Genomic DNA, 72089 nt, shown 5'->3' with positions numbered 1-72089 from the left:
AGCTGTGGTAACATCCATTTTTCCAGTGCTGTAACTATTTCCACTCCTCTTAACCCTCCAAGCATCTCCCCCTCCCCACACTCTACATCCCATCATATGACAAATGAGTTTGACCCTTCTCCAACCCCTCTCTGCAGTCTCTCATGGCTCCGGCACCATTTGCTTCCTGCCTTTATTAAATCAGATGGGCTGTGTGTGCTCCGAGGCCCAGAGCCAGAGGAACACAGAGAGACAGGGAATTAAGGGCCATTCTCTCCCAGCCTCCAGGGCTGTGTGTCCTCCATTTCCTCACTCTGTTGCTTCATGAACATGCCATTCCATCATTTTTTTCTCACTCTCATGATAAAATCACTCCTTCCACCCACTAGAAAGAGAGAAATGCAGGACTCTTTCCAGTGTCACTCTACACTCCAGGACTGCATTGTGAGCTTTCCAAGGTATTTATTATTGCACTGCCTCACTTTGACAAGGCTGGTTTTCCTTCTGTCCCTTCCCACACTGCTTATTTCTCTCCTTCTTTCTCTTTCATTTCCCTGCACCTTTGACCTTTTTGCTCTTTCTCCCTGCCCAACCCACCCTGACAATTTGCCCCTCTCCTAACACCAGTTATCCATCTGTCAAAGGGAGACCATTACCAAATTTCTCGTCACTAGAGATTTCTAAAATTTTAACTCTGATTTTTGAGGCTCTTACTTGCTTCTTATCTCACTGTGTTGGGACAGTTGGATCCCTCTGCTTTCTCACTTGTGTTTGGATGGGATGAAGGAAGATCGAGAGAACAATTCAAGCTAAACATTTCTTTTGGAAATTAATAAACAAAGATTCAGCAGGTATGGGTTGGTCTGCCTTATTTCTCATTTCTCTCTGACAGCCTTGGCTGGGACTTCTGCAGCCATGAGGACCTGAACACTCCCAGCTGGGTCTCTTAGGGAGCCCATCATGGGGGCTGTCCCTGCTGACGATCTCAATACCTGTTATACCAAATGTGGGTATTTCATTTCTAACCTGAACAAAACCAAATGCAAAAATATCAAGAGACTTCACAAAAGCTGAGTTCCTTCTTTCTCCAAGCCAGGCAGCCCAGTGCTCAGGGCACTCTGGTGGAACAGCACCAGACCCTCATGCACCTGAGGACAGCACTCACCTCTTGCCAGCCCTGACAATTTCTGACAACTCAACATTGTGAAGTGAGAGATTTGTGCCCCCCCATTAGAGTAAGTGGGACTTGAAAGCAGATCCTGGAATTGAATTCCACACTTTCTAGGGTGGCGGATGTATAAATACTGCATGGAAGATCAATAAATGATTACTAGCTCTGTTAACAAGTGGCTAATGTCTTGTTACAGACTTTTACAGAGTCCAGTTGGTCAATAGGTTGCATTTAACCATGACTTATGATCACCTATATCACATAATAACCATGCCTGTAATATGCTTACACAGTCTATTCATCATGCATTAATCCTTTTAAATTTATTTATGAATATACTCTTACTCTAATGTTTCCCCAAATGGAGTAATAACAACTGGCCAAAGAAGAAGAAGAGCTGTGCATCTTGCAGCCATGTTATACCTGGTCCAAGGAACTGATTTTGAATCACAGGTTCAGTTCAAACCCACTCCTGGGGATTACACCTGATACATTACTTCAGCCTAAAAGTATTTTGAGACTCCCTGAATTCTGTGGGAGAGAACACAATCAGCCATCTCAGAGGTGGGCAACAAGGAGGGAAAAACACCAAGATGCCCAGAGAAGCTGTGGCTGCTGTGGCCCATCCCTGGAAATGTCCAAGGCCAAGATGGCTGGGACTTGAAGCAACCTGGGATACTGGAAGGTGTCCCTGCCCATGGCAGAGATGGAATGAAATGGGCTTTAAGGCCCCTCCCAACCCAACCTTTTCTAGGATTCTCTAACTTGATGATTCCCGGGGGAAAAACATCAACCATGAATGAATGAATTGAGGCACAGACTCCAGTAATGGAATAAACTATTGCAAATTCTCTGTTTAATGTCTTTGGACTAGAAACTCTTAAGTGTCTATGTGCCAACTCCAGCTCTGCCTAGAAAGTCCTTCACTGATGTACCCAGCCACTTAAAGTGAACCTTGTGACTCAGTGGAGAGGTCTCCCTTATTCCCTTCTATCCATACTCTTTCCCATTCTTACCCTTTTTCCATCCCCAGCTTCCATGTAAATCATTTTAGGCTGATTTTAATTTTAGGTTAATTGATTTAAATTTTAGTCTGATTTTTCTCTGGGTTCTTTCACCACCTAGTAAGCAGCAGAGAGACCTAGCCAACAAACTGCTGCACTTTGACTTTACTGTTAAACTTGGTTTTGCTGATACCTTTGCTCTGAGTGACCTAAACCACTCATTTATGACACACTGGTAACAGCTGTGGCAATGTAGAGGAACAGGGACCCCCCTGGACTACCATCTCCAGCGAAGGAGCCTTTTCCACACAAAACAGATCTTTGTTTTAAGAGCTCCAGCTCATGCCTCTTGATTCACTGTTCCACCTGTAAGAGATCCTGGGCTGACTTATCCCAGTGTATTTTCACAGAACAGAACAGCTTCAAAGCTTCAGTAATTTATATTAAAATCAGGGCCCTCCACACCCTCCACTCAGCAAAGCCATTAAAACACAAGACTCAATATCTACTTTTTTCCCCTTCACATCACCAAACTGGTGAGTGCACCAGCTATTGTACATATAATTGTGAGGAGTGTTAAGTTTTGCCTATCATCTTAAAAATCAAGTAGTTAAAGGGTATTTCAGAAATACTTAATGGGATTTTCCCACCAGTAAACCCTGTGCTCAATGGTACATTTTAATAACAGCAGAATCAAAATCTCATTTATGGACTAAGAAGGTTGTACTGAGGGTAACATTAGGGGAGGTTTTGCCAGAGAAAACAGAAGACTTAATAAGAGAAGGGCTCAAGAGTATTAGTAAGAAAAGTTGTGAGCTGCCTACAGGCTTTTTCTCTTCTGGTATCAGAGGGGAAGAAAAGCCCCTGTGGTTGATTCATTATGCCATTTCATTTCTTCATATATAATTTACATGCAATGTAAATACAGTAAATTATTATTTCTGGATTGCATTCTTGGGCCCTGATCCAAAGCTCACTGAAGCTGAGAAAGACTTCTAGGTTACAAAAAATCAAACATTATTGAGAAACAGGCCTGTTCTGTGCCAACATTCATTAGAAAGGGGTCCCAGCAAGGGTTAAAGACTCAGGGCCCTGCTCAGCAAAATGTTAAGTACATGCTTAACTCTAAGGTTATGCTCAAATCCCAAGTGGATCTAAAGCGCATGGTTAATTGCTTTGTTGAATCAAAGCAAGTACAGATTTTTATCTGAATTTAACTGCTGCGTAATCTGGAATACAGCGTAGCTGACACCACAAGGAACTTTCTTGAAGAGATTTGGAACATTCTTATTCTGGATCCATCCACCCACAAAAAAACCCATAAGGAATAATCACAATGATTAGAACTGTTTTTCAAGTTCGGGGAAGAAAAAAAATAGTTCTGTATCAGCTTAGTTCTTAGAGGAAGATTTGCATCTGTTTTTCTTCTACATTAAACTTCTTTGCTGTTTGGCTTTTCCCATCATGCTGCTCCAGGAGCTCAGGAGGTAAATCCTACCTCAGGAGCAGCAAAAATTCTTTATTTGAGTGGCAAAGCAAAGCCAAGTCTCTGAAATCTCCGTGCCTTCTGATCCAAATAATCCCATGTTGGAGCAGAATGACCTCAAAGGTCTTTTCAATTAAAATCTCACAGGTGTTACAATTCTGCACAAAAGCAGTAATTCAGATGCTGCTCATGGCCCGTTCCCCCCCACCTTTGGCTTACCTTCATTGTCTTGCAGCAAGGTGGAGAATATCCTCATGGATGGATGAAGGAGCTCCCTTCACCTCCTTAATTCCATGTGATATAGTTAGTTTCCCTATGATTTCATCCTCCCCACACCTGAATTTAAGGGCAGCTTCACAACTTTTCATCCTCTCAACGCTTTTTGTCAGGTGACAAAAACAATTAGTACTGCTCCTGAGGTGAGGAACTCAAAGTCTGGCAGGTTTAACGATGACCAAACCAGTTGCTGCTCAAGTTACTGTACGAGTACCACCAACAGGCTGGCCTGCTCCAACACAGTGGCCTTGGTTTTTAATGGTCTTTTTAAAAAATACATTTCAAAACTCACAATCCTGATCACAGGAACTTTTAGCACGTTGCATGAGATCACAAAGAAAGTTTGTGGCAAACAGTGACAATGACTTGATCATAAATCCACCGATTTGCAGGTTTGCATACCAGTATTGAATTATCCAGCTCTACCACGTCCTTTGGGCTCAAACTGCTGCCAGAAGGGCCTCCTCAGAAGGACAGGAGGATGTCCTGTAGCCCAAGAGCTCCCAGATTCCTTGGGATTCTCCTTACAGTGCTCTCAGAGCAATTTCAGGGTTTTCTCCCTGTTACTTTGTAAGTAAAGAACAAGTTTGAAAATCACAAAGGGCTGCAAATAAATGTTAAATAAACTTTCCATTTCACCCCAGGATTTCACTGCAGGCCCCCTGCTCAGGCTCTCCTGTCCTCCTGGAACACACAGGGCCCTGATCCTTCAGCTCTCCTCCAATGGCCAAGCCTACTGCCGCTTTGAGGAATCTCTGCAGAAATCCTCCAGAGCTGTGCAGGGATTGGTAACGTCACCAGGAATGAGGAAAGGTTACAGGTGAGAATTCACACATATTAAAACCAGAGAGACAACTCTGATATGGGTGCTGGAGGTCTTTCAAGGTTACCATATGCCACTGGATTAATCCCAACAGGTAGAGGTGAGAAATGTTCAAATTATTTGATTAACTTTAAAAGGAAAGATTTTTACGCCTCTACCTCTTGGCAGCCCACCTCTGCTCCCAAGCCAAGAAGAACTCGAAACCTCATGAGAAAGCCAGCTCCATACCTCTGACCAACAGATTCCAAATGTGTTGCAATCTTGGCTCACTTAAATCAGCCAGTTTTGAGAAGGAAAAATCTGTGCCAGTGTTAAAATAATTGCCTGTCAGGAACCTCTTTATTGAAAAGCCTATTTTTTTCTTTTTAAGTAGAAATTGGGACAGCCATGGAGAAATATCAAAGCTCTATTTTGCACCACTGAGAGCTCCTGACAAGCAGACAACAACCAATTCCCTCCCAGTTTCACATTTGCTATAACAGCCTGTCAGAAACACAGAAACACCTGTCAGAAACTGGGGCTGTCAGTGGGCACCCACAGAGAATTATTTGTACTGACCCACCGCAGCTGACCAGGAGTCAGCACTCGCCATGAGATTGCAGGATTGTATTCCAAGTATTCCCAATGGATTTCCTCTCTCCCTTCTTGCCCAGGTGAAAGTGAAGCAGAAGCTGTCTCAGCTGCTGGCACTTGTCTTGGATGGAGCACTCCAGGGCAGGACAAGTCCTCTGAATGAGGCAGAACTTCTAACCTCAGGAAGCCACGGTGGGAATAATTCTCCCTCCAAGTATTCCAGCAAACTGGGAGCCTGGAAGCTCCAGCCACTGGATTAAAATTCCTCTTGGAAATTTCTCTCTGTTGTGGGGCAGTCAGGGACTATAACAGCTCTAAATCCCCACTGTACTCTGTGGCATCTTTTAGCAGTTCAAAAGGAGCAGCAATCCCAGTGCAATTCAATCTGTTCCCAAAGCTCTGCTCTGCCACCTTCCATAGCCACAGGTTTTCCTCCAGCTGCCAATGAAGAAGGGAGCAAGAGCATTCCCCTTTTACAGGAACAGCAGATAATACTCCATCCCTGAAGGTGCAAGAAGCTCAGACCAATAAATCAGGGAAATTACACATGGAGGTTTGCGTAGGTGCGTGGTTTATATCCCATAATCCCACTCCAAAGGGAGCTTTCCTGCTGCCACTCCCTAGCAACCCAACAAGCAGCTTGTTTTAGGAGTCCCTGAGTGCCTTCAGGTGTGCAGGGCTGAGCAAGGTGCTGTGTGGGGCATGGCACAATGAACACTTGGGCTCTGAGGGGCTGCAGGTGAAGTCAGGGCACAGACACCCCGGGGAATGTTCTCCATGGGCAGGAATCCCACAGCATGGGGCACAATCCAAGTAGTTTCCAACCTGAATGGCTGCCTCACGCTCCCAGGGAATGATGCAATGTAACACACTGGTTTCCAATTTCAAAAACCTGGAAAAGAACCTTCACTGATGTATTTTGAATTCAGCTGTCTCTAGTGTAAATAACATTCCACCTAAATGTTCATTTTAATTCTCATGGCAGCTGATCAGTCTGTTCAGATGTTGTAATTCTCAAGTGTTCTGTGAAGCAATATGTGTTATAAATTTGTTATTTTTATGTAGCAGAATATTTTTTCCTACTGAATAAAATAAAAACCCACACAAGCTTAATCAGAGGTGTACAGAGGGCTAAGCCAGAAATTATTATTTAATTACTGGTGCACAACCTGTGGGTCCTTGGAAATAAACTCTCTCTTCACAGGAAATTATGAAGAGCATGAAAATGAGGGGATTACTGAATAGAACAAAGATTTCAAAACAAGGAGAAGTGCACACAACCTAGAAATTTTGCTTGGCAAAGCTCCTTCTAAACCCACCCTCCCCAGCTGCTCCTCCCAGGCCAGTTTTCCAATGCAAATCACAAGAAACTGCTGTTCAAGGAACTGCTCAGAGGATAAAATACTGGGCTGATGCCATGTCCTGGTGCTATTTTGGCCACCAAAAGAGGCTTCTGTAAGCAGAAATTCCAGGATAACACTCACACCTGCTGTTCCCTGGTCTCACAAAGAAGAGCTTTTAAACTTCTCCAGAAACCTTTCTACCCATGTGCAGACACATTGTCACACAGTGTGGTGTGTCAGACAATAAACCAGGTGCTTATTTGTAGGTGTTTTATGGATTCCAAGTTCTTCCTACAGAAGCACAGGAACCACCCACCTCTGACAGGATCCTGTGTGCAAACCCTGCACTGGAACAAGCAGGATCAAATTCACAATTTCCCTCTGTTCCACGCTTGGCTCATGTTGAGCTGCTGGCCCCAGATTTGTGCCAGCTGGGGAGGAAATCACACTGTACTTCTCTCGTGCCAGCTTTTAGGTGTTGCAGACTTACTCATCCTCATGCCATCATGCTGACACATTCCTGATTTGCCCAGACTAGAGCTGGCATGGCTTGGGGAAAGACTTTACTGGTCAGCTCTAGTTGACTCATTCCCAGTGGCTGTGAAGTCAGCAGAACTGACACACAGATATCCTACACTGAGCTTCAGCTTTGCTTTACCTCTGCTGGAACAGAAGTGCTTTCTCATCCCTGTAATTGTGCACACTCCAGTCATCCCTTCACACTGCTGGGAGACCTGGTTTCAAATATTACATATTTTAGCAGATTTCCTGTTATGAGAGACTTGTTTTCCTTCAGTGTCCTGGCCCCTTAACAAGGGCCTTCATACAAGATATTTCCTGACTCCATTATGGAGGTGGTAGAGTCATCATCCCTGGAGGTGTTTAAGGAGAGACTGGATGTGGCACTCAGTGGTTTGGGCTGGTTGACACGGTGGTGTTGAGTCACAGGTTGGACTCAAATCTCAAAGGTCTTTTCCAGCCTAATTGATTCTGGGATTATCTCTAGACTGTCCCCATCCTCATAAAGCACAGATCTCTCAAGATTCCCCCTCCATTTCATTCCCCACAGAAGTGTTAGGCCCCTTCAAAATGCCCATGGGTACACTAGCCAAGGACATTCCCATTAACTACCCAAGCTCCAGTGGGTGCTTGAAGTCCATTTGAACTTTTTGGCAATGCCAGTCTCATGCTAATTGTGCCTTCCATACAGTACTAGAAGTACAGAGACCCTGAGCTCTCAGAGAGGGGCAACAGATGCCAGCAGTGCTTTCAACTATGCAGGCAACACCCTTGATGCCAGTTGTTTTGGATGTGATTTCTAACACCCAACTAGTGAACAAGGAAGCAATGCAGATAACTCCTCTCATCATGCCCAAAGTGGAGACAAATGCTCCTCATGCATCCACCCTTCTGCCAACTGAGACAGCAGAAAGCCTCACTGGTGACAAGGAGAAGCTGGAGCCAGTGCTGACCCAGCAAGATCCATTCAACATCTGAAAATTCAAATTCTTATTCAAACAGTAGTGCTCAGGAATACCAACTATAATGAATGGAAGGAAGAAAGGCTTTTTGTGTACAGTTTGCAGATATTCATGATGGTGAATTTACATGCAATGCATATCTCCTTGGAGTGAACTGTCACTTACTGTTTCCTAGGACAGTATCAAACCCAGTGTAAAAGCTGGACTCAACCAGACTCCCTAGCTCTGCTGGACAACGGATCACAGGGAGAAATAAATCCTCATCTGCACCACAAGTTAATAACAAAGCAAAAGCCAGGATCAATATCTCCAACACCCAACGCTGCATGAACCGAGACACCAAAAAGCAATTCAAGGTTAACATCTGTCACTCTGAACTCCATCCAAAACTGAAACATGGAGTCAGACTATTGAATGAGCTAAGAGTCAGGTTCTTAAAGGACTCCAACTCATCAAATCAGCACCAGACTTCCAATAACTAGACATCTACTGAATCCCTTAGAGGGCAGATTTCCAGAAGAGGGATGGACACCTAACAGTCTGCTCATTTATTCAGATGGCTAAACAGGAATCAGGACTTCTAAAAGATCCCACTCCCACATCTAGCAGTCATGAAGAGATGCCAAAGAGACAATGAGTGACAAGAATCAGTCAGTGATGCAGCAATGGGATTCATCAAATCAATCCAAGACTCACTAAAAAACTACACCCAATGGAAACAAGTAAAAACACTAACACAACTACCGAATCCTTCTTCATCTGATACTCCTGAAAACAGTGAGACACTTCACAGCCTCAGTTTTAGATGCCCACCAATACCGTGCTGCTGGGATTTTAAGCCCAGTCCTAGCCTCACATGCCTGGAGGCCACTACTTGTTTGCCAGCCCAGCCCAACAGCAGCTGAGAAGACCCAAGGAGACTGTCAGTGGTGCTGAGCACAGTGAAAAGAGGCATCCCAAGAGGTGTAATTTCTGAGGAGCAGAAATTAATAAAAGCAACCGGAATTTTTTCAGTTCCCCATACTTGATTAAATCCAGTGATGCCAATGGTTACACAAAAGCAAGTGAACTGTACATTTATAGCACATTTCTCCACAAGATGAACTTCTCTGAGACAGAAGACTTGCAGAGGAATATTCCTTAAACATGTATTTAACAGTCAGGAATTCTGTGATGCAAGGATGGACCTTTCCACTGCTCTCTCCAGATTCCACCCAACTGCAGAGAAGGTCAGAGGGCTGAGGACCCCACTCCAGGAATCTAAGCTGAAGGTGCAAAGTTAAAATCAATATATCTGCCCACGGCAGAGCTTTCAGACAGGTTCAAATGTAGCAGGTGAGGAACTCTCTGTACTCAATCATCCTTAGATGTGTAAATGCTTTTGGCTTTGCTATTACTCGCCAGTACATCAATATATAAACAGAGGTCATGGACAGATGGGTGTTACACTGCTTCCCCAAATATTAGTGATTTATTTCCAGTCCCTTGGATATTATTTTAATACATCTTACTTTGTCAATATAATGGTGATGGAATGCCCCTCCAGGTGAAAAGCAAAGCACCTCTGTTCAAAGCAGCAGAGAAATGAGGAAAAGCAAATGAGCTTGGATGTTGGATGTCTCAGGAACACCTGTGCTGCAACAGGAGTTAAATGGATGTAGGTACAAGGTCTCTCAGGATTGGATCTCACAGGGCTCTCCCACCACATCCCAACACACTGCACAGCCACAGTAGGTCTTGCACAGGAACAGACATTGGGCCATGCTTCTGTGAGGAATAAAATCTACCCTCATTAAACTATTTGCCTTACACATTTTAGACCAATACCTGGAGAAATCCTCTGGAAAGTGAAGGCTTCCTGCATGCTTTAGTTCTAAGGTAACACATATTAACCTAGATATTATAACATACATTTTATAAATGTGAACAAGAATGTTAGGTAAAAAATCCCAACCACCCAAAACAACAACAGATATGGTGATACAATTTCACTGTTTTAAAAAATCCCAATGAAAGGAAATGCAAACACTACTGATAACTGCAACATTCATTCTTTCCTACGGCATAAGTTGTCTTGCACATTCCTGCCTTTTCTGCTAAGTACAGGACTTAATATAGTATTCTCTCCATGAAAAGATGTTTATCAGAAGACAGACATGACACACAGTCAGCCTGAGTAAACATCAGGGTTCATAATTTGTATTTTCTGACATTTTGTGCAGCCTTAATGTTAAATTAATCTTGTTTTATTGCATTTAACTGAGCAGTAGTTGGAGCTGACAGCTAAGTTGCTACCACCATCAGAGCTCTGGGAACTGAATTTCTTTTCTCTTCATTTAAGCCAACCCTCTGCAAGCTTCACTGATTTTGGTAGAGGAACTACCAGATCATACCTTCACGGTGACAGAAAATGAGGCTCAAAGTCTTTCTGAGAGACTTTCACCCAGTGACAGCTCACTCATTTCATTAGAGAGAAGCAGAGTAAATACCTTAAAATCTCTGGGCTTCCCTTGTGGCTTCTCCCAGCTCCAAACCCTAAGGACTTCCTGAGCATCTCCAGATCCAAGTAATGGCCATAGAAGTCAACAGCATCTTATGGGAAAACAGCCCCGACTGCTTTGATCTGCAAATTGGGCCCCGAAGTTCACCTGCCCCGAGCACCGGGCTGCATGGAGCAGCACTGACCCTCTCACAAAGCCTTGTTTTGTTTTGATTCCCCGTTCATTGGATTGCTAATGGACAAGGATATGCAGGAAGGGATAAGAAGAAGAGTATAACATGTAAATGCACATATATAGTTTTTCTTTAGCTTCCCCCCCGCTCTCCATTTCACCCTTTATAAACACAGCCTCCCTCTATATAAATATATAACCATGCATCTTTGTGTACTGGAGCCCAGGGCTAATGTTGAGCTGACAATAGTGGCACTAATGCTAATGAATTCTGATTATTCAGATCGGTCATTAAACTAATAAGCCCATCTCCAAATTAGCGTGGCTGCTTCAGCCAGCGAAAATTTAATCAAATCTGCTTCATTATTTCAGACGTGGTGCACTTGGCGAAAGTGACTGCAGGAAAGGAGAATGGGACCCTCATCTGATAATTTTATCACTTGACTGCCAGACCATGAAAAAATCGGTGTGATGAATTTTTTTTTCTCTGGGGGGTGAGGGTGTGGAGCAGAGGGTGTGTGCATGCGTGTGTGTGCATGTGCTCTTGGAGCTTTTGCTCATGTTCCCTCCTAATTAAATGGAACCATCCTCCCTTCTTCTGCCCTGGAACTGTTTTGTTTTTTCCACATCTTCCCCCCACCCCCTTCAACATCTTTGCTGTCTTCTCTTCCTTCCCCCAGGTCCTCCTCTGTCTCCATCTCATCCCCTTTGCACGCATGACCAAGGAGCAGCGTTCAGCATGAGACAGAGGTTGATGAGACTTCCCTGAGCTGCACAGCCTCTGTCTTGCCCAGCTCCAGCCTCCTTAGGCACAGATTTGCCCCCCTTTGCTCCCTCAACTTTATTTTTCTCTTCATTTGGGAAGAAAACAAAAGCAGCAAACATATATCCTGGGAAAACTCCCCAACCTTCTGTCTTGCTTCCCTCCCTTGTTTTTACTTGGACTGTGAGCATTTCAAATGCAGGTTCACCATCACTCCAAAACCAAAACCAAGCCCACCTTATCAAAGAATCCCAGAATGGTTTGGACTGGAAGGGACCTCAAAGCCCATCCAGTTCACCCCTTGCCATGGGCAGGGACACATTCCATTATCCTGGCTTGCTCCAAGCCTCATCCAACCTGGCCTTGGACACTTCCAGGGATGGGGCAGCCACAGCTTCTCTGGGCAACATGTGCCAGGGCCTCCCTACTTTAGCAAGAAACACTCACCCTCTACAGAAATCTGTTCCCTCATATGTCCATAAGGCAGAGATCCATTAATTCCTCCAGTTACAAAAGCTAAACAAAACAACAAAGTATTCCTCAAACAAAATATGGACACAAAATCAACATTCCAAGGACAGAATGTAAATAAATTATAAAAAAAAGAATCAGGCCTCGCAAATGCATGAGCTTCATCATTGTGCAGCCATGTTCAGTGCTCTTTTCTCAGTAACTGTGTTTATAAAGACAAATCTCACAGTTTTAGTACTTGATGGCCCTGCTGGCAATGAAATAGGATAAGACATCTTGTCAGTACAAACATAATAAAGCAGTGGTCATCCTAATAGCCAGGAATAGCAAAGGAGCCAAGGCAAAACACATCCTTCTCCAACAATGAGCCAAAATCTGGGAGTACATGTGAAGAAAAGCAATTTCAAACAACAGCAACTATTTCTGCTACAGCACATGGTTGATGTCTCAGGACTTTACCGGCAGGGGTCTGAAGGCACCTGGAGGCCTTGCATTATTCCCAGAAGTAGTCAGTCTTCAACTTCTGGCACAGATTTCCTCTCAAAAGCTGGGATTCATTTCCCATGACTAACAGCATCCCAAATCTAAATTAGTCACCTAGGTTCCCTTTATCTGCAAAAGACAGAACAGCTTTCAAAGGGCTACTCCTTGATTTCAATAATGATCTTCCATTTCAAGACAGAAGGAATACTCCCTGCAGAACAGCCTGGTTTTCTCCCATGACTATATTTGAAACACAGACAGTTCTCTTTGATTTGACCAAAGTTATGTCTAAAATTAAGTACGATGAGCTCTGGACCAAGGAAACATTATCTGTGATATATCTTGGCCTGACAAGGTTTGTGAAGGTCTGAAGCATCTAGGTGCACATCTGATCTGCAGCAGAAATCCTTACAAGTGGAATCAGGCACTGAAGATAAAGTTGACTGGCAGCTGACCAGGCTGTCAACAGCATCAAACCCAACTGTGCAGATGCCTTCTAAGAAAGGTACCAGAGTGATATCCTGCCATCAAGCAAATGAGCTCAATTGTTCACAGGAAAGCAGAAAGGAATACTTTGGATCCAATGCCATCAGTTCAATGAGGCAAACAAAACATATGCTCTCTTAGTAGAATCTCCAGTAATCTCTTAGTTGACAACCAGCTCTGTTCAGTGCTCACTGGATGCCAAGCTTCAGCCTGTGACATGTTCCACTGTGCTAAATTGCTCTTCCTCCCCCCTTCCATCGCCTCCTGCTTCCATGTCCTACCCACCCATCCCTCCTTAGGAGGAGCACAGCACATGGACCTCCCCTGGACAGGTATCTCATGTAAAGGCTCTTTGATTTAGCACAGAGTGTTCCAGATAGACGGGGCTTATCCCAAACAACAGTCAGAGCTCTCAAACAGTCTCCTTTCCCCAGCCTTGTTTAGACTGTTTCAGTGTCTCAGAGTGATTCTGCTCCTCCTCCTCACCCCCTCCAGAGCTCACTTATCCAGTAAAACACTCCATCTAATTTCAGACTTGAAGAACTGCAAAGCTAAAAGACAATTAATGTGACTGAAGCTAAAGAGGATGGTAGCTAGGAATGGAACTGGGATCTTATGACTGATAGTTTTAGCAATTAGACAGCTCTTCCTTCCAAAATTCAGGTTGATTTAGTTGATTACACTCAGAGACTATTTTTCCTCGCTGGCCCTCCAGTAACAGGTACACACATCTAGGTGAGTTAAGAGCAGAGGTGAAAATACTCAGCAGAATGCAAAATACAGATGTAACACAGGCTTTTGGACATTAGAGGAACCAAAGAACAGAGAATTTGAAACTAAATTCAAGCACTGCAAAGCAGCCTTGCTGGGCTAGAGAGACCAGCAGCACCTCAGCCATCACCTCCCACTGCACCCCTCTGTGAGAGCCATGTCACAGAAAAGGAGCCAGAAACACTCCAAAAGCCAAGGCCATGGAAAGGCATTTCAAAAAATATTTAAAAAAACATTGCTCTGAGCAAGGCTGGTGACCCCACTATCCTTTCAAACCAACACTGTAGAAACAATTCCTTTTCCTTTCTGCCCAGGAACTGGTGACAGTCAGGATATAGGTGCATACACAGACAGACACAGAGCAGATTTGCTATGAGAAAGGTTCAAGCTCTCGTGTCCTATCGCCTGGAGGAGCACGGGACATTTAGATCGTCCTCTGAGAGGGCCAGTGAGACCTTTAAAAATGACACACAGTTTGGGAGCCCTGAGATTCAAAGAGACAGGTACTCTGGTGGCCTTCTCAACTCTCCTTTCAGTCATCAGGACAAAAGTTGGCTGCAGCCATGAACTATCCCCTCCTGGAAAAGGCCTGCCCATGGATCTGTGTCAGCACTGATTAGCTGTTGCCTGGCACGTCATCCATTTGCCATTTGTTAGGCCAAACATGCCAACATTGGTAATCTAATCTTTGGCCGGCAACGGCCTCTTCCAGGTTAAATGTATTAAAGGAGTCGAGGAAACGGGGCTGACTTCACAGGCTGTGGCCTGCAGCTCTCCACCATGGCCTGACCCCCCTTCCCACCCCCTTCCCTGGAGATTGCCGGGGTCAGGACCTCCCCAGCATGGAGCTGAGTAAAACACTAACAGAGAGAGATGAGAGGATATTGGAAACATATTCTCAAGGCCTCAGTGCTTTGGAAATCTGAGAAGAACATGAGGCGTTAACTTAGAGCTTTCACTGCTGGGTTGTGTCTGTGTGTGTGTTTTTTTTTAAAAAAAAACATGTTTCCACAAGAATTTGATAAAGATATCAGTAAGACAAGGTTGAGAGGTTTTAATGCAGCAGCAGCAAAAAGCATAGGGCTCTGTTCATGGGAGAATCCATGTTATAGGACACCTTAAGACACAGCTCATGCTGGGAAGAGGGATACTTTGTTTTTAAGGAAGTATTTCAAGTATATCAAGTACATCTTCTCAAAAAAAAAAAAAAAAATCACTTTCATCTGCCCTAGGTTCGAAGGTATTCAGAACAAACAGCAGTGCTTGGTGCTCTGGCAGGAAGGGATGCTCCTGGGAATCTTTAAAATTGAGAATTAGGGATCTGAAAGTGAGGAAAACAGCTATCAGGATTCCCAGAGGTAGCTTTTCCCCCCTGAAGATAAGGGAATTCTGCTACAGAGGTGCCACATAGCTGGGTGTGTGAGACCCCTTGAAGCTCTGTCAAGCAGATTGAGGTCCCTCATGAGATCGTTTCACTAAAATTAGGGGTTAGAAATTAACTTTATCTCAGATGAAGGTGCAGAGGACCAACACTAAATCCCAGAGACAGGCCCTGCTGCAGCTCAACACAGGATTACAGATGAAAACACTTAGGAAATATTTCCTAGAAAGCTCCCTTGCCTTGAAAACAATACTCAGGATGTTTCACAAATGACCCAGAATAAGAGAATTTTCTCTGGCTTTAGTCCATCATAGCAGTCAGGGCTGTGTTGGTTCCCAAAAAGCTCATGGACACGAGCTGCCCATTCTCATTATTATCACTGCTTTATTTGCATGTTTCTCTCCAAAGATTAGCTTGGGACACACATTTCCTCTGTCCTGTCAACATGCATGTACTTGGAGAAAATTTCATATTTACATAATAGGAAAAAAAGATAAGTTTGCAATGACCTTTCTGACTGATGGAAAACCTTTATTTTGAGTGCCTCACCACTCAAAATAACAATTGTGTGTCAGAACTGGTTCTTTCCTTTGGGAAAAATTTTAATGAAGCTCAAATATTTGTGGCAAAATGTAGCCTGTCCCTGGACACTGAGAGTTCCCAGATGGAACTGAATGCTCACGTCAGGAAGCCAATTCCTTCTTTGTAGTTTGCTTGGTGCTAATGTGTATTTTTATCAGTTATTTCTTCGGTGCTAATTCATTCGACTTCAAATAGGCTGCTGACACCAGGGAGTGGGGTAGGAAATGGATATAAAGGTGGAACCAATCTGGGAAGGGAGAATGATCAGGGCACTGGGCTGTACTGGCAAATCGGTGCTAGGCACAGGGAGAACCTGACACCCAAAAGAAAGCATTTAATCCCACTGATGCTGAGTGGAACGGACAGCACAGAGCAGCTGCAAGCAAACTTCACTTTCTTTAATCCTGTGCTCCTACTTAACATCCCCTTTAAGAGAAGGATGGGCTGGGGGAGATGTCTATGATCTGTGTGAAGAGATGACAGGCAAGAGGAGGCTTCGGGGGGTTGCTGAAGGACACACACTGTGGGCAGGGAAACACAAGTGCCAGCCCATTCACCAGTTGTCCTCAGCATAACAGCTCAGGCATCCAAAAATCACCACAGAGATTTAATTCCCACTGGTCTGACCTGCCCTCCCAAATACCAGTGTTGGGAGAACAAGGCATTCAAATGAGATCATCCTGTGATGCTCAAATGCTGCAAAACCCCATTCTCTGAGTTTTGCACTTTCTGATTCAGGCTTACAAGTGGAAAAGTGTCAAAAATATGTGTCAAAAAGCACTTTACCTCACTTTTCCCAGCTGTTTGCCTCAAATTCATGAAAATCCCTCATGGCTAAAAGGCCTATTTCACCCACTAAGTCCAACCCACACAGACAGGCCACAGGGTCCCCTGAGAAAGGTCACATTTGCGTGTGATACAGAGCCCTGGGAGCTCTGGGAAGCATCTTGTTATAGTAGGACTTGGGAGAGACTGCTGCAGAGTCCAGCTGAATTTTCCAACCAGAAACCCCTCAGGACAAGTCCTTCCTCAGGTCTGGAATCTGGAAAACACTTGACTTACTCACATTCCCTTCAAATGACCTGCAAGATCTGGCTCCAAGGCTTACCTCTCCCTAAGATTTTATTTTTCCCCTAGAAAGAGAAGTTAAGTGAGTTCAGGAAATGTTTTTTATTTTGAACATGGTTCTACTTTCTCATTTACTACATGAAGTCTCATGCAAAGCCAGTGCTGTATCTGTAAATATGTTTTCTTTACTGAATTTGATGAGATAACTCAACATTTCCTGATCTGGCCCAAGTCCATCCTTCAAAATATCATTTTCCTTGCAGCTCTCTGGGTTGGAGGGTTTTTTGCTTTGTTTCTGTTTTCTAATGGACAAGGGTGAAACACACTGAAACCTGAACCAGACACAATTCTGAGACCTGCTGGTGTGAAAGAGGTTTGGCATCAGATTTGTACAGACATTACTGCAATCAGTGTTTGCTGACTGCTGTGCATTTTGGATCAGGCCCTTGAACTCAGGTTGCTTTTTTCCAAAGGAAGCTGTTTAGGGTTCTTTACTGCTGGTAGGAAACAGAAAGGGAGCTGCAGTGGTGAATTATTGGCATGGCATTACTCCTGGGACCCCAAAAAAGAAATCCTATTAAAGAGAGTCCTTGTGATCTCATCGCTGTGTATTTCATGACTCTTCAAGAGGCTCTGCTAAAGTCATTCCCAGAAATTTTCCCCTGGAAAGGCTCAGGGGAGAAAGGAGCTGGATCACCCTCTGGTCTGTTTACCATTTACTGCTTCTGGAAGCAAAAGAGGGTTTTTTTCTACAAGCAGCTCCACTGTGTAAAGAAGCCTGGAGATTCCAGGAGGAGAAAGCCAAGGCAGCCAGGATGCAATATTTCACAGCTCGGCCCTTCACGGCAGCCCTCAGGGCACAGGGCACCTTCACGTGTCCCATGGACACTGCTGACACTGCCCACTGCAACAATGCTGTTCCACAGACACAGTGTGAACGAGGACACACCCCTCTACATGCCTGAGATCTTAAATAATCATGAGATTCCCTAAGCAGAGGGTCAGACAGAGCCATCTCTAAGGTAAGACCAATATTAATTTTTATGGAGGAATCCCAAACCAACACACTCCCTAACAATTAACAAAGAGGTTTTAATGAAGTTCCCTATACAGAGTTCCTTGGATAAGAACCCTGCTCTGTACTGCTCTAATCCCTCTGGATGTTTCCTGTCCATTACAGACCCTGCTTACTGATCACATTAATTCAGCAATTGTAGGAAATTAATTCCTACCAAGATGTGATCTGGAGTCACTCATCCTTTCTTACTCCATTACTTTTTCTCACTCTTTAAATGCACATCAGGCAGGATAAAGTCAAAATTTTAAAACCACCCTACTTACTACTTGCACAGCCAAATTCAGGACCCTGGAAATAGTGCAGGGAAGAAGGAACAACAGCCTCACCTGACCCTGTGCCAGTGCTCCTCTGAAGGTCCCATTTCAAATCCACAAAACCAATCCATGTGATAACGAACAGGTCGGTCAGTTGGAACACAAAAATTTAAACAAGTAGCCAAGGATAGGTCTCAAAAGCACAGTAAGACAGAGCAGGATAAAAAGCCTAAGAGCTTTTCCAAAACAGTGAGTTCATTTCATTGCCAAATGCTCTCATATCTTGATGAGAATACAGCAGAGAAATCACAAAAAATTTTATCAAGCTTTATATTCTTTATATATTTATACATATCAAGCTTTAGATTTTGATGAAGAAAATCACCCACTGAAGAGAAACTGTGCATACAAAAAGAAATGTTTAAAGTTAAGATCATTATTAAATTACATTCCATATATATAATCAGCACTATGCTTCAGAGCTACACAAATGCTGCAGCTTTACAGATTGACATCAGCACAAGGGCTTGGACTTTATTTCACTTTCACACAGTTACAAAGGTAAAAGCCAAGAGAAGCATTTTCAGCTGCTCAGAACTGCTGGAACAGAGCACTGTTTCACACAGTTGTAGAAGAAGTCACTATTAGAAATAGCTTTTCTTCTACACATTTAAAAGTTACCTGCAATGTTCTGTTCAAAACCCTTGATAAGTAGGAGAATTTATTTCTACCCATTTCCTCTCCCCACAGTCCCAGGCTGAGGCTAGGCTGGGATGACCCCTCAGAGCAGGTTTTAGCAAAGAGCTCCTTCCCCTTGACCTCTCATGTGGGGCTTCCCCTCCTGTCACAAGCAAAATTCCCTGACTGGCACTGAAATTGTGACATCAAGTCAAGAAGAACTTGAAAAGTAAAGGAATTCAGCAAGCAAACATTTAGTGTTTTCTGCTTTTGGGTTTGTTTTCTGTCAACACTTAGCACTATTAATATCAACATATCAGACATAAATAACTTTCCTTAAAAACTCCCTTGTCTCTCCAGTTAAGATTCCAGAGCACTGAGTATCTCTGGCAAACACAACCACACTCCCAGGAAAACAGAAGTAAATTAGTATTTATGGTATTTTCAAGACAAAAGCAATATACTTTTTAAAAAATGTAAAACAAATGCAAACAGAGAAATCCTAGCGACTTTCATAATAAAGAAGCAACTTGGGTCAATCTCAAAAAATAAGCAAACAAACTAAATTAAGGGGCAGTCTTTTGCAGGTAATTTCAACCACAAGTCTGTTCCATGCTGTCACCATAGTAAAACTCCTCTTTTCACGGAATGAGCACCAATTTTACAGAAATTGACTCAAACTCTGCTGGATTCCAGCTCCATCACCATCCTTTGCAGAGGGTTTGTACAGGGAAGTGAGAGAAATTTTCTCTTTATTTGAAAATCACTCTTTCTCTGCAATTTATATTGAAAGAAGCAATGAAAACAAGTGTTTCATGCTGGGGAATAAAAAGCAAGATATAAAATATACTTGAGCTGATAAAATCAGATCCATCTCTAGCTGTGAAGTTGGTAGTTTCCCAGCTGGATCCAGTTCATATTGGATTTTGCCTTGTGGCTGCCATACAGAGCCCTCCAAGTGCACCTCCCATAGCATGATTTGTGTGAGACATCAGGGTCAGGAAAATTGGGCTTTATCCCTTCCTTAGGATTTTTTTTTCTCTTCTTCTCTTCCTATTTTTTTGGGGGGGAGACCAATTTCTCAGTGCTGCCGGTCTTGGGGCCAATGTGGGGAGAGGGAAAAGCAGGAAAGAAAGAATAAGGATATAGTTCACTGGGGTTAGAAAGTCCCAAAAGGACAGAATATTCTTGGGCTGCTCCATAGGCATTGTCTAATGGGTTTTTCCCTCTGGTAATCTGTTCCTTCCGGTGAGAGCGCTCCATACGTGAGCTTTGCCTGCAGCTCCCTTCCCATCCCATCAGGAAAGATGATATATCCTAAATACCTCCTTGATATATGGCAAAGAGCCGCTTTCAATTTCCAATCAGCATCCTCACTCCTGCCCAGATGCTGATTGGAACCTCCTCTGAAGCTGTGCATTTTTATTTCCCGGGCGGGGTACAAAGGAGGGAAGCTCCCAGAAGTGAACTTTCGGGGGATTTAAGCAAGGGCTCTAAATTACAGCTGAATGGAGGGACCTTCCGATAGAAAGCCGGCCCTAAATCACCTCCCTGACGTCTCTGAGGCCGCTGCGAGAGCAGAGGAAGGTGGGATTTCTTACCAGGAGCAAAAGTTAGAAAATATTATGCTGAGAAGTGAGGCAGAGGATGACTAGAGAAATAAATGGAAAATTTCATCTGTACAGAACAAACAATTTGTGAAAATGTCAGGATTTGGGGAACGTCTGTATTTAGGAGAGGAAAAAGAATGAGGAATCCTTCTACTTTTTAAAAGACAGAATTCTTAGCAAGGCTGTTTCATTGTGCAGGATTTTGGCTTGCCTTGCTACCCTACTTTTCATAGGAAAATACGACCAGTTGTAGCCATCACTCTACCTGTTTGCAGCCTGTGGAGGGTACAGAGGAATTTTTTCTTTCAACTGTTGCAGTGTGAGGAGCATGATGCTCTCGGGATTATTTCAGCGCAGTTCAGACTCTTGTTACTCCTGTAAATTCTTTTACAGAGTGGCAGGAATTTTCCCAGGTTCCCAATGCTCGGACTGACACCATGATCCTGTATCCAAAGAGAAGGAACTACTGAGACACTTATTCCAGCTGGGGCTTCACATCACCTCGAATCTCAGCCCAACACTACCAAGGTGCAGAGAGTCTTTGATTGTCTGTAAGAAAACACCGCAGCAGCTCCCAGTACCCAGACTCCCTGCTGGAATGAGCCTCAAGTGAAGAACAAGGTCATCCCTGGGAAGGAGAGCAAGGCAGGCACAAACTGAAACACCAGATCCGAACGCGCGGATGTGACGAATGTGATCCCAAACACTGTTTCATTTCAGCTTCACATCCTTTCTTCTTCCACTGACTCCTGCTCACAGCTGCTCTTATTAGAAACAGTCAAGAGATGTTATTTAAAAATATATATACCTTGAAAAAGGCACTGGTTTTCTTTCCCCTTTGTTTCTTTCACATAATGTGCATGCCTTAAAAGATTACCATCAGAATTCTCAGTCACGTCCATCCAATTTCAATTAAACCATCATTAAAAAATGTTCATTTTCTCATTCCCTGTTTTCTTGAGAAGCAAGAGCAACAGAGTTTAACTTACAACACACATCCAAAATCCATATTCATACAAGAAATACAATCCATCCTTCCTGACCTGCAATAATTTTGCAATATTGCAAATACTGAAACACCTTAAAATTTGAGAAGACATCCATTTGTTAATTTATTATTTAAAATTAGCCAAGCAATTTTTATAACCCTTTTCATGACCTCTAGCTAACAAATGACTTGTTATTAACCCTTCAAACTTTCCACACAATTAAAAAATGATTAACAACTGATGAATGGGCTACAATTGAAGAAATTAGGTTGCAATTAAGAAGACATTTAAATGAATGTTTAAAACTACTTGGATTATAATTAGAACCAGATCAACTACGAAGGTCACTTTTGAGTGGTGTTCTTGTGGCATCAGAGATAATTCAGCCAATAAAGCTGAATTTAGTGGTCACTATTGGTATTGTTGGTGCATGGCTAAAACCCTCCCAAAGGATTAGCCTCTGGCTTTGGTAGGCTCGGTTAAGTCTAAAACTGACCCCAGGCTTAGCCCTTAATCTGAGCCAGTGTGGACCTTTCAGAAGCAAAATTGCTGCATTTCTCTCAAGACTATCTCAGTGTTTCACTCAGAAAGGATCTAAGGAATCTAATGATATGGGAATAGAAGAGACACAACAGAATCCATGGATTTCTCTAGGACACAGCACCACAGCCTCTGCTCAGCCAATGCTACCAAGTCCTTGAGCCACCAAAGTGAGGTTTTAGTCATGGTGACAGAGCCCTTCAGTGTGCAGTTAAAAGCAAGGCAATTGCAATTTAAGTGCTGGGAAGATATTGTTATTGTTATTATCTCTGCCAATCTCAGCCCTATCTCAAGGCACTCAAAGGAAAGGATTTCCAATCTTTTGAGGGGTTGGACACCAACTCCAAATGGCTTCAGGCAGTTTTGAAAAATCTCAGACAGGAGTTAAAACTTAACTGACTCTGCACATTAAAAGCTGTCCCTCACTCTAAAAAAAATTACCATCAGTATTTATTCACTTTATCATCCATGCACACAAAGCCAGTAATTATTAAATTCAAGGCAAGCAAATGTAAAGATTTGTGACCTTTGGGCTCAAACAGGAAACTACACAACACAACTACAAAACATTAAGAAAACCAACAATTTTGATAATGTTCTTCAAAAAAGTAACCAACTGCTGTTAGCAGACACAAGAATGTAGTCTGTGTTTGGCTTTGTGGCCATTCCTTGTGGATGTTCCACCTGGCCCATTGCCACTGACCAAACATCACCTTTTCCTGCATGAAACGCTTCCATCATTCTGTTCCGGGGGAGCAGCTGAGCCTTTCTTTTGTGTTTTGCCCAGCTCCCAGCACCCAGCAGGGCCTCACCGAGCAGCGGACACCCAGCTGCCTGTTCCCGCAGCAGCTGCCCAAACCCAGCTCCTCACAAGCTACCCAACAGCTCAGGAGGGGTCACACAAGTGATATGTTGTCACCTCAGGATCTCCAGACAGACAGAAGAGCTCAGGAAACACCACCAGAGCCAGCTGCCCACAGACACTGATCCAGAGGTGGGTGACCAGCCCACAGCTGCCTCTGGAGCTGCCTTTCCACAGCCTCTGGGAAAAAACTGATCCATGTAATTCCTTGTATTTCGCTTCTTGGTTTAGTTTTTATTTCCTCAGGACACAGGATAAAGGCTCTTCCCTACATTCCAAAGCTGTAATACTGAAACATTAATTAGTTCATTACAATGTTTGGTAAGAAAGGAGACAAGTGTTGAGGTGATTTCACAGTCACTTGGAGCCTGTGCTGGAACTGCACACCCAGCACTGCTCTCAGGGAATTCTGTCTCCATGCTTTGAAAACTGAGGCCTGAATATACACACAATGTATCCAGGGAACTCTGCAGCCTGACCCGCACTGAGCTGAATTCAGACCTTGCTGCAAGTTCCACCTCCCATCCTCAGGCTTGTGCCGCAAAACTGAAATGGCAGCTGAGTGTTTGCCCTCAACAGGAAGAGTTGCAGATTTAAAACAACAGAGAAGGCTCTATACAGGAGCTACAAACCAGACTGAGGTTTGATATGGGGAAGCTGAATCTTCAAATGGAATAAAGCATGGGGTGATCTACAAACTAGCACAAATAGGCATTTCCAGAGAAAGTGGAAACCAGTCAGGACGGGAATAATTATGGATTAATTAATTCATGCAGTGGAGGAAGAAAAAAATTACTTTGCTAGACAGAAAGAGATGAGAAACTCAAACTCTCTGTTGTCCCATACCTCCCAGAAATAGCATCAGCAGCCCTTCTCTTCCCAGAGACTTCAATATTCATCAAATTCATTATTAAACTGCAAAGGGTAGGTGGGAAAACAAAACAGTGTGACCCTCTGAGACCAAATCCACTGCTGATGCAAAGCCTGTGGAGGGGTTCCAGCTTGCACTGGGCCTGAGCTGAGCTCCCACCATGCACTGTCCCTTCTGATGTCAAGTTGATGGATTACAACTTCCTAATGCAGGACTGATGCATTATGACATCCTAATGTTGGGACGATTGATTGTGACTCTTTTTTAAGTATGGCTTACTAGGCAATTATTGACACCATCCATGCATTAGAGCCCTAATTCAGCACAAACGGGCTGACAGGCCAGTGCTGGGGGAGAAGATTAACCTATTCCAAATTTTATAGATCAGGGTGAGACAGGGCTTGTTCTGGGACAGGGCCACCCTCTCATTACAGGCCTTCGGAGACAGCAAAACCTAAACAGTTTATGCCACATCTTGAAGAAAATTGCTTTATCCCTTCACCTCTAAGTGGATTCAGACGCTGCCAGTTGACTTGGGAGTGCTTTGGGGTCAGTGCACACACGCCGGAACACAGAGAGGGAAAAAAATCCAAGGAAAGGAAGGAGAGAGGTAAAAGCCAACACTGTCAGCTCCTACCCTCCAACATCTGTGAATAATGGAAGTGCAGAACCCAGGCTGGGAGTGGGGAGGTGAAGGGAGAAAAGGATGGTTGTAACAGTGACAAACAAGTCTAAGGGGACTTTTCTGCTCTCAAATGTCACTGGGGGAAGCAGACAGGAGACGGGGGAGGTAAGGAAGAGAGAAGGTCACGGCTGTAATACCCAGAGCGAGTGGACAATCAAATGTTTGCAGCTGGGCTAGGAAATGGCAATCCAGTTGCAGAGCACATCTGGCTCCCTTGCTGCGCTATGGGGCCACCTGGTTTTAATCATGCTGGGATCACCTTTGAAAAACAGAACTTAATCATAGGCCTAGTCCTAGCAATAGTGTTACATCCAGACTTCTCTCCAGGGGAGCAGAGGGCGGGAAGGGGGAGAAGATGAGTTAAAAAAAAAAACTTGCTCAATCAAGCCTGAAACTTTGTCAACAATTTCTTCTTTGTCTGGTTAAAGGGAGTCACTTTTGATTTTCTCCCTCTTTGCATTTCATTCCTGCTTAGCTTACACTTTCCTTATTTTTATTTGGACAGGTCACATATGTGGGTGCTAACAAGCACAGCAAGCAAAGAAGCAGCTATTTAAGGAGTTACTGTCTTTCCCCCATCTCCTCCCATCGCAGAAATGGACTTTGGATTACAAGCCCTACACCTTTCCTGAATGGTCTTCAAGAACCCAGCTGGGGGTGCCATGGGGACAAGCCTCCCTTGGCTCAGGAAAGGCCCAAATATCCTTCACCATAACCGTGAAAACCAAAGTCTGCCCAATCCACACTCAGATGGGGGTAGTAGACATCAGGCTCGGAGCAACAAAAACAGCAACTCTTTACCCAGACCCCTGACAGATGGTGGAACTCATTGCCGTGAGTTTGATAGACACTGAATGTTTACATGGATACAGATGAGATCAAAAAAGAGGGAGAGGAGGATGGGATCAATCTTGGTACCAGAGCATCCAAGAGGCAGAGACAAAGGTACTGGAAGTACAAAGTCCATTAACAAAAATCAAACTTTGAATTCATGCTGATGAGTTGCTGGAGATGAAAAGCAGCTTCATGAACAGCAGGTTCATAGAGCCAAGGTTTCAGCCTGATTTCCTTCCCTTCACACAGAGGGAAAACTGAAGTTATTTCTAGATAACTCTTGCTTGAGAAAGGAGATGATCTTAAAAATCCCTTCGAACCCAACCCAAACCCATTCTACCATTGTAATAAAAAAAAAAATAAATTATATATATATATATATATATATATATATATATATATATATACACACACACATATATAAATGCAAATAAAGATTCTTCAGGCTTGCAGACATCCTCACAAATCCTCAGTCCCATTCTTCAGACCCCAGTCTGAACTGCAGGACTGAAGATCCAAGTGTGCAGGGACACAAATGCAAAGGAAACCTCAAACCTTCAGCCCCACTTACCAAATACTTCAAATAAGTAACCTTTCTGTTAGGGCTAAGATCAGATCATGGATAATCTTCAGTGCATCTAGTTCCTTTTGTCACAGATACTGGGGTTAGATTCCCTGCAATGCTTCAGCTACTTCACACTGTTGTCGTGCTGTAAATGAGCTTTAAACTCAGCTTAACCACACCGACCACAAGTTGTTTTATATCTTATTAGAAAAATGACTTAATTTCCGGTGTAATCTTGTACAGGAGCTCAAATCTGCAACAGCAACAGCGTCACTATTGTAATATAATCTGGAAGTATTATAATAAAAATAAACATAGTCAAAGAACATTTTACAAATGTTAATTATTACTAGGGGAGAAAATCCTGTCAGACAGGTATGTGATAGTAATAGTTATCTTATTATACAGGCAGAGAAACTGAGCCAGAGATTAAGAAGTTAAGTGACTTGCCCAAGGCCATGAAGAGAGGCAAAGTGAGAATAAGGACTAACAAGCAGGAATTCCCAGCAGCCCTGCAGGCTACGAGGCTCTTTTCTATCCACCTTTTCCACAATTCCCAAATCATTTCCACTTGATTCCAATGGCTTCAAAAGAGATAATCTGATAAAGAGACCTGCCTGACAGAGAATACATTCAGAGTGTGCAACCAAGATTTCAAGAGTTATCTTGAAAAAGAGAGCTTGCCTGCACTCTCTTTTTCAACTTTATCTTGGAAGCAGCATACAGGCATTCAAAACATTTTGATGGAGTAAAAAAAAAAAAAAAAAAGTTTGGTTTCTCTGTGCCTGTCTAAAGCAAATCCCTGGAAACAACCCGGGAACAGCCAGGATGTTTCAGCAGCCAGCGTATCACGCCAGTCTCCGTTCTGTACTGAAGGTCTCCCCCATCCCAGCTGCTGCTGCTGCACCGTGAACCGACGGGAAGGGAAGCCAGGGACTGCTCCCGTGGCTTGGAAAGACAAGGCTCGCTGTGCCACCTGCAGGGCTGGCTGGAAAAGATGCCTCTCGTAGGGATTAGCACCGGCTTCAAGGCGGGGGCCACTGTTTCCACCCAGGATGGAGCAGCCTCACAGCAGCTAATTAGTGTGGTGAGCAAGAACAGAACACGGATAGAGAATGATCCTGTCTCATTCCATTGGGTGGTTTCACTCCATTCCTGCCTGCGCTCACCTACCTGGAAAATTTATGTTCTGTTGAACAGGGGAAACTGAAAAACAAACACAAATGAGAATCAAATCCAAGTTATGTAGTTTACACACAAGTTCTGTGGAACCTCTCCTACCTGTACCTAGCCATTCCCCTTGGCACTGAGCAGCAGTTCTTCACCAGGACTCTCTCATTTTATTTTACTTCTGATTTAATGGAATTATGTCCCCATAATTAGTTACTAATGCATCTCAAAATGCACACCTTTACCTTTGTGTTTTGCTGAAGCAAATGACCTGAACAAAGGAGTTCAGGAATTGGCCTAATTATACGTAAAACTAACCAAGGAAAATATCAAAGTTTGGTGGGAAGGTTAAAAATACGTGTTCCATTTTGGCTGAGGCCTTCTTTGCCTTCTTTATTGGTTGTGAGCACTTGCAGTGGAGGACAGCAGCAGTCAGAAGCTGAGAGAGATCTATTAAGTCAATGTGTCTTCACTCATGGTGATCTCTGCTGGACAGGCAGTCCCGAATAATGAAGTCCTCTTTATTTGATCCTTCTGCCAACATATGCTTATTCCCCACGACACTGGTTGCTCCTGCTTTCTGCAGCATGCTTTAAATGTCCCAAGAGATGGGGGTTCTACCACTTTCACTAAAAAATCGTTTACACAGCCTGGTAGATTCGGCCCCTGGGGAGGCTTTTTTATTGTGTTTGGTTTCAGTGAGAGCCTCGGAGGTGTCGGTCAGTGATTGATTATTGTTTGTATTGTGGTAGCACCTACAGGCACCCGCTGAAACTGCAGACCTGCTCAGAGGTGCTGCCGAGCCCAAATTCCTGCAGGAAGGACAGCTCAGCCAAGCAGAGGCACAGGGAGAGAAACTGATTTCCCAAGCCCAAGCAGCGGCACGTAAATGCAGTGAGGAGGGGAGACAAGCTGCTCTGAACCTGATTCCTGCATTCCCACCTGGGCACAACAGCCAGAACAGCACCTCAAACATCCAGGTGATGTGTACATGCCCACAGGAGTTGTTGTGATGAAAGGAGCACAAAAAATAATTACGCTATAGAGTGAAACAATAATCCCATAACAACCAAACCCCATTAGGGCTGAGGGTGGTTTTACAGGGCTCCAGTGCTGCAGCACAAGCCATGTGCACACAGGGTAAAACTCCATTGCAGGGTTTTCTCTCAAGCCATGGGGAAAACAGGGAGAATTCTGAGCACACCAGCAGAAATGAAGAAAAATAAAGTAGGCATCAAAGGTTAAGCCACCAGATGAGGTTGGAGAAGGTGGTAGATTATGTGATCTTCTTGTATTTTAATTCAGTTCTTTCCTTCCCATGTTAAATAAATCCTCTTTTTTGGACACCAATGGCCTCTTCCCATTTATCCTCAGACAAAGTTTGCTGTGAGAAGCAGCACCTGGACTAAACCATCATTCCAGAGCTAAAACAAATCATTTGCTGACTCCTCAAATGGTGAGGGGGACATTGGTATTAAGATCAAGGTTAACACCTTCATTCAACCAGGCTCTTCATTCAGTTGGGGAATCACTCAACAGCCCAGCAAACAGAGCCCAACATCCCACTGATCTTTCTTCCTTCACTGGGCAACTCTTACAAGCGCAGAAATACAACTCTGTGTCTGAAGAGTAAAAAAAAATTACTATACTGTGGTATCTGTTAATCTGATGGATGGTTAAAACAGAAGCTAAAACTTGAGATGCATAAATAACTGATTTTGTATTTTGCTTGCATTATAGAAAAAATAAAAGAAGAAAGATTAGTTGGGCAGCAGCCCAAAATAAACACTATTTTTTCAGAATTTTTTTTCAGTGAACTGAAAAACAGAATGACATACCATTTTGGCCTCAAACAAAACATTTAATTTGACCCAAGGAAAAACACTTAAAAATAACACTGAAGTTAATTCCTAAGTTTCTCATTTGAAACAAAAATACCAAACTGCTTTTTCCCCTCCGAGTGTTCTGATTAGTTTCAAAAACTGGCAGTAGGGCACATGGTGTCTGCTTTAACCAATGGATTTCAGCTCCTATTTTTGAGATAATTTGACCAAAACCTGTATTTCCTGAGTGAGAAAACAACAGAAGTGATTTGGGCCAACTAGTGACTGCACTTTGGTCAGTACAAACTGCTCCGGAAGTTTTCTATTCATGAGATCCCATTTCCCAAGAGCATTCACAGTATCCCTCAGAGCATGGACAACCAGAGAACATGAGAATCTCATCAAAAGACTAAAGCTCCATTTCTTGTGTCAGTACTAGATCACACTGGAGAGGACACAGACACACGCTGCAATTTAGGCTGAAAGTTTGGGCAGGATGGAACGTGAGGAAAGGGATGCTTTTATCCCAGAAACACCTTGGGAGAATGTCCACAGTCCCAGCATCTGCCCCCATCCTTGGATTCTCCCATCTCATTCCTGAGGCGTGTTTATGAGGCTGAGAAAAGCCCACCATAATCCACAGGCTGTCTAAAATATCCACAAGAGCCGTCCTGAGTCACGAAGATGACAAATGTGTGTCCAGCCAGGACTGCTCTCCACTGCTTCAGTTTCAGCAACTCCAAATGAACTTTCAGAGCGCTGTGACCCGGTGAAGCCAAATCGTGCATCCCTTGAGACCTTCTCATTCCTTTCTCGCTCCCCCTCAGCCCCCTCATCAAATAAAGCCCAGAGTACGTGCGTCATTCTGACACATTGCCTTCAGGAAGTGATGGGAAGAGGATAGATTTTCTTCCTCCTAATGCCCCGGCTGTGTCCCTGCAGCACGAGGTCCCTCATTCCCACACTAACAGGCCTCCTGTGCGACGGGGCCGCGGGTAACCCGAGGAGCCATGACCAATGCGATGTCGGATTAGCATCGCCCGGGGACACTGTCAGCAGCCTTCTGCTGGGCTCTTTAAGAGAATATCCTGCTGTGATTCACAACAAGTCCTGTGTTCCAGAGACCAGAGATCTCATCCAGCAAATTAAAAGCGCTACAGTGAATTGCAGTATTCCTGCTCAGAGCTCTCCCGGGGACTGACCTAAATGGTGTGTGCTCTATCAAGGGTAAAAGCCACCTGCTACACAGAGCCTGGGCTGCAGAGCACTGAGACCCACCTGTGACCACGAGGGACACGAGGGACCGGGACTGCAGGGCTGCTGCTCAACTTCTCCGTGGTTTGGCAAAGTTTGGTTCAGCACAGCAATTTGTCTCAAGCGTGTTGAGTCACGTATTGGTAACTCTTCAATACGTTCTGCAGTATTCACTGACACATATTTGTTATCTTAATTACTAATTACAAAAAGCAGGGTGACTCACTCACAACATGGGCTGGAGAGACCACTGGTTTGACCAGCCTTGCTGGCTTGTGCTGGGCTGGGAGTTGTGTGCATGGCTGGCTGGGAAGGAGCTGCAGCAAAAGTCTGCTCTGCAGCTGTGACAGAGCACCAAGCACCCAGCCAGGGACAAAGCAGTGACCTGAAACTCATGATCAGAGTCATAGAATGGGTCAGGCTGGAAGGGACCGTAGTGGGTCACCTGGTGCCACCTCCATATCCTCTCTGGACAATCTGTTCGGGGCTTGGTCACTGCCCAGGGAAGAAGTTCTGCCTCCTGTGTAGTGGAATTGCTGGGATCAGTCCCTGCCCATTCCTCTGGTGCCATTGCTGGGCCCCCGTAGCAGAGCCTGGGCCCTGCTCTGCCCCTCCCTGCAAACAGGTACACCCAGGGCTGAGGGCCCCTCTCAGCCACCTCTTCTTGAGGCTGAGCAGCCCCAGCTCCCTGGGCCCTTCCTCATAAGAGAAATGCTCCAACAACTCTCCATGTGTAAAACCACTCAGCAGAGTATGAAGGAATACAGGAGTGATTTGCATTTCTTCTTGATGAATACCATAATGCCAGAGAAAAAAAGCTGCTTTCCTAACTAGCAACAGCACAAGGAAAAGGGGCACGGGGAAACAAGAAAGAGGTAATTGCTTTCATGGAAATACACCAAGAACACAGGGCTTAACTCCTTTTCTTGTAAAATGGGGGTTGTATGTCCTCAAATGTCAGAACTGTAGGTTTGCATCTCCTTGGGAAGTGAATGCTGAATGCAACACTGGCAATTCCTTCCCTTTTAGCCGAAAACATGGAACGCCATCAGCTGCAACACTGGGTGTTTGCTGTAACTGCAGCAAACCCACCAAGGAACTTGCCACTAAAGCAAGCCCTGCTCAGTCTGAGGGAGCCAACAATATCCCTAGGTAATGTGCCTCCAAACACGTTTGATTACACCAAAAGAACAGGAACACTCAGCTGTGCTGCGGCTCCTCCTTTCTTCTCCCTCTGGCCTCCCACGTTACAGATTAAAACAAGAACAACAAGAACGCATCTGGCATTTACGGAGCGTCAAAAACTTCTCCGAGACCTCCTGGAACAATCAGCCCCTCAGAGCTGCTGATAGGTCTCCAGCTCTGTGCAAGGGGTCAGATTTAGGAACTGTCAACAGCTTCCTAATGTATGCTCTTTCTCCAGGAAAGGGGGTCCCAGGTTTTATAGCCTAATAGATTCGTTAATCGGAACACACACAGGCTGGGACAGCCACTGTTTGTTTTCTCTGACAAGTTTGGCATTTTCCTCCTGGGAGCCAGGAAGCTTTAAAGATGTAAGACTCTCCCACTTTAACTGGACAAGAAAACCAGTCTGGACAAACTGAGACATGTCATCGTGGCTACTTAATTCTGAGCCAGAAGGTGCCATTTTAGAGAGTTACAATAACATCGATGTCAGGGCAAAGGAAATTAAATTCCCCTCCCTCTCCTCTCCATTTTCTCCAGGCTTTCACCCCGATACCTCAGGACACTCTGGCCCATCAGAGGCCCAATACATGTGGCCATGCTGATAATGATGCTCCCATCAGGAAGCTGTTCCAGAGGGAGTGCTCCAAGCAAAGTAAGCCTGCCCTGTGTGTGGTGGCACTGTGCCACAGACTGCTTCTGTTCACTCATGACAGCAGCTTAAAAACCAGAAACATGAAATGGCAAACAGAGCAAGCAAAACTTCTAAATGAAACTACACCCCCTTCAAATCAGCAGCTCTGTGATGTAGACTCTGCGATCAGAGTAAGGACTTACTATAAATAACTCCCAGACAATCACAAAGGGGAATTCCAAGTGTTTCCAAGGTGGTGTAGCCCAGCCACTTAAAAAAGTTTCTTAAATCCTAGAAGCTGCTATAATTTATTACACTTTAATGGCCTGGATGAGACAAGAAAATTGTACTCCTAAGATTTTATGCAATCAAGGAGGAATCAACCAGAGGATTTCAGCAAAAATAATTTCAGCCTCTTTTCCTCATGACTTGCTCAACAGTAAAACTCTCCCCTATGAAATCATTCCAGCACCAGAAGGGCTGCAGGGACCCTTGCTGTGTTCCTGGCAGAAAATGACCATCACAGTCCAGGTGTGGTGTCCAGCTCAGCATGTCCCCAGGACACTGAGTCTCACTAAGGAAGGGAGTATTCAGCACTTCTCCCATTTCTAAAAACTCTTCCTAAGCACCTGCTGTAAGGCATTGCCAGAGACAGTTTCTGGGGACAGATGAACCTTCTGGCAGTTACAGCAGTCAGAAGCCCTTTTCTATGGGCACATTCCCATTCTTCCTTCATTGTATCCCCATCCTTCCTCCCTTTGACTGGAATTCTTGGTTTCCACAACTTCCTCTGGTTCTAGTAATGACTCTGGCTCTAGCACAGCTATTAAAACACTCCACAACGGGAATGGCCAAAATTAAGGAAGGCAAAGGGGTGCTTAGTCCAACAGTGATACCTTGCAGCAAGAAGGCTCCATTATGCTTCTTTAGAATGGGAACTCACTTTACCTTAGAGTTTTAAGCACAGCACACACACTCACGCCAAGTCACACAGGCATTTCTCCTGTCACTAGCTGGAGCAGTGCTTATATCTTGCTGAAGTCAAAGCATGTCCCATTGAAGTTACAATGAAACACTGCTTAAGTGCTTTGCTGAATCAGAGCCATCATAACTATCCATTAGGCTTTGATCTGGTTAATGTTTGTCCAAATATGGCCCCACAACGGGAAAGCAATGAACCATTATTAAAAGAAGGAAGAACAGCTGGAATTATTTTAGTGTACAACTACATGCACAAACACACAGCAAGTAACAGATTGAAAGCTGTTCTTGTTATTCCTTGAATTATTCTCCTCTCATTCCCTTAGTTACAAAACTATTAATTAGGGTCTTATTTTTGTTCCACCCCCTCCCCCTTAATGTACTCAATGCTCATCCAATTTACACACAGAGTTTATCTTGGCAAAAAAAGAAAGGGAAGGAGAAGAATCTCTGCACAGGGGTGGAGGGGGGAGAGGTGTTTGTTCGAGGGGAGTCACCATAGTCATCACTCAGTCACAGTACAAGAGAAGAAGGAGAAATACTAAGGAAGGCTTAACTCTTCATGCTATTTATACACCAGAGACATGTGTTGTGCACAACTGAAAGGTAGTTGAGCACTTGCCTCTTCTTCACTTACACAATCTATACTGTCTATTTCTTGACCAAAAAAAACCAACCAACCAAAAAAAAAAAAAAAACCAACAAAAAAAACCACCACCAACCTGACCTCTTCCAGTCTAGTTTCTTGAAAAGCAGGTTCATTGCCAGAATATGTAGAAAGAAGACAAAATTAGAAAGAACTAACTCCACCCATGCCAACAAGCTCACTCTAACACAGGGTCTGCACTCAGTGAAGTTGGTGACTATTCTTCTTTCTCGTCTTAACATTCCCTGCTGTACCCCAGGGTACACAAGTCTCACAGTCTCACATCATTTGCCTCTGGGCTCTTCAGGATGAGTTGAGGTCACCCAGCACTGCACAGCCCATCTCCTGCAGACCAGTGCTAGCTAAGAGAGGAGATCCACCTTCAACGAGGGCAGCCCCAGCACTCCCAGCTGCTGGACTGCAGCAGAACACCATTATTTTCTGCATCTTCCGGAGCTCTCCCTCTGGTGACAGGGCTTGAGGACTTCACCTTTGCCATTGCAAAGATACCGTGTGTTCTGTTTGGACAGCAGAGGTTTAAGAGATAAGCAAACAGACTTGGTGGCATGTTCTGATTAGAAAACACAGGTAAAAGGCTCTCTTGAAATGCCTGATTAGGCCATTATAAATAAGACAGACAATCTGTTTCCAAAGCAGTTTTCCATTCATCCACAGCTGATAAAGAGCAGTTTTGCAGAGGAACAGAGGACTGGCCATTTCTCCTGACATCAGTGAGGGCTGTGTGTCTGTGAATGAAGGTGTGTGTGCACCCACATTTGGGGATGTATACCCGTCCCCTCAACAAACTTCTTTTCCAAATAGAGCTTCCCAACACTGCTCCAGCTCAAAGAAACATAAATATCAAAGGCAAGTGTGAATAAATAGTTAGTGTGAATAAAGGAGCCACTTGCCCTAAGTCTGGCATGGACAGGAGGCACCACCCTGCACATTTCCTGTTTTCCACTCAAAGTAGAGCAAGGAGCTGCTGTGCCCTTGCCCAAATCCCATCCCAGCAGCCATGTTTCACACACACTGCCCCGCGATCGGAGCCTTAGCACAGGCAAGCCGTGACCATTCCACTCGGAACAAAGCCAGGAGGGACACAGGGACTTCCCAAGGCTCATGACCTGTGGCCAGGGCTCCTGAGTGGGGCTGATGTGACTCCAACTACTCTGGTGACCCATGGCAGGACACTGGGCCCTGGCAGCTGTGAAGGCAGCACAGCACCTCCTGTTTCCCAGACTCTGAGCCCACTCCCAGACTGCAGGAGCAGCACCAGCCCCTCTGGAAAGGCTTCCAAAGCTAGAGATTCAAAGGGCTGAACATTATCTCACTCAAAGTTTGGACCCTGTCTCACCCTTTCAGGCACAACCACCCAAGCAATGCTGGCAGAGGAGACCCCAAACCATTCCATGATCCATCTTCTCCTGCCTGTACTGGAGGGAAAACAACTCTTGGGACTGCTGGGTTTGACACCGCTCTGGCTAAAGATGGAAAGATCAGCAGTCATTCCAGAGGAACACAATGCATTTCCTTATGGAACAGTCCCACAGTCTTAGCTTCACTTAACTCAGTCTAATCTGGATCATTTTCTGTCACAGGTTTTGCAAAAAAAAAAAATTTCCCATTCAGACTACAAATTCTCATTTGCAAAACAGAACAATAAAATAAATTTGGAAGTCCTCTTCCTCTTTTTTAACACTATGGCTTATTCCAGTAACATATTTTTAGACCTCTGACATGTATATAAAAATATATGTTCCCAGAGGAATTTCATACCACTATGCAATGGGAACTTGTTAGAGCATTTACTACTGACACACCCAGATTTATTGTTTCCCATGCTTGTCTATAGTTTATTTTTTGATGTAAAAAGAAAACAACCAAAACAAACCCATAAAATAAAAAGGCAGGTATTTGTATGTTTGGCTAAAAATAATGACATTTCTTAAGCTGTGCACTGACCTAAGATTTATCTTCTCTGTATACAGTTTTTAGGCCAAACCCTCTTCTTTTTATGGAGACTTGATAAAAATCTAGATATGCCAGTATTTTTAAAACAATACATTTCTAGCTTCTTTTTGTGCTGCTGAAAACCTAGTGTGCATAGAAAATGAAGAATTTTCCCACAGAAATAGTCAGGATTCTCAAACCCACAAGATCTAATTACATCTGGACAGCTCTGAAGACCTTGATAAAAGATTTATATACGAAAGTCCAAAGTCTTGTGACATCTGTTCTGCCTTCATCCAAGCATTTTCAAACTTTCCCTCCTGATTTAGAGGACTGAGCACATCTGAATGGCGAACTGTAGTTTTAACTGAAAACTTGATAATTAATCTGATTTCAATGGAAAAAATGGACAAACATTTTGGAGGACACATGTACCAATATGTTATCTCAGGTCTTGACCAGATTCAGCAAGAGGGGAAGGACAGAGGATGAAAGAAGGCAGGGAAGAGAGCAGGGAAGGCAGGAACTGACCATGGACACAAGGCTAAAGCTAAGCCACACTGCAAATCGTGCAGCTTTTTTATCTGTAAAAATACAGGTGTGGAGCTCCCCTGCAAACCACACCCTTCATTCACTTAAAGCCTCTCCCACAGAGGGGGAATATTCTCTGTAACTGTGATTACCCCTTAAGGCCTTCAGAACAGAAAACAGGAGGTGCCCAGCTCCCCATCCACTTCCCCTTAGTACCAGCACTCCTTGACTATATCTGTGAGTAGGAAGAGTATCTTTCTAGGATGCACAAATTCCATAAGCAAGATCTTAATTCAAAGGGAATATGGCACCCTATTGAATGTCTCCTCCTGGCCAGAGCACCAGGTCAAGTACTGCAAGCTGTGATAATGAGGCTTGATTCTGACAATTCTGACCAGTAGCTGTTGTCATCTTGACTGCTTCTAAACCATCAAGAAGACACTGAACGACTTAGGCAGGGTTTATTTTTGGTATACAAATGTAAAGGAAAATGAAATTCAATGTCACAATTTCTGCCCCAGTCTCTGAGGAAATGCTATTTCAGAAGTACATGAAGAATGTCCCCAGCCCAGAGCATGCCTTCTCTAACCAGATTTCTCAGACACTCAGGAATTTTTTGGTTGGTTTTTTTGTGGGGTTTTTTTTTTTTTTTTCAGTCCAGAACTCTTAAAATTCCACCTTTCCTACTAAAGGCTTTCTGCCTTGAGGGAAAATCCTGTCCATCACGTGTCCATCACATCTCAGTAAGCGACTACGGACAAGAAGAAGCTGCCTCTGATGTCCCAACAGTGGGGACAGAAGGAGAGTGGGGAGTAAGAAACACAAAGGAGTGGGAATACTGACTGCAGCCCTTTTCCTCTGGCCCCCAGCATGTAAATCACATGAACATGCCCTCGCTTCAGATCAGTTACACCCTGTTTGCATCCCTTTGCAACACTCCCAAGCAGTGCCAGTAGGAACCAGCAGAGCTGTCACTGCCAGCCTGCGGGAGGGATGAGCTTCCAAAGGCTCCAAGCCCAGGAGGCTTTTAAAAGTAGCACACAGTATTCTGTCAGAAACAGTCAAATGAGAAACAGCCTGGGCTAAGCTAGAGTGGTGTGTAAGACACCAGCAGTTCCAAGAAGGAATAAGCCAGGAAGAGGAGAAATCCATGGCATTAAGGCCTTAAACTGGACATGCAGACCAATTTCAGCTCTGTCATACATTCCCTGTGACATCAAGCACACAATTGACTGTTCTTCAGGCTTCCTATCTGTGAAATGGCAGCAAGAATCTTACTTATCTCTTTTTAAAATGTGATTTTTCCATTCTTGAGGCCATCGCTCGTTCTAGGTGCATAAAACAGGGACTTGATCTTAGTTATGGCTTCTAGTTGCTACTGTAATAACTTCATATTGTGGTGTGATTTAAGCCACTGAAGAGTCATTTGCCCACACTTACCCAAGTTTGTATGGGCAGCTGATGGCTCCAATTCAGAGAGCTTTCCACAGGTTAGAATAGACTCTGACTGTATGAATCCCTCTGTCACCTCAGCACTAAGAGCTGCACCCTAAAACACTGAAAATAATGTCAACTGTGCTATTCAGAGTGGCATTGTTCAGTATAGCAGCAGCAAGGACATACCCAAAAAGAGGGTAAAGCATAAACTTGCCAAGTGCAAAAACTACAGTATGGATTCACATTCCTGTCATTTATCTCTTATTTATGTTCTTGCTAAATTATTTGACGGAGGGATTTTTAAAAGTCTTGGAGAAAGAACATTGCCCATTTATTTCTCTAGGTTATCTGCATATTTATCTATTAGCCTTGAACTGAAAAGCTTGCTCATTACATTCCTGTTGAATCTACAGAAACACTTCAGAACATTGTAAAAGCCCAGGAGTATCACCGCTGAATGTCTGATTTAATCTTCAGTGAAGCTAAGCTGTAACAGCTTTAGACCAGCAGAAGAAGAGGCTCAGGTAAATCAGACCTCTCCTACTGCTCTGCCACAGTATGCCACTTATCTGTGGCAGCGTGACAAAGCCACACTCTTCCCAAGGCCACCACTAACAGAATCATGACTGCAGGTCCATCCTGTCCCAGCAGCTGCATCCCTAGAGAAGCTGCAACTCCTGAAAACATCTTGGGCAATAAGCATGAATCTGAAAATTACAGGTAAAGTCCAGCAAGACATTCAGCATGGCTGCTTCAACTGAATTAAGGGGCCGAAACTTAGGTTTTGCAGCAAAGGCTGCAGCAGAATGGGAGCCCTACGCTGCACTGATCCTACCCAAAAATCAATCAAGTGTAAGGCTTTATAAGCTGTGACTAAAACCTTCGGCCATCTCTGGTGCAAGGCAGTTGAACTTCCTCAGGGCAATGCAGTAACATTTATTTTCATTTCTCTCAGCAGCATTGGAAAGCCAGGCAGCAACACAAGAGCCTGGGACCAGACATCCAAACAAATTCAGTGACAGAGATTCAAGTGTTCTTCACCCAAAAACCTGAGTTGATGCTAGAGTTCAGATCCTTTGGAGCAGTGAAGACACTGCATTATCCATGTGAAAATAACTCACTGACACTGAGAACATTACCAGACTGCTCTCAAGTGCTCCAAGTGGGATGCTAAAATATTTACCAGCTGCATTACTTGTCTTGTCACATCTCTTCAGGCTTCAAATAAGACATAACGGATTCAAAGAACACATCAGAGGAACAAGAACTGCAAGAACAGCCCATACAACCCCCGGTAGATGTGTTTTACTACCAGAACTATTTATGATTCAGAACAGTGGAACAAATGAGGCATAGGAAGTAAAAGAGAAAGAACCCAGGGAAATAAAAGGGCAAAGAGATAGAGAACATAATTTCTCTGCACTGAATTCCACAGAAATGTTGCCAGAAGGAAAAGGCTCTGGGGTGGCAGGACAGTTGCAGGCTTTTTTTCAACCAGCCATCAGGATTATTATTCCTAACTTCAGAGGGAACAGCACCAGGCTCATATCCCAGAGCCTGTGCTGCCCTTGGTTACACCATTATACATCTCACCATAAATCAACTGTCACCAAATTCAAAACAACTCCGAGTGCTGAGTGTGGAGCAACACTGCATAAGCGTGTAAGGGAACACAGGCACAGACAATCCACTGAGGCAACCTCTGCTCCGTGCAAATGCCTGACACAGAACACATCCAAAAACGTGGAAAAAGGCTCCAGTATGATCAACAATGCTTCACTGTCACTGGGATGACATTTACACCTAACCAGCCTTTATGATGACATCAACAGTTTATTTTGCCATAGGGTGAGAAGGAAACATCTAATTAAGCAGTCTAAAAAGTCTGGTTGTCAGAACTTAAACCATGCTTTACACTGGGCAGACAAAACTGCTCTTCACAGGAACTTGAACAAGACTGGACTAGAGAGGGGTCCTAAAACAGCAGAAGTGGAAGATATCAAAAGAAAAACAGCAGGAAAATTGCTCTGTTAAACTATTCTCTTTCTTTCCTTACCAAAATCTCTGCTGAGCCACTCTTTTCCCCACTCCCTCTAAGTTCGTTTTAATTCAATACTTGCTGAAGTTAAAATTGCATCAGGTTTTGCAATCTGCGTCCTTAATTCTTCCTTGCAATTTGTCACCTGAGAGATGGATTCTCTGGGGGTTGACATAGTGACCAGGATGTCACAACCTGTGTGATAACAAGCAGCGTGAGACCAGAAACAGGGAGAACTTTTTTTTCTTCTAAAGGCGTCAGATTGATTTTCCTCCACTGAAACCTCCGTAGATCCAAAGCAAAGCCCACAGCCAGCACCAATTCTCTGCATATACCCAGGATTATTAAGCTTTTGCAATACAACCACTTGTAACTCGGTTTCTCCCTATGAAAGGCAGATCCTTGAAGATCCAAGACAAGATAGCCACAAACCTCTCAGTAGTATCCAAGAGTATCATAAAAGTTTATGGGCCACACCCACATAAGGCATGGTTGTGATCTCTATCCAGATTGGCTGCAGTTATTTAACCTCCTCGTTATCTCCAGATCAGAAGCAAAGGGTTGAGGCACTAAATGGTGTTTAAACTCTCACCCCAGCTGGTGGGTTAAATCATGACTCCACAATATAGCCCTGTATCTTTAACTAGGTTGCAGGAGGGAAGGATATCAAACCTTGGAGATGTTATCCCCCAGCTTGCATATTTGGCCTAGGCATAAATCAGCTGTCTTGAGTCCCAAGCACAGCAAAAATAAAAATAGCAAGAAAATAAAAGAAGTAGCAGAGGTTTATTCAAGATGCTGTTTAAAGGAAAACACAATGGTTTAAAGAGGAAGGAAAACACATCAAAGACCTGGAGCATCAACTACCCTCACAACCATGCCTAGTTTGATCAAATTAATTTTCCATTACTTAGGCCATTGCTATGTGCATTTAAGCACAGGACTTTGAACTCTTCTGATGCCTTGGGTACCCACATGGGGGAGGAAGGATGGACCAGTTATAATTGTCTTTATATTGTCTCCCAAAAGATCCACGATTAGATACTAGGCTAATATCTCCCAATATGGGAAACTCTTATCACCCCAGATCACAGATGCATGAAGGGTAGGGGTGCGTGTTAGACACTGGAGAGCCCCTTCACAGCACTGCCTGCCCACTGAAACCTCCTGAGAATTGGACATTCTTGTACCAGAGGGGCAGCACAGCTCACACACTGCCAGGCACTTCTGTTCTCTTGCCTTAGGTCACACTGCTCCTGACACAACACCAAGACAGCAAAGCAACACAGCCTCTGGCCAAGACCAATTGGTCCACCCTGTATTTTCTCTTCTGCTCATCACTCTTTGATCTCATATCCACATACAGAACAAACTCCTCCATTGCCAGGTCATGGGCAGGGTGTTCAGGAACACACCACTGCTGGAACAGCAATCCATGTGGTGTTGATTGGGTTCCTCAGAGAAATTCCTCAGGTATTTCCTGTAAAGGAGGCTGACCTTCTCTGTGGACTCCAAACAAACAAAGCCTATCTCCTGGACTGGCCCTGACACTCAAAGTCACATGAAGCCAAATGTGCTGTTAGCTGAGGACTAAAGCTATACAGCAAATGGTTTATAAAGTTAATCAGGAAGCAGTAGGGTGGCATTTATGTGGTTGTCATGTGGACTTACCCAGAAAGGTCACTGTCACTGAGCAATTAGTTAATGGAGCATTGCTAGTTACTGAAGATTGTCAGAACTCAGTATCTCAGACCTATTCAGAATTCCTGAGAACAAAGATTATCTAGAGCCTACAGAGAAATCAGAAAGTATATTTAGAAACCCCATTTAGTAAAGTGCTTCCTATGACAAGAGGAAGGGCAATTGGTGCCTGAGTTAAGCATTGCTTTTCCTTTTGAATCATCTGTGATTTCTATCTCCTACAGTATTGTCACACAGTAACACCCCTGGGATGAAGAAATGCTCTGATAACTGGTCAGAATGAGAATCAAGCTTTCCCAGATTGCACAAGAAGGTTTTGCATTTCCAGGGGTTTGGATCATACCCCCATGGCCCTTCTATCTGAGCATCTCTCACTTCATCACTGCTACGAGATTCTTCATTCCTTTCTAAGGACAATTCCTTCTTTATTTCAATCTTTTCTGTAAACTTAACTCTAAACACATATCAGTTGACAGTATTAAAAGATGGTTCCTGAAACTGTAAAAAGTGCCATCTTTAATTAGCATTAAAAACCTAAAGTGTGGTGTTTTAATTGAAGAGAGATGACTTTCAAGAAAAGGTTGCCAAAGAAACTGAGAATTCAGTCATCTAATGATGATCTTTAGATATATTTCCACTAGATCAAACAACACAGTTCTGTTTCTAGACCTGCCATTAACCCTCTGCACCTCTCTATATCACGACACATGAAAAAAATGGAACACAACAACTTGATGTATTACAGCCCCTTGTTTCTCATGTCCCCATGATTACTGTGCAGCAAGATACTTGACTTAGAAGCACAGTTTGAACAGCTGGATTGGCAAAGACAACCTCAGACATAAAGCAGAATTGTCTCCCTTGACAAATCTGGTAGCACAGGTTCTGGTTTTCAGAGGAGTGTTAGTCTGTGAGGAGGACAGTGAATTTCTGTACAGGGCCTTGAAAAGCCAGCACACAGACAGATGCTCCTGAACTGCTTGGAAACCACCATGGGAAATATTTTGGGGAGGACGTGCACGCTGTGAAGAGGAACACTTCTGAACAGCTCTTCCCTTGCTTTGGTTTTGACAGGGCAAATACAAAAGGGAGACCTGGCAAACAGAGGCAAGGTGAAAGTTCACCTTTCCCCATAAAGGAGGATAGGTGACAGCAAGCGCTGGCTCCGGATGTCACGTTGGGTGTTTACTCATCACTGAGCGGGTGAGGAGCCATCTGAGCACGGCCCTCCCTCGCAGGCCACCGAGCCACCCGCGCCAGTCCCGCCGGCGCCAGCAGAGCTGCAATAACCTGCTCATTGCCACAGTGCCCAGCCCAGCCGCTATCTCCATTCACACTCCTCCTCATTGCTCACCTGATAACCACGGCCCCACCAGAATTGCCGGGCTGTGCTGCGCGCTGGCGGGGAAGCGGATAAGGAGTATCTATCCCTTCTCTCAGCACAAATGTGTAAAAGTTTGTTCAGGGCTTTATGAGGCGTGGAGCAAAGCAGCTGCTTTCACTGTGAGCTGAAGTGTTAACTGCTGAGGTATTGTGGGGTGGCTCCTGCCAGCTCACCGTGTCTCCCTGGACAGGCCAACACAGAGACTTCTGCGTCAGCCTCAAACAGGTGTTAGGAAGGAAACTATTTCATGGTAGAAGGTGGGTCAGAGGGACAGATCTCTTCAAGTTTTAAAGGGCTGGAAAAACTTGCTTTCATTTCAGGCTTCAAACACAACATACATGCCTGGAAAGGGAAAGATTTTCCTGCCAAGTCTCTGGTTTTCCCTGGCGTTGCAGGCCTGTTTCCAAAACTCCAAGAGGAATTCATCCAACTCCAGATCTACAGCATGTCCTTCCAGGCTGTCAAGCTGTGAGAGTGATTCTGTGATGCACTTGCAAGTCCTGGAATGATCAAATTGAGATTTCAGACTCGTTTTGTATATAGGCCACAGAGCAGCTGTCAAGCAGTGAAGTGTCTCGGGTGTAGGAGCCAGGCCTTAAACTGCTGAGAAAGCTGGGATTTGGAGCACAGGCTCATAGTACTGGGTTTTTAATAGTGCCTGAATGTATACACAGGAGGATATTTCTCATGTTTACTGAACACTTAATCCTGTCACCTGGGGAAGGCAGGTGTTGCAAACGCTATTAAGAAAAGCCAGAAGGAGGATTTTCACCTCATTTTGTCTGTACTTCAAGCTTATGCAAAGCTAATCCTGGGTCTCTGCTGAGGCTGGCCACAGAGCTGAGGGGATGGTGTGGTTTTGACAGCAAGGCCAGGCCCTGGTGTGAGATCTGAGAGGTACCTCACCAAAGCTACCAAACGTGTCAGGCAGTAGGACATTATAAATGGAGGAATCATGCTGGCTACAGCAGGTTTCCAGCTGTGCAAACAGACTCCTAGAAGCTTGCGCTACAAATCCTAAACCAGTTGGAGAAATACAGCAAACAACTGTTATTCCAGCAGCTCATCAGGTCCCTTTGCCCAACACTTTGTGTCCTCCTGCTGTGGGACTGAGCACTGACATGGGATGGTACAGCCCAGCATCTCAGTGTCTGGGTAAAAGGGATTTGGAGGTCTTGGTTTTCTCCCTTGGATTTAAAGAAGTTATGTATCACACAAGATACTGTGCCCTTAAATCATAGCCAGCTGGTGACTCAGATTGGTTTTTTGCTAGCTCCCAGAATATGACCAGACATAAATCTTCTGTGCAGGACAAATGGGGTTACAAAAACTTGGGACTGTAAGGAAAATGAAAAGAGAGAGGCTGTGAAAGGAGTCGACTGCAGAGGCAGAAAAGGTGAAGAAAAGCTGGAATTTCCAGGCGCTCCAAGGGTAGGAGATCAGCTGGAAAAGATGGTGCAAAAGGGACTCTTGAAAGTTTGTGAGAGAAAGTGTCAGGTGAGAGAAAATCAAAAAAAGTAAAGGGAAAAAGAAGAGGAGGAGGAGCAGCACCAGAACTACCTCATAGTGGGAGCATGTAACACCCTAAGACAGGTGCCTCAAACCTCAAACAAGCACCAAGACTGTGAGCCTCTGAAAACTCTGCCCCTACCCTGTCGTAAACGAGACCGGTTCTGGACCAAGGCTGGAAAATACCACCTCAGGGCAATAAATCTCCCATTGATAGGGTCTGGCAAACACAGGCCTCGAGAAAGGTTGAAGTCAGCTCTGAAGTCTATAATGACTCACTGAGGATTGAAGGAATTAGAAGGAAAGGTGACACTCAATATAACAGCAGCATTAATAAGTAATCGTTGCCTGCAAACGTCTGGGCAGTTATAAAACATTGGCAAGACAAACCTTAATCTTACAAGTTTGGCTCAACTACATACAGCAAAATGTTCTTTATCGAGTAACCCTGGGGAAAGTCCTTCCAAGGATCCATGCTGATAGAGGATCACAAGTATCTGTAACACCTCAGCACACACCTCCATAAAACCTTGTCACCAGTGAAGTCAGGACCTTCCCAGGTTCTCCCTCGGAGTCTTTCCGGAGATGTTTTGTCAGTTCTCTCCCACTCGCACGTTTGGTCCCATAAGGGAAAATTATTTCTGGACAACTCCTGCATTTTGCACTGTGTTTAAACAAACCAAGGTGCTGGGAAGTAACACACAGCATTGGTGTAATCTGAGAAATGAGCTTTTTGGTCATTAGAAACGCAGCTAAAACAAACAATAAATACAGTGCAGTGACATTTATGGTGAAAGCCACCAGAGCTTCGGAGATTTCCCCGCCTGGTGCTGTAAAGGCCTACCCAGCACCAAAGGCATTTAAAGCTAAATTAAAATCCTCATTAGCTGCTCTTGAGTGTATTTGCATTGATGAGGTCCCTGGTGGATGTGGCTTTATGGGCATGGAGGTAAACCTGTGTGGCATAACTACAGAGAGAGCTTTCAGCTGCACTGATGTAACCTGTGTGTGATATGCCAGTGATTGAGATACTCCATCATGAGCCAAGCTCATGAGTGCTCCACACCACAAAATCAAAATAAACAAAAAAAACCCACACACAATTGTCACTCCACTATCTGATTGAGAGAGGAAGATGGACTTTTAAATACAAGCAAGGATGTTTATCCTTATACCCAATACATGACGACCTCAACGTTTATGTTTACGGCAAAAAGACTGCCCAGGACATTTTGTCCAGCTCCAAAATGACACAGATACAACCTGTTTGGATGAAGAACAAGTGACCACAGTCACTTGACCTCCTCAGAGTTTCTCACACCATACGTTTTTGAGCATCAGCTGGATTTGATGTCTAACTTTAATGCCATCATATGATAGTGATAGGTAACAAAAAATCCTCAAAAAGACAGACTTGGCATATGAAACAGAGCCAACCAGCTATGATCAAAAGAAAATGGAATTTCAAGAGGAGGAGCTGCTGGAGCACCTTTCCAACCAAAGAACTGTACATGTGAGTTGGGATGAAAGGAGAAAAAACACTGAGAGACATTGCAGGAACTGTGGAAAAACAAGCCCTTTGGGGACGCCTAGATGTGTGGTTTGATACAAAACCCAAGATAGCTGTTTAACTGGGGGTGTCTAATTTCACAAGAGAAAAGCACTGTATCTTGCACATATATTTCCATTACCATGATAAAATAACCCTCTCGACATCCTGGCCAGGTACTGGAGATGGAACTCCCTCAAGGGGAATATCCACTTGAGTTGTGCTACTTTGTGCAGCAAAGAGATGGACTCAAACTAAATCAAGCAACTTGCAAGAGAAGCTGATGTTGAAATACAATTCAGAATAATTACATTCTAGTTCTCCTTCTCCAGCTCTTGGGATACAGGGCTCTGCCCTCTGGCTAAATAGTTTTTGTACATTTTTGTACCTCTTGCCAGTTTCCATCCCAAAGGTGGCTGCCTCTGTGCACAGGGCAAGCACCTCTGTGTGTGCATGTTTTACATCCACACTGCTTTATACTGCCCTAAATGGGCTCATGGTTTGCAAAATGGGATCCATAAATCATTAATTAATGATAATACAAATATAAATAATGTAGGAGACAGAAGGGCAAGAGTCACCACTCCATCTTCAACACCATTGTGGATGCTTGGATAAGCACTGTACCCACAAGAGCCATCCCTGCCAAGAGCACCATTACTCTAGAAATGCTGAAGAATCACAAAAGATTGCAGTGTATACCATGGGAAATGAAAGGACTTAATCAATAGTATGCTAATGCAGAGGATTTTAACCTTTGAAATCTTGCTGTCCAGTACAGTGAAAGAAGGTATTCTCATTTCCCAATTACTCTTCCCTCAGCAGTGGTTCCTTCTGGCTCATGGAATTACAAGATACTGCTGCATCCTGCTGTTACAAACTGAACTGCAACTTGTGAGCTATTCACAAGTTCACAAAGGGAGTTTTCCAGCCTTATCTTTATTAACTGTGAATTTATCTCCCTTCCCAGATACAATGTTGAGAGAGAAGGTGAGCTGGAAGGGGTCATTCCTGCTGTACAAGGATCAAATGCCATAAACGGCCCGGAGTGTGACTGTGTTCACTTGTGCCCTTTTAATTGCCCCCGTTAAAGCTCACATTAAACACGCAATCTCTGTGACCAAAGGTAACAGGGAGTTTGGCTATAAGCAAGCAGTCACTCGATAAGACAACAGCATTTCAAAACACCATAAATTAATTCCCTGGGCTAATTTCCCTAAGAGCAATGGAGATAATAAATCTCATTGTTGGCGTTAAGGGTGACTGGAGAATCTGCTTCATGTGCTTGCCAACACGCTACCGGAGCAGTGCCACGGATCTGCAGCTCCCCAGCTTCTCCCAGGCAGGGAGAGAACAGCAGACACGTAAAAACGTGCTGCTGCCTGTGCTGCTAGGGCAGGTCACTTGCCAGGGAGAGAGGGTGGAACAGGAAAAGGAATGTTCCACCAAATGAAATCAAGCTGGAACATTTCACATGGCAGACAGCAAAAGATGCCCAAAGAACAGGGGCTGAAAATCATTTTTGAAGGCACAGGACATAAATTTAAATTACCGTGGATTAACAAGTCAGGAGGAACAGAAGGGAAATTTAGAGACACAGCCTTTCCTTGATCAGTGTCTGGAACTCCCCTTGAAGTTTAACGGAAGACCCTTTGCCCATCAAAATTACAAGAGGTCCATCTGTATAGCTACACTCACTCACACTCACCACCTCCTTTCCACAAGTGTGAACTATCTCCCAGGTCTCCCTTCCTTCCAGTACAAATCTGTACTCACAGACAAGGCGAAGTAAGGGTGGATATTGCAACTTGGCAATTTGTTATAGACTTGTGGAATATCCTGAGCACAAGGATCATCCAGTCCAACCCCTGGCCCTGCAAACAGACATCCAACAATCATACCCTGTACCTGAGAGAATTGTCCAAATATTCCTGGAGCTCTGGCAGCCTTGGAGCCATGACCATACCCTGGGGAGCCTGGTCAGTGCCCAATTGCTTCTTCTGGGGTTATGCTGAATTCATTTTTTCCCCAGAAAAGTGGTTCAGCAAAACTCAAAATGCTTTGCCCAATAAATACAAAGGGTTCTACATAAATTTTCACATTCCTTTGTGAAAAATCTACACCCACCAAGTTAAAGGTTAATTCTAATCCCCCTTCTAACACCTTAGATTAAAACTAATTTAGTTCTGAAAAGCCCTTATGTTGGCAGGATGGGATCAGCCTGCCATCTCCTCCTTCTGAGTTACCCCAGTCCATGTTTTGGAAAAGAAAGTCTCTCCCTTTATCCCAGCACCACCTTGCCTGTATCAGCCTTTGCTCAGACCTCTCTCTCTGAATAGCAGAGCTTCCTACTGTTGGAGTTACTCAGAAATCCACTGAAGTCTCCTTAGAACTGGAGGGCTGGCCGAGGGGCAGAGGCACAAAAGGAAAACACAATTTGGAGGCACAACTTGAACACTTTCCTTTCACAGATGAGTCTCCAAATGTTTGAAGACTGATATTTTACTTGCCAAACCTTCACAAATCATATTGAAAAAGTTGGGAAGTGACAAGCCTGCATGGCCCAGAACATACACAAGCAGAGCTCTGCTGCTTCCAACCATATCAACAATGACTCTTGATTTTAAAATTATGGGGTTTTTTTACTTACATTATTAATATCATCATTTAGGGCTAAACAGCCCTGGATTTCTGGCATGCATCTGGAGGGTCAGTTGTGTGTTAGGAGAATAAATACAGGAACTCAAAAGAAAAAACTATATATATTCCACTTATATACACACATTTAGGTGTATGCATTTCCCTAATCATCTAGCATAAATATATATTTATTAGACACACTATGGTATGTATATATCAAAATGCACTGAAGATTTAAAAATAATTTAGAAAATTGACCAGTTTCTTTACAGTTTAGCTTATATGGTACAACGTAATATATTTTAAATACCATGGAAAATGGCCAATTTTCCAATATTTATATATTTGTGTTATATCATTACAAACATTTTACAAAGGAAACATATGGCAAATTTTGAATTCTTTCCAGATGAATGATGTCCAGACCCTCTGATATATGAATGACCTCCAGAGCCTCCTGCATTTTCCCTGCTTTGAATGCTTTGCTTCTGGTTTGGAGTTTGCCGTTGAAATTTTGTCAATTAGAATGAAATGTTGGGTCTCTAAAATGAAAACGCCATAGGAGTGACAAGTGAGTGGTTCATTCATTCAGTCCAGCCCAAAGTACAGTAGTAATTACCCTCAGCCAGGCAGGGGACTCTATTCCTGCCTCTAACAGCAATTCCCAAACCATTGTGCCCATCCAATGCCTGTTTGAACAGGGAAGTACAGGACCCCCAAAACACTCAATTCTTCTTCTTTCATGCAAACAAGCAGCAAGGGAAAAAAGGGAATTGTACTGTTGCCTCACTTGGAAAGACCAGAGCACAGCTCGCCCTCATCAGAGGAGCTGTGAAGTAGAGCTGTTCATCCATGGGCTCAGGGAATGTGGAGCCAAGTGCTGCTCCAGGGGCATGAAGAATGCACAGGGTGGGGCAGCACCAGGGACAGATGTCACAGGAAAATGGTTATCTGAACACAGACACAGCAGCAGAACAACTGGGCCAACTATTCCACAAAACCTCACATGCTACAGGTACAACGGAGAGCAAAGTCACCATCCAGAAGAAGAGATGCACTTCCTTGGGGAGAGAGCTGCAAAAATAACACACCTCACAAAAGCTACACAGTATGTTCCACTGGGGAGTGGGAAACCCCAAACTAAAAGCTCAAAGATTTTACTCCATGCTTTAAAATTTGCTTTTCAACAGAGACAAAGATTTTTGAAGGAAGGAGATACCTTCTAGAAAAATGTTCATTTTGAATTAGATTAATTTTTCTTTGAAGGTGATTTTGATAGAGTTCTATTTTTAGTCAATGGGTCTGGTACTTCCAATACCCCAATGGCAGGCCCTGACTGCAGTCTGCAATATCCAGGTAACAACATTAAGCCACGAACAGGGACATAAATGAAGGCAGGATTTTGTTCTTTTTTTTATACTCCCACCTCTTTGCCATCCTCACCTGGCAATTCCCTCTAAAGAAAGAGAGCACTTATGCACAAAAGACAGTGGAAAAGATGCTCATCCAAAGAGCTCTCTCCATTCACACACACACACTGACAATTGCACTGACTGGGTTTTTCACATCACCTCTGTTGGAGGAGCTTTTGATACCTTCCCTACAGACCTGAATCCAGGCTTACCCAACACTGGGAGAAGTGAGACTCTAGTCAAAATCATGTTGGCCAGAGTCAACATGACGAGGTGTGAATCAAGTAGTGGATGTGACAGAAGGTAGGTGTGAGAGAGGTCAGCAATTTAAAGATATTGAGGAACTAAGGTAGGAAAATTGGCCTGGAAAAGGAATTCTGTGTCATTTTGGAATTTCCACAAAGACCAAGATGCCAATGAGACAGCAGTAGCCACACACTTGGCCCCAGTAGTTTCTCCTAAGAACAGGAAGGAAGGACGTATTTGAAGATGTAAACCAGTGTCAGACAATAGACAGGCGAGTCCAGCACTGGAACCTCACCAAGGTCACCCAGAGGGCATTGGTGTAATAGAATGTTAATTATATCCACGTGCAGGATGAACAACACAGAGATGCCAATCTCCCTCACAGAGATGGATTTTCCCTGATACAGGCAGAACCAGGCATCCAATTACAGATCTTCACAGGATTTGTATCTGTTTCCCTCCACATCTTTTGTTTAGAATTTTTTATTCATCTAAATGGCAACTACAAGGAAACTGTTTCATAACAAGGGTAGAGTTCCAAACGACGTTCTGGGTCTTCCACAAGTCCACAGTGAGGTGCAAAGGACAGCAATGGAAACAGAGGAACAACAGCGGGAGATTTGTTGAAGATCACAGTGGAGATAGATGTGGACAGCCTGTTCCCCACATTCATCCCAGATTAAATACCTCAGTGGGATTGTAGCTGTGCACTAGTACTGCACTGATGATAGATCTACCTCTAACAGGTCTGGGTGGCAGCAGGCAGCACTGCACAAGTTGTAGAAATATCTTTATCTATTAAGCCCTCCAGAACTGATTCAAAAGAAATGAAATTTTAAATATATGGTAATGATGTCAAAACACAAGTTATCACATCCTGGCTCTGCCAAATCAGACTGAACACACACACACAGAGACCAACAGACGTGGAGAACAAACCCCAGCACAGACAAGCCGTGGCTTCCCCATCCCTGGAAGTGCTCAAAGACAGGTTGTACAGGGCTTGGAGCAACCTGGGGTGCTGGAAAGTGTCTCTGCCATGGCAGGGGGCTGGAATGGGATGATCTTTAAGGTCCCTTTAAGGTCAGGAGTTGTGGTCAGAGACCACAAGCCATGGTCTCACTGCAAGTTTAGCACCTGTATGTCTGTTTTCATTAATTTTGCAGCTCTCAATATCTTCCTATACCCAAACAGCTGCACAGGAGCATCTGGACAAATAGAAATCTCCATTATGAATGCTGTATTTCCAGATTTCTTTCAAACATAAAATAATAACAGAATGGGCAGCCCCATCCTGTAATGTTCAGCAGCGATTACCTTTTTGTACTATTTAAGCCTTACACGCATTGTAACTTTCCAATTCTTTCCAAAGGGTCAGTTTGATTTTCTTGAAGTGCCTCAGTATCACAGGCCAGCTTCACCAACTGCTCAAGAAATTAGGCAAGTTTCAATGTTTTTGTTGTTTTCCCAGGGAGGTATTTTCACTGACCAAGCGGCCCCTCCACCCCACTCCCACCCACTCCACCCCAAACCCGTTGGGATCCTGGGAATCCGACTGTAAATGACACTACCAGCTGAGATGTAATGGGTGTTGGAGCAGCAGCCGTTTCCTGTCCAGCAGGAACCCGAAGGTACAGGAATGTGGGAAGACTCCAGTGAGCCTCCTTAAGCAGCCAGAGCGGGCTGGGAACTAGAGAAGAGATAAGGGATGCCCTTTCCTCCTCCACCCACTGCAGCAGATAAGCATCATATGCCTCAGACATCTTGTCCACTGATCTGGGCTTTTCTCCCGTGTCTCAGTATCTGTGACTCTACCTTCCTTCCTCTGCGGAACGGGCCAGCCCGGCCCGCGCTGATAACGGGCCGGTGCCTGCCCAGGGATGCAGCGGGGCTGTAAAGGCTCTGCAGCCAGGAGACACCTGGCTCTTCCGGGGAAGGGACACGGATAAGGCACCAGGGCTCCACAGAGAGCAAACCCCTGTGTTTGAGGAGACAGGTGTGCTCCAGCAGACGGAGTCAGAGCCTATTTGCTCAGGCAACATCCACAGGCCTGCCTCCAAAAGCAATTAATTTATTGTTTGTTTGGACACCAACATAATCACGAAATTGCAACACCTTGCTCTGCAAACTGCAGCAAAGTGCCATGGCCCTGTCAGGGGAGTGACACACAAACAGCAAAGGAACTGAGAGGCAAAAACTGGGGTTTTAAGAGCTGTATACAGGGGGAGAGATGCTGGTGCTGGGACAACACAGGAACAGGCCATGGGGCAAACGAGAAACCACATTAAGAGGATCCAAGAGGTACCAGAAAAGACTGATCACAGATTCCAGATCTCCTGTCTCTGGAAGGAAGGCACGAAATAACTGACTGCTCTGCCTCACAAGCTTGCAGGCTTCAGGCCAAGATAATGACAGTAACACAGGCTGCATGTCATTCCAGAGCATCCCACGGTGCTGAGACAGAAGGCAGCAGCCAGTTAGGCAGTAGGGGAATTTAGGGCCAGGAGAAACACAAGATAAAGAAGGAAAATCCCTAGAAAATAGATCTGGGGAATTTAGATCCTGTGACAAACAGAAATAACCTTTCCACCCAGTCACCTCCCACTGCAGCCTCCCTGAGTAATACAATTCCAAAATTAGCCCAGCTAAAACAATCCTGAATTTATCTCTCTGAAAATTCAGAGGATCAGAAAGCCTGAGCCTTTTACACTCTTTCAGATTTTGTTGTTGCTCATCTAAGTGTTTGTCAGGGAGATTGTGCAAAGAAAGAATTCTGAGTCCTGGCTTATTGTTAGCCCTGCTGCAGGAGCCAGAAGATAAGAGCAGGCAGGACTGGTCCCAAGGAAAAAACTCTCAGCTCTGGCACTGAGGTTTTCTTTTTGGGTGAAGAATTGCTTGAAACTAAGGAATGATGCATTGATTTGAAGGAGTAAAAACAAAACAACACTCACACAAAAACCAATCAGATTGAGCAACATTATAAGGTTTTCCTTTGGAAAATGGGAGGTTATAAATTTAAAATCATCTTTCCACATTACCCCTTGCTATAAGCCTTTGTAGAAGAGAAGGAATGGTATTTCAGTCCAAGCCTTGAGCTACTTTATCTTCAAAGTTTCATTATTATTGCAAAATTCCAGCAATCCTCCAGACCTTGCTGCCTTTTTACTAAGCCTTGGCCTGCTTAAACATCCCTTGCCTGAACTGACTGCCCACTTCAGGAATTCTTCCTCTTCTGTGTTTCACCTGACATAAAACTGGAAGAGCTGAAATACTGTTAAAGAGGTGGGGCCCAAGAGCTTTCAATTTCAGTTTTGTGCAGCCAGCTTCAAAGATAGTAAAAGATAGTAAAGGACAATCCTTATCTGAGCAAGTTTTTCCATGTGCTGTAGGAGCTCATGCTGAGCTCTCCTGTGATGATAAAGCAAATTATTCAGCCCTGCACATGCACAAGTGTGTCACTGAACACACAGTGCCCAGCCCCTGCATTGAACTGGGACCCACAGGCAACACCTGAACCCTTGCAGGAGCAGCCTGCACCCACCATGAATTCAAGAATGTATTGTTATTCCCACAGAGGGTGTCACTTGCTCTTGCCTACCCATTTGCAGTGATATCCTGAGAATCAGAACTGGCAGCAGTCTGGAGGACAGTGGTATTTGCTGTCTCTGCTGCCCCCAGCCCTCACACACAGCCTCACACATCCTCCTCTCCTTTGGGGCTCTGATTGACAGACTCCTGAATTATGAAAAGGTAGAAAGAGCCTTGGTGAAGCTCAGAGGTATTTTTATCGCAGTTTGTGGCCCCCTACCCCCATCATATATATCAGAATAAGAATGCTTTTACACAGGAAAAAAAAATAAAATCTATAGAGTCCTCAAAGGAACAGTTTTTCTACTCCTCTCAGCAGCCTGTCCTCAGTCTGGTTCCCTTTTCAATGGGCGGCTGGCTCCTAGCTGTCTGCTGATAGGAAGGATTAGCTACAGAAATGGCACAGGGAAGGAGTCAAAACTTGAGAGGAGTACAGCCCTCCAGCCCATGGGGCCATCTGTGTGCATTCAGCCACAGTTTGTTAAAAGAACAAACTGCAGGTGCTGCAATATTTCCTTTCCTTCTGGCTGGGCCATCCCTATAAAAAGCAGGAGTCAATCAAGTGTGTTCAAAAATGCTGAGAAAGGTTACAATTAAAGAGGAAAATTTAAAGTTATTAATATAGTCATGCTTTCTCCCTTTTCCGTCTTTTTTTTTTTTTTTTTTTAGTTTAGGGACTAATACTAATATTTCACGTTGTTCTTTACAAATACAGACAGATATTCTAATCTGTTTTCACACTGATTGCTGAGAGGCAGTTTCCAAACCCAGATGCCAGACTTCACAATCTCAGTGAGTCATTATTCCTGAAGTGTTGAGCATTCCCCCTCTCTGCCTTCCACAGGAATCTTGGGAATCTTAGAAGCCAGGTTTCCTTCTCTGAGATGCACAAACATAATTTAGGAGGTTACATTTTAGGCACCAACCTTTCCAATGAGACCCTGCACAAGGCTTTGGAAGAGCTCCTCTCCAGATGTAAGCAGGAGCTGCAAGCCCTGGGAACCAACCCTGCTGCACCAATGGCTCTCTCCATCACATCCCAACACAGAATTGTTGGATCCACCAACACAGGTGGATCTGCTCCCCACCACACCACACAGAACAAGACTTTTTCGTGTGCCAGAATTGTTTTGGAGATGAACTTTCCAAAAAGGCACTATGTACCTAATTGCTGTTCAAGAACATGAGACCTAAAGACTTTCAGCCTTTGAAATTGTCTCTTGGCTCCAGCAGGACAGTGGTTGTGTATACACAGTGCAGTTTTATATTTATTTCCCAGCAGTGTAAAAAGTTGTCTTCTCACCCTTTTTAAGTACATGAGCACAAGTAGGCCAAGGCCTGCCTTCCTGTTTTAAGAAGTGAAAGCACTGGGGCAGACTGCCAGAGGACTTAATATAGTCTCAGATCTAAATTTAACAACAATAACATGGCTCCAGTCTGACCCTACAAAGAAAAGTTTGGAGAGAAAAAAAAAAAAAAAAAAAAAAAAGGTAATTCTTCACAAATTAAGAAAACAATAAAGGTCCCTTTCAAGTGTCAAGGAATATTCTTAGCCAGCCTGCAACACCTAAATCAAGAGAGAGGTTGTTAAAATGGCATAATACCAGGAAATTCGCCTACAGGGTCTACTTCCTCCTTGGAGACTCCAGCCTGGAGTGCCGGAGTCAGTGTGCTCGCCATGGGGGAGGTGGGAGGGAGGAACAGGGAGCTGACTAAAGCGACTCTATAAAAAAAGCCCAGGCTGGGTATCAACACCACCGTCCCTAGATCTAAGATGATACAAGCAGCCTTCCTGGCCCGAGATTCCGAGTCACATCAATAGGCTCTTTAATCCTTTCCCACCCAACATTTCCTGACAGCGACCGCAGAAGTCAACAAGTTCAAGCCCAGCACAGAAATTAGCACTCGCACACAATACAGCCGGGTGATAACGCGCCTGTATTTATAGCTCAGAGCCAGCCCCCTCGGAGCAGTCATTAAAGATCCTGGTGGGAAGAAAACACAACTAGAAGAAAGTTATTCAAGTAAGTTAAAGATACACCTGAACCCTCCCTTCCTCTCCCACCCCTCTCTGAGGTCATAACATCACAATATAGTCTCCTAAGCAAGGACGTTCCTCCGGGACACTCTGATAGGGAAAGTGTGAACAACAAAAGCCCATTGTTAGCAGGGAACGGTGGTGCCACTTAGACCCTCGTTAAGCTCCCCAGGGGCTGTGGTTTGCGTTATGCAGGCTTAAAAATAAAAGGCACTAGGACAAGGGACAAACAAATAATGAAGTCATTTCCATTTACCTAGACCAGCATGGGGGCTGCCAAGCAGGGTAACCGGTTATTGCTGGGTGTTAGCAGCATCTCCGCCCTGGGACTCCCACTCCTCTACTCCAGCTTCTCCCAGCAAATTTGTCACATTAAGCACAACTCCATCCCGCAATTAGATATGGATGACACCCACAGACCACTAGCATCTTACAAATCCCGTGTATTGGGAGATTCTTCCTTGTACAACATCTGCTCATCATCCAAAGAACCGGAAAATGCCTTTTAAAAGAGCTCCAAGGTTGTCAGTGTGCATTACTCTTGAGTTCAAGGAAGATTTTTAAACGAGTACCTCAGCTGCATGGCACAGTTAATTAGCTCATCCTCAGATTACTACCCCTGAGCCATAAGTTTGAGCAGTTACATCACCTCATAACATTCCAGCTACTGAATCTGAATTTTGCTTGCATGACAAACACAGACTCTGGCCATTGCTGAGCTGCTCCACCAAACCCTCTCCAGTCACCCACTGGAGAATTTTCCATCACACTCAAAGAGGAAGGGCCCAAATGCAGTCCCCTTGAGTCAAGATTACAGGGGAGGTATTAGTGGCTTGAAGGTACATTAACCAAACACCAGCAGCTCCTTCTAGATCCAACCCTTTGGATAACAGCACCGTGTGGAGTCCTCCTGTGTGAGGGGAGCTTGTTCTTCTCTGTGATGCACAAGAGCTGTTCCAAGAACCCCAACAGCCTGTTGGAGAGTCCTCCAGAAAGGGTAACTTTGGCTAGTACTGAATCCTGGCATTCACCTCCACATCACAGAAACCTCCTGCAGCCTAGAAAGAAGCTTTTCTGCATTTCCAGGGACTAGTAAATGCCTGGAAATCAGGATGGTACAGAAGCCCTTTACCACCTACTGGAGCTGCCCCAAGAGCTGCTCCAGGCCACAACAGGAGCATTCTCACCCAGGACACAGCATAAGCTGCCTTCTGCTCCTGGCCCTGTGCAGCTGTGAGCTCTAATTTAACCTAATGCTCTGCACCTGGGGAAAGCAGGTGCTACAGGCAGCAGGAGAGTGCTGTTTGTTTCCTTCATCTTTGCCAACTGCAATCCTCCCTCAAGCCTTGCTTCTCCAACAGCCTTTTTAGCTAAATGAAAAAAAAAAAAAAAAAAGGGAAAAAATAAATATAGAGTAAGGATAAAATGTGTCTCTTTGAAGCCTGCAAACTGAATACTTGTGAAGTTAACATCTGAGTTCATTCCAGTCAAGCCACTGAAGAACTCCACTTGCCATTTCCATCATTTGCTCTAGCATTGCATATTTTAACATATAAGTAGTTATAGCCATAATTATTATCAGTAATCAGAAGAAAGTTGCCCCCTTTAATCCTGAAAGAAAATAATAGAAAGTAGCTGTTCTACTCAAAGCTAGTCCTCTTTTTTTCCCAGCAGCATGGATCCTCCACAAGAAATAACAGACTTTCAGTGCCCTGGTAGGAAGGATTGCCAAAAAAGCCAGAGAGCAGCCTCTAGTCTCAGCTCTAAAATGGTTTGTGACAGTGATTCGCTTTTTTCCTTTACTTCAGCTTCCCAGTATTTATTTTCACCTTGGGTGGGCTGGAAAATACAGTTTTAAAATGCTCCAGCATGCAAATAAAATATTTATCCATGCTAAGTATTATTCTATTTACTCTTGCAGTAGTACAAGCAGCTGTGGCCAGATTAAGGCTGTACAGCAATTTGCAGTTACAGTGGAGTTCTCCTCATGTGAGAGCACCACACTGAGTAATCAAACCTTTACACAACCCAGGACTACAAGCAAGACTGAAAGCTTGTTTCACATTTACACTGAAGTTCCTTTATACTGTTCTGGCAGAAAAATAAATGAGATTTCAAGTGTATGTAATACTTCAAGTCTCTCTGGTATTACTTGTAGTAGGGATTCAGTAGTAAGGCAGATTGGACTGAATATTTGAGTAGTTCACAATAAGCCTGCTGAGATGATGCAAAAATATAAGAGTTTTAAATTAAATGGGAGTAGAGCTTACCCTCTAAGGCTCCTTTAGGTACCGAGTGGCTCTACCTATGAGAAGAAGACCCTAAACACTGATAAAAAATCTCAGACAGGAGCTGTTCTTTTAATAAAACAGTCTTAGCCAAGTTCTTCTACATGATAAACATTTTCTGTCCAGGCTTAGCATCGCTAACCTCTACAGCCAAGCCTTCCAAACCCCCAGCCTGACACCTAGATGTGTTCCCAAAGTTCAAACTTTGAGTGCAGAAGCCTCAAATTTTCTGATCATAATTTTCAAAACACTGCTGAGCCCTCTCTGAACCCTGAGTAAAAGGAAAGGTAGTTCTCCACAGACAACTGCTAAACACCTGAGAGTGGACTTCATGAAAACCTCTGCACAGACCCACTGAAGGTGACAGACACAGCCACGGGAGCAGCTCCCTGGGGAAAATCACACATGGGCCTGAAGGAGCTGCATTGTTTTATCTTTATTTATATTCTCATTTATTTAGAAGTAGGCCTCTGAATTCTAAGGTCACTTTCTAAGTCAGTGGGGCCTTGTGCAGTCAGTACCATGGCAGCTGGAAAGGCAGCTCAGGGGTGGTTCAGGATTCACACACAGTTCCGGATATGAGGATCAAATGCACCACACAATGAAATACATTTGTTAAGGAAATTGGCACTGCTAAAAAAGAAACACTCTGCGGAGAGCCAAGGAACATCTAAGGCTCCTTAACCCAATTAGCTAAACACTCTTCTGCCACTGAAAAAAAAAGAAAACAAAAACCACCTCATGAAATTGAGCTAAGTTTGGGGTAGAAAGTGAATATCTTGATAAACTGTTGGTATCTTTGCCTGCCAGAGCTATTAGCCAAGAGTCTGCTGAGTCTAGACAAAGGTTTGATTTTGAATTGAAAGGGGAATCATTTGCAGAGAGTAAAGCAATTTGGGTTTTGAAAAACAACCATGAATTTTTAACTATTAACCCAAAAGAGAGACAAGGAGCCTCTGCAGGCACATAAGGCTTTTAAATACTATCCGCTGCCACAGAAGGTCATGGAGAGTGGAGTGATTTTAAGATCAGAGAGCTTCATTAGGCCAAACCATTTAATGTACCCGAGGGCTGGAAGGAAAAGATTAAATTGGTGGAGGTAGAGATGCTGAGGGAGAATTCTGTATTTGTCTCATTTACTGAAATCACTGGTTCTGCTCCATATGATACCAGCAGCAAGCAGCTGCTGACAGCCAGGAACTGCAGCAATGACAAGCACAAGGTACCAGATTGTCCCTGTCCATTGCATGACTGCACAGAAGACATGGACCTAAAGCTTGTTTCTTTATTTGAGTCTCAGAGTGGACTCCAGGCATGGAATTATTTCCCTCTTCATGAACACAGATAGCACTTGGGCTGCAGCTGGGCAGACAGGCTGGTGGGCAATTCCTCCTGCAAAGCAGAGTATTCCAGTAGGAACTGGACTCTTCTCAAATAATTTCTTTAGATCGTTCTATGAACAGTAGAGAAAACCACTTTCTACCACAGAGAGCTTTGCAAACAAAGCAAATGGAAGGAAAAGGTCTGTCTGAGGAGATACTTATGAGATCCAGAGAAGCACCAAGCCTGTCTCAGCATCAGCACACTATGAAGGAAGCCTGATTGCTGTTAGATTCCCACCATGATCAATCAGCAGATTGTCTAATCAGCACTGCAAAAAGAGCTCTCTGGCTGGTATCAAACTGCCAGCTGGGACTGGCAGTGAGGCTGCTGTGCCAGCTGTGAGTCTGAGGAAGGCCCTGCCCCGACCCCACGTGCTGTTTGCTGCAACCATGGCAGCTTGTAAAATTAGCACAAGCGCTTGTTTTCATTCAGGCCCCATGGCAAAATGTTCCAGGAGGCTGGAGATGAGAGCAGGGCACAGAACAATGGGAAACCAATGAAATAATGAAGGAACAGTTTCTTCACCTTCTGTGGCTCGGTGTCACGCAGAGGAGCCTGGAGGCATCTGGTTTGATCTCGGTTTTCTAAAGCACGGATGTGGTTTGACCAACTCCTTTGGTGACTTAATAACATCCAGTTGCTCTGTGTCACATTGGTCACTATTTCTCAGAACACTGGGAAATGGGGAAACTGAGGCACTGGGAGGGGACTCTGGTGATGTCACCACAGTGCGCGGTGGCCCCCGGGCCGTGCCCTGTCCAACAGCGCCTTCTGGTGGAGAGAGAACGTCTGTGCATGGCCGAGGGTGTGGGCACCAAAACCCCACCAAGTACTTCCTTAGGGCCGGGCTCTGGGCACGTGAGTCCACTTCTGTCCTCTAGGAATTGTTCTTCACTTGGCAACTTCTCTTTTCATACTCAAGCCAGGCTGTTTGAGACAGCAAGGAGTCATTCTGGCCTTTGAGGATCCCTGGTAATCAAGCATCAGGAAGCCTTTGCTTTAGTAGCCACCAGCACATGGCACCCCGAAAGTCACAACAGTGCAATGGGATAAATATATTCTTAGGAAGGCACGGGGCATTCAGTCTCTGCTTTTGTGTTCTCATGACAATGATTGTAATGACGTAGCTGGAGTGGGAAATGGCCCAGCATAAATCCATCCTGGCAACAATGCTGTGCAACAAAAACTGTAAAAGGAGGCAGGCATGTTTGGGGTAAGTTGGAGATAGGAATCTGGTTATTTTTCCAAGGCCCCAGTCAAACACTACACTGAGGAGATCCTGATTGTGTCACCTGGGCCCCTACCACACGTATCCTTTGCAGAAGAACAATGTAGACAGGAGTCTCTTGGCCCATCTGAAAATGCCTGAGGTAATTCTGCAAGCAGGAAATGACATGAGGCAGCATGTCTGCCACAGCCCCTTCAACCAGGAGGCACAATCCTGTCTCCTCTGCCACGGGGAGCACAGGCAGCAGTGCCAGAGTCAACTGAGACACCAAGATTTGCATCCATGAAAGAAAAAAGCAAAAGAAACTGCCATGAACAAGGCCAGGACTAAAAATTACAGCTTTAAATGGTTTAACTACTGAGGAGGATGTATCTCATCCAAAGGGAGCTCTCTGGCCTGCTGTATAAGCAACTCATGCTCACATGTAAGAAAACTGAGAAAGTGGGTAGAGGCAAAACAGCTGGTCAGGAATTTATTGATGAGATCTTCTATTGGAAAAGTCAATTATCCAAACCAGAAACTTTCCCCTTTCCAAGAATGAAGCATCATTGGAAAAAAATGTAATGAGAGCATCATTCTCAGGTTCGTGAGTGAACTTCCACTCTTTGAAAAAACCCCAAACTCAGAATAGCTGTAAGCTGCTGCCCAGGAGAGATTCTTGAGCTCCAGAAGACTCTGGTTTACAGCTTGTCTTCTCTCCCTCAGGAAAGTCCTGGGCTGTCACCTGTTTTAGGACAGTTGTGCCAGTTTGCTCCCAAGGCGACTTGTGCTTGTCTGCTCCAGTCTCATCCAGTACCTGGCAGCAAAGGCTTTCATTTCACACCTTCCAGGGGGCTACCTTGCCCACCAGACTAGGCTGTTCCACACCTCAGAAATTCCTTCCCTTGGGCCAAGTTCCCTTTGGGGTTTGGAAACAGCTTAAGTCACTCCCTTTTACAATAAGTATTTCCTACCAAAAATAAAAACACCAATACAAAGCCTCATGCCAATATAACGATGCCTTATACAAAAGCAATTTATTTCCCATCCCATACAGGATCAAAGAGGTGAAAATCCCCACACAAAGACCACAGTAGCCACTCCAGAAAGACTTTATCCATTCGATGGACAAATACAGGCACTGAAGCTTGTGAGATCATCTCACACAGCCTGACAGGACAAATCACACACATCTCTGCAGGGCTTCCTTTGCAAGCACTAATTCCTACAGTTTTCAGTCCAGTTTATCAGTGAGCCACTGGATGTGATGCAACAGGGATGGTGTTTCAACACAGACACAGATACATAGAGATACTTCTGCTGGTGCAATTAATTTTTAATAAGCCCTTTTTCATATTGCTGTTGCTGCAGCCACACCGAAAGTATGATCCCTATTAAACTGTGAAGTCAAATTAAGAAAAGCTGAATATTTGCCTACCATGAAGAGAAAAAAAAAAAAAAAAGATTCCATTCCTGCCTAACTCCTCCAAAAGGCAGTAAGTTAGCTCGTTTCTCTGACAGCAGGTTGAACTCACAATGGAGAAGGTTTCTCTGTTCTTAACTTTGGGACTTGTCTCTTGCCCTTGGACTAATTCTTCTGGATTTGCATTTTGTGCTGAGTGTTGTCACCTCCTGTTCCTTGGCTGAGTGCATTGTGATACAGAAGAGGTGCTAATCCTCTAGTAATTAGCACCTCATTGGGAGGTCAAGAAGGGGTCATGGAAGTAGGCTTGTTTATTTTTCAGGAGAATTCTGGTTTGCTCCTTGTTTTCATTAGGGATGTTGAGGTGTTCCAGCTCTCAGCAGGCTGATGCTGTTCAGAACACAGGGGCACTGCTCGGAGCAGCTCATCTTCAGGCCACAAGGGATCTCGGAAGTGTAAAACAACCATGATTCCCATTTAACATTCCTAAGCCTCCTCAGTCACCTCATGAGAGGACCCCTGATGTACCTGACTTTTAGTTTCAGTTCTGTCTGGGGCTGGTCTCTCTCCAACTTTCTACATGCAAATAAATGTTTGCACAAACTTTGTGTGGTGTAGTTGGCAGAAGTACATTCACCTGGTCAATAGGATCACAGGATTCATGGTTCCTGCTTGAGACATCGATGTTTCATTCACACAGTGAGCCAGATTTAGGACTCCAAATTGGCTTAAATACTTTTTCTTAACAGAGGAATTGGACAATTTTAAGAATCAAAGAAAACTCTGTTCACCTCCAAATCAGGCACGAAGGTCATGTCAGGGGATAGTGGTCTTCCTTTAAAAGCTGCTCTCTGGGTGAGATCTCCTCCCTCAGCTGCTGACCTGGTCTAACCATGGATGAGGAAGCCAAGCCCTTGCTGATTCTACCAACCAGCTCTCAAACAGAACCAGTTCTCCTCACAGGTCTTCAAATGGCCTTTTCACCTCCTCCGAAGCACTCATCTCTAACTTAGTGAGGTCGTTAATTTGCCTTCAATTGCAGTCACCAGAAATACATTCCCTGGCAACACAACAGGTCCATCAGCACAGCAGACCATCCCAACCAGAAGCACATCCAAAGGCTTCCATCTCCACTGGGGATCTCACTGCTACAACATGCAGGGAGAGAAAGCCCTGGATCCTCTATGGCAAAACACCAGGGTCTCCTGCCCTACACTTTTCAGAGGTATAACAATACACACAAAAACTCAAAAGGTAACTCTGTGTAATGCTGCAAATGGACACTTCCCAGAGGATTCAGGGTATCCAAACATCTCTGGATGTCCTAGACAATGCTTAGGAATGCCAGCAGAAGCAAACAATAAATGGAGATTCTTGTTTTCATACAAAGGCCAGGACAATTGCATTGTCTGTGGGGTCATATCACTGTTTGAATCCTCAGCCTCCAGAAATTTCTCAATTCTCTAGAAATTGCAAGCTCCTCCATCTAAGAGCTGTCGCAACTGCTCTCACTCCCCCTCTCCCGTCCATTCCCAGGCTAATCCAAAGAGACTGCAGAGGAAGAAATGCTCGGACTTAAATCAGCACCAGCAATGCCGAGGGAGCTGTTACTGTTGGAATTCCCCATTCTTGAGTGGTCTCTATTAAGATCAATGGACCCCTGTGCTGGGCCCAGCACAAATTATGAGCCAGCAGCCAGGTTAACTCTTACCACAGTGTCTGTAATGACACAGCATCCATGATCACTGCTTCCCATCAGGAAAAAATAAAGCCTGATTAGTATTTCCCACATCTTCGTAGCAAGGTTCCTTGCTATCTATTTGTGAAAATGATTTTTAAATATATAACATATAAAACACAGACTTAAATTTTTTACAGATTTGGCCAGTTTTCAATATTTTAGTCTATGTGGAATGATCCAAATATGTTTTCAATATATTTCAACACATACAGTTGTCATATTCAGACCAGTATATTTTACTTATTAGCAAAACTGGCCAAGTATGTGCTATTTTTCAATATAGTTGCTCTATCGCCTCATATATTTTAGAGACATGATTGTACAGCACATTTTAGGAAAGATATTACAAATGAAGAAAGATCATTTTTCTTTTACAAAAAGGATGTGGTTTGCTAAACCATTTGGAAGACAGAACTGGATTGCTTTGTCACTGGGAATGGACTCTGGACACAGTGCCTGGGGATAGAACAAGGGCAGAGGTTTCTGTGGTGCCCACACCAACCTGGGCATGTGCTGCCCAAAAGGTTCGGATGCAAGACTAAGGAGAAGAATAATCTGGTGTATTTCCCAAAGCAGACTCTGGGTTCAAGAAACAGGGAAAAGTCTGCTATAGAGGACATAACCCAACACTCTAAAGTTAAGCTGACATCACAGCGTGACTGATCCCACATGGGAACCTGATCCCAGCATTGCTCACCGACTTCACACTGGCCACAGACCCCACAGTCATCATACAGGAAGAAAAACAGTGACTTGCTCACTAGAGGACACCTGAAAGGAAAGTTGAAAGAAGGCCTCAGACATCCCAACAATCACCTTTGAATTCTAAACTAAGTCCAAAGAAAGCTTCAAAGTCTGTGAAACTCTTAAAGTCTTTTCACTAAATTCCAAGGACTCAGCTACAATTTTTCTGTAAGACTTGTACAGGAGATGGATAATTAGATTTGTGCACATCTGTAGATATTAAATGAGCATAGCCAACCTGCCTTGCCTGGGATTAATGATGCTGCAGCAGAGGGTCCCCAGATGGCCCTGACCTGAATTCTGGACAGCAGCAATCTTGAAATCATAAAAAAAGAAGGGCAACAGAGGAGAGTTAAAAGCGGTGGTCTCCAGGAAAAGCAAAAAAGAAAAACAAACTAAGAAACATAAAAATTTGCCAAACAAATCAAACAAAACAACCCAAAGAATTTTGTGTGTTGCTGATTCTTGTGTCATACTGAGGAACTTGGCAAGAGTTATTCTGAGAGACAGAATCTCTTCTTTCTCTTCACCCAGCAGCATTTCACATCACACATCAGACAAGCTCAAGATTTATGCTTTGCATGGAAAAGCTGCCATCCCAAGAGCTTTGCCTGGCTTTTGCCCTTCTCTCTCTCGTCACTTGTCTTGCAGTAGATTGGTGACATATTTGAAGGCTCTTGGTGCCACATGCTCATGTTTTCTCTTGTCTCCTATATGTGTGCAGATGTTTCAGCCACTTACCTGGATCCCTAAGCTGTCCTCCAGATGACTTTTAATGCTCATTTTGAAAGAGGTCCTTATGGTCAGAGCACAGCAAGAACAAGGAGAGGTTGAACTTTGCCACCACAGGAACAGAAGCATGAAACTGGAAGACATCCACAGGTATTTAGATTTGAAATGAAGCCACAAAAAAAGCCTAGACTTGTTTAACTTGCAAATTTTATACTACACCAAGATGAAAAAAACAACATTAAAATGAGGCAAAAAGCATTTTGTTCAATACAAAATATCTTTCCTTGATTTATTTTCTTTACCATGAACTGAAGAAGCATACATAAGTTTTACTTAAGCAAAGTTTTGCTTCATCTGCTTATGAGGCTTATGCAGATCTTTAAGTCATTTGCCAGTCACTCCTATAAGGCTATTGATGGCTACAGTAAAGACAAGGGGTTTTTTCTAGCCTTGCAAGTTCCTCCTTCAGCTGTTCCCCTGTTTTAATCCCAGAAGGTACAGATGAGGTCCTGATGCCTGCACGTACATCCAGCCTAACTGATGACAAACCTCCGTCTCCCTGCAATGAGCCCTTGCAGCCTAAATCTCAGGGAAGGGGGAGGGGGTTGTTCCCAGCAATGCCTTGGCAGCATCCTGTGTTTGCTGGTGGGTCTCCCGTGTTTTGGGATGCCATCAGCACATTTCAAGCTGCTGGGATTATCCTGCAGCTGCCAGCCTGAGTGTCTGTGCTCACTCACCTGAAATCAGGTGGCAGATACAGAGGCTGCAGAGCTGGCAGCCTGTTTCTCCACCACTGGCAGCCCAGCATTCGCAGTGTGCCAGGCTTCCACACTCTCTGCTGTGTTTTCTGAGCCTTGTTTGCTTCTCAAATATTCTCACCACAGGGCTCATTGAAATGATGTTTCATGTGCTGCTCTCTGGGTTATGGCCCTCAAAGACTCCATCCTTGTAAAACTCCAGCTAACTCTTTATAATGAAAAGTATTTGCAGAAATGCTGTTTTAAGCAAATTCTCTTAAAAGTTATTCAGTAATGAATAAGCCTTTGACCTTAGTTTGACATAAACTCACATTCACAAAGTAAGTTTTAATAGCTGCCTAACCATAAGGAAAAAAAAAAAAAAAGATTCTCAGGTACTATGGAAGCTTCTTTGTTATAACAAGTGAAAATAAATTAAGAGTTACAACTCAGACACATGTCCTGAAGGCATGCTACTCTACTCTGGAGTACCTCTTTCTTTAAGGCACAACTTAGTAAGGTACGAGGGCAGTCATTAATTCTGTGAGTTGAAAGATAATTTTAAAAATGAGAGCTCATTTCCTGAGTGTTCCTAAGAACACTTAGCTGGATAAAGCCTGGGAAAAACTAGTTAAGGAGAAGTTATGTTGGCTTCATACAGATAAGTGCTGCTTGACCTTTCACTGTCAATGAATTTCACCAAGGATCTAAAAAATCAGAAGTCCACAAAATCATCCATGAGCCTACTCAAGAGGGTAAATAAAGAGATAAAGGCATGAACAGGGTATAGGGGAAGAGAGATGTCCTATTTCCATCCTATCTTTTAGCAGCAGTCACCTTCAGGACCTGAATCAACCGAGTAAAACAGACAGAAAATAAACATAAGCCACAAAACCTCAACCCTCACAGAGACCATTTAGAAGGAGAAACTCACAGGGCTTCTCCATTCCACCTCACCCTGCTCATGAAATATTGATAAGGAACAGCAGTGGCAGTTGTTAGCAGGAGCTGGTAACGGAAGCATGAAAAGTAAAAATCAATGGGATTTCTTATTTTGATGAAGAAAGGCAAAACTGTGTGTGCTGTGACAGGGTGTGCTGCACATGGCCATCAGCATTTGTGTGGGAAGTACAGGGATAGACACACTGGGACAGAATTTGATGCGCACAGACACGGGGAAATTTCTGTGAAGTCTCATTTATACAACCAGTGCTGAAACTGAGGAATGTGAGTGCCACACTGTGAACATTTGTGTCTGTGCCCTCAGAAGGGGGAATTTCTGCGTGGTCAGGAGGGACTGTCCATCAACCAGCTGGGTTGAGTGGCCTTGAATGTAGGGTTGTGTTTGTTGTGTTGTTTCTTGCTCTGAGTACAGAGATGCATTTTCACTTTATGGATTTGCAGAGGCACTCAGGAAACTTCAGTTGTTCCATCCTTGCAAGTGTAGCTAATGAGCTCCTCAGTCATTAATATGCACCCACATTTAGCACTCTAGCTAGCTACCCAGCTTTCAAGGAGAGCATTTTTGTGCACTAAGACTCTAGCAGCAGTAATTAATAGCTATTTACCATGTAAAAATGATCTGATTGCAATGGAGTGCAAGTGAGCCCTCACGGCAGTGACATCACCAGATGCACCACACACTCTGAGCAGCTCAGTGAGAACTGGTGTGTCCAAAAGGGAAGCCAGAGGTGACACTACAACACATTTTGAGGTCTAGTTCAATGTCTCACCAGTATCACACACAGGGTGCAAATTCTTCCACTGCCTAATGGAAGAGTGAGGTCTTGGATTCAGATACTTCCTACCCAGTCAGAATTACAGTAATCACAGCCTTACATTAAAGCTGTTGACCTCTCCTCTTTTCAGCTAAAGTAGGAAGCTGAATAGAAGGTGTGAACCATCAAGCCTGTCAAACCAATCTCTTTCAGCACCAATGAGTTCACTTAAAATGTGTCCAGAGGAAAAGCTTGGGATGGAGGGAGAGACTTTAAAGGAAAAACATTCCACAGTTTAAGACAGTGGAATTGAGTTCCTCCCTTTATTCTTTGGTCACAGTTGCCTTTCAAAGCAACATAAAATGCAGGAACCCTCCGAAGGAAGAAAAATAAGATCCATATTGATAGAATGGTTCAGTTTGCTACCCTTGGCACTGATCTATTGAAGACAATACACAAAGAAGAAACCACCTTGTCCTCTCCTTAAAGCACTGGGTTCAGGCCCTCTGAAATGGGCAGAGATGGCAACAGTTTTGTTCTGGGGTATTAACCCACTGAAAGTGAGGAAGCAGTTGCTGGTTCTTACATTCCCCTAGAATGCTTTTCCTGGTTTCCCAATTCAGAGAACCATCAAATGTACCATCTGATTTCTCACACAAATAAGCCCCACACACATCCCTAGGCTGACCTTAGTAATAACTAAGTAACCTGAGTAATAAGCAGAACTGAAGCTCTGGTGCTAAAGGTACTTTGCACACCCTGCAGGAACCATCAACAGCCTGAGCATAAGTGCCTGAGCAAAGGTTCTGATGAGCCCTCACAGCCATGAACTCCTTTGAAGAGGAAAGCTGAAGAAAGAAAGGAAAGCCATGTACAGCATCTTTCTGTACCTGGTACAAGTCTGGCCCAATATATCCCTGACTACGATGGTTTGCTTTTCTCCCAAGCTTACAGGCTCTCTTAAGGATGCCATATTCTAGAAGCTGGTGTCTGCAGGGAAGAGGTAGGCATATTTTGATTGTTAGACAGAACTGATAGTTCATGAGCTTGGGATTTGGAACTTAGGTTTTGAAACAAATCACTGCAGAGCTTTCACTCACTTTGTGCCTGCCTTAGTAAAAGTGACATGCTGTCAAAGGAGTTTAAAGGCCTCATACATCAGTTCTGGGATTGCATTTTGAGAGAAAGAAAGAGGCAGAGAACTTTGGATGCCTAAGCCTTTCACCCAAGAATCTGCACATTGTGATAATTTATAAAAAGCCTAAAATTGCCTAGATATCAGTGCATTAAAAATTAATTTTAAATTGAAACTGTTATCTGAATGCAGTGGCCTGTGAGATACGTATTTGGAACATCCTGCCCAGAAAACCTATTAAAGTACTTTCTGCAATTATTATTTAATATTGAACATTTTATAGCAGCAGTGCCTTGAGGCCAAACAAGTCATCATTGTGTTACACACCAGACAAATGTAACACAATTAAAACAGCTCAAGTTTAAAGTTATTTATGCATTGTTTGGTACAGCACTGCAAGGCCCATTATGGTCCATTTTTAGGAGGAACTGGAGACATGAACATCTTGTTATTTCTAATAAAAATAAGATACTGCTCATTGCTCTCTCTCTCCCCTGATCACGCCTTTCCTTCCAGCTTCTTTGGGAAGGAATAATCTATAAAAAACCTGGATCATGTAGAAAATTATCAGTAAACTAAGAACGAAAATAATTGCTTTCAATGGAATGAGGAGATTTTGTTTTCAAATGCAACTCATAATCACGGAATTATGTGAGATGAGAAGAACTCCCAGGCAAGATGAGCTTGTACCTCTGGATGGTGCTTCCCACAGTCACACTGTCTTAAGTCAGTTACAAAACTGCATCACAAGGTTCCAGGTCACTCAAAATCAAGGCACAAGTATCTAAACCACTTTGACTTTAAAACACTGAAAGGAGGAAAGTGTAAAACATCTGAAAATCTACCACCTTCAGCTCAAAACAAACCTATGCAGCACCTAGATCTGAGAGACAGAATCTGAATTCAGGTGAAATTGGCTGCACCTCAATCCCCAAGTCAAGTACATCCAAGTTGCTATTACCTGGACTTTGTAAACAAATGGTGGCAGCCAGAACTCCCAGCAGAGTTCCTGACATTGCCAGCTTCTTCCCAGGATATATCAAAGGCTGGTGCACCTTAGCATCATGAAAGTCATTCACTTTGGGTGGAGTGAAGAGCATTGTCCCATGGACCAACCTCCCCCTTCACCAGCAGCACACCATCACAGCCAGGTCACCTCCTTGAAGGGGCTTTGCTTCCAGCCCAGCACAGCTTAATTAGACTTTCCCTGCCCATTTTTGAGACTAAAATCTTAGAAGCAGGAGAGCATGAAGGTACAATTCACATCTGAACTGATGGTCCTAGCCCAAATAAGTATTTCTGAAGATATGTCTTACTGACACCTGATGCATTCAAAGGTCTACCTCCAGAAGTCTGACTGGATATTTATAAGAAACAACACCACACAGTCCCCGCTGCTCACCCTGGCCTTGCATGTACAAAGCAGACTGTCTCCAATTTCAGGGTAATGAACCTGATCTCTTCTTTAGCTATCACTCTGTTCAGCCAAAATTTCCTTGTGTAAATATTGGATAGCCCTGGATTTGTAAAAGCTGAATCTTTGAAATAAAGAATGAAGATGCAATGGCAGAAAGCAGAGAAGGTATGAAGAGGACTAAAGGATCATTAGCAATTCTCTCAATTAATTAAACAAAGCTAAGGAGGAAGAGGAACAGAGGCCTTCAGACAGCTCATGGCTGGGCTGGAGGCAGGGGGGTGCTATTCCCCAAGGCCTTTTGTGGGTTACCACAAAGAGAGTTCACAGATCCTCCACTCACTTACTTAAATATTTGATATGAAATTAAAGCCCTGTTCCAACTTGTATGACCACTGTCTCCCTGGCTCTCCCCTCCTCCTATTCCCAGCAGACCCCTCCATCCTTCACATGCCTGTCCTCAGCCCAAGACATGAGCACAATTAGCACCAGCCCACTGGCGCCAATTAGCAGCCAATAGTGTCTATATTGTGGCAGGGGGGGCTGAGGCAGCGGGTGCAGTGTCTCCAGCCTGCCTTCACACTCAATTACATTAAGTGGAGTCTCCTGGCTGGGCCTGGCCGGACAGTTGGTGCAGTAATTGTGTCCTCTCTGGCTGCAGGCGATCTCCTGCAGGCTCCCTACCCCACTATTGGCTGCTGCATTGTCCACTTACATCATCACAGTCTTCCTCCGAGGGAAAAGGAGCAGGGCAGCATACAGGAGCAGAGGGAGCTGAGCAGGAGAGAGACCCCAAAGTCTTTGTTTGAAATTTGAGAGTGTGAAACTCTGGGGCTTTGACCTCTCTTGGGCTCAGCTGTGCCTGTTCCCTGTGACTGTCACTGCTCCAGAGAATGCCCTCACTGGATCCAGCCCCTTGGCATCTCGCAGGGGAGCCTGGTGTCTTTGTGAGGAATGGAACACTAATAACATGGGTTTAGCTCAGAACCAAACCTGACCAGGAAATGAGCTGGTGGATTCCCATCCCTGCTTTTGGCCAATGGCAAATGCTGGGAAATGAGCAGGATAATTGGCAGACCTGGCTATCTGAACCACTGGAACACTGCACAGCTCTACGGTAATGGTCTGACTTCACAGGTATCCAATAAAACCAAAATTCCATCATTTTCAACACAAAACTAAAATTTAAAAAGTTTTATATGTGTTCCCAGTTAATTTAAAATTCCCTTCTTAAATGTTTTAGCTTTTGTACACGGTATCATAACACACTGCTCCCAGTGCTGCAACAGGACATACTTTGATGGAATACTCTGCTTTCATTTTATTTTTAAACTCATGAAGGACAACGGCTACTTAGCACCAACATAAATATTTGTCCTTCTTGTGTAGATCCAAGTGTCTTCCTGTTTTTAACAGCCCACTGTGACTCTGAATAGGAATAATTTCTACTTTAACACCTATTTTAACATGAGTTGAATGATGCTCTGGAGCTGCTGATCTCTTACTGCCTACAGCAGAGCTGTGGTGGAGGAGCATGAGAAAACTGGACCAAAATGAGATCAATCACACCCTTGTTGGGGCACTCTGTGGCACAGTTATTCCAAGTCCTACTACTGAGATGAAATTTAAAAACAGACATAGAAAACACATAAAAACTTTTAAATGTGATATCTGATACTAAGAAAGGGAAGAAGCAATCTTCCAAAGTAAGATTTTTTTTGTAGAATTTAAATCAGTATGAGAACATGTAAAATGGTCAGTAATAAAATCAGTTCTTGGGAAAGGTTAATAACACCCTCAATCTATGAGCAGGACCTTTTGGTTCTTCAATAGTAATTCTGTTACAAAGAAAGGATAAAAGAATAGAGGGTGGCAGTGAGAATGAATCATCTTCAAAATATATAAACCCATAATTTTATTGCTGCAGCTAATGAAGTGCTACACATTCCTGGACGAATTGGCTGTTGGCTTCTATCGGTAAGTCTCAGGTGTTAGCTGCTGTCTCCGTTGGTCACTCAGTAGCTGATGTTCATAGTTTGTGCAATACATAAAAAGGATTCTCTTTTGCT

The sequence above is a fragment of the Onychostruthus taczanowskii genome, unplaced genomic scaffold, assembly GCF_017590055.1.
Source record: "Onychostruthus taczanowskii isolate IOZ18803 unplaced genomic scaffold, ASM1759005v1 scaffold64, whole genome shotgun sequence".
Classification (NCBI taxonomy): Eukaryota; Metazoa; Chordata; class Aves; order Passeriformes; family Passeridae; genus Onychostruthus; species Onychostruthus taczanowskii.
This window is presented reverse-complemented; position numbering follows the sequence as displayed.